The sequence below is a fragment of the Hydractinia symbiolongicarpus genome, chromosome 13 (genome assembly GCF_029227915.1).
Source record: "Hydractinia symbiolongicarpus strain clone_291-10 chromosome 13, HSymV2.1, whole genome shotgun sequence".
NCBI classification, from domain to species: Eukaryota; Metazoa; Cnidaria; class Hydrozoa; order Anthoathecata; family Hydractiniidae; genus Hydractinia; species Hydractinia symbiolongicarpus.
The window spans coordinates 23,040,875-23,112,963 of NC_079887.1; the positions used below are offsets into that span (position 1 = coordinate 23,040,875).

Here is a 72,089-nt window from a genome sequence, read left to right on the forward strand (position 1 = left end):
CTTTGGAGAGTGACGACTCCACTTATTACCCAAGTCAAAAAATAAAATAAAAACAAAATCAAATAAAAATTAAGTTAGCAAAGGGGTTTGATCATACTAGGTCTTGTCTTTGGAGAGTGACGACTCCACTTATTACCTGACTTAAAAACAAAGAATAGCACAGTTGAACAGAAACTGGTCAAAGTTTACTTTAGGAAGATAGGCATGTCTAGTTTCTGCTGATGACCGTCCGCGGACCTCTTCGAGGTGACCCAGTTAGACATCCAGGGTACTTAGGTTCAGAAATATGGGTCGAAACCTACCTGCCCTTGGTCAAAGTTCTGTTCATTTTTTTCAAATGTGTTGTGTCCTTTTTATTTTTTTGTATATATTTTTTTAATTAATTCCTTGTAAAAAGGGGAAATTGTGCGTTTAGAGGCATTTCTCTAGAGGAGTACAACCTCTAGCTTATTTCCGAAGACCTAACAGGTTGAGTTCATCATTGCGGTGGCTTGCCACCTCTTTGTAAATTATTTTCCTATACTATTTGTCGTATATTTTATATACTATATATCATACACACATCATATATATCATTCACACACATCATATATACTCCGATCCGGGCTTACGTCACACCGCTGAAGATTGGCCAATCTTCGCACATGCGCGAGTAACTGCAGTGAAAACAAACGTTTTCGCTAGCTGTGGAAAGCTTTTTTCACTGCAGTATTGTTAATTTGGATACTTGTCCATACCAATTGCCAGCAGATGCTTGGATCAACGATCCTTCAAAGTGGCCAAACTTGGAGTACCCTGAGGTTTATGATTACTTGGTAAACACCCCTGGCGTTCTACAAGAGAAGCTATGAAGAGTCGAAAGTGATTGGAAGCCCACAATCAATTTGTTAGTGGATGAGTTAGAACTGTGTTTTTTCTTTAAGAAAGACAAAACATGGCCATATATTTTACTGAAGGCAGAAGTTATGCCTTCTCAAAGAGTAAATGAGGATCCACACATATCCTGGATCATTGTGGACATAAAAAATGTTAATTTTCTTTCTGCCCACTGCACATGTATGGCTGGGTTTGGTGAGTCATGTAGTCACATAGGGGCTTTGTTATATAAAATCGAGGCTGCTGTTCGTGCTGGATTCAATAAGAAAGCATGTACTGAAGAAGCATGTAAGTGGAATGTCGATTTTGTCAAAAAAGTTGCACCAAAGAAGATTTCTGACATTAAATTTTATTCAGAGAAGGCTGTTGAGAACTTTAAGAAAAAAAATCGTAGCAGTAATAAATTTTCTGGTAGTAATATTCCACCAACTGATGAAGAAAAGGCAAGGTTTTTATCAAAACTGTCTAAATTGGACAAAAAATCCATTGTTTTGCATACATTCTCTGATTTTTATAAACCATTCGTGCCAGTATATGAACCACCTAGAAGAGCTAAGTTTCCAAAGTCATTGAGAACTCTATTTAACAGTAACAGCATTGATAAAGATGGTGACGAGTTACAACAAATGTCAAGAGATATTTATAATAACATGACTTTGTCAGCAGAGGTTGTTGATTGCATTCACAACTCAAGTATGAAGCAATCGAAAAGTTTTATTTGGCATGAGATATGTGTTGGCAGAATTACTGCATCAAAAGTATATGATGTTCTCCACATTAACTTGGAAACTCCTTCAGAGTCCCTAATCAAAAGGATTTGTAAAATTTCAAAAAAAAACTAAATTCATGTTGATTTCGACCAAACGCTTGTCCAATATTCATATTCTTAATAAACACAGTTCGACGATCAAGCTAGGGAGTACTCCACTCAATCGTGTTGGGACTTGTTCACTATTGGGACTAACAATTGATGAACACTTTAAATGGAACGCACAAATCGATAAAACTTTGAAAAAATGTTATGGGAAAATATCTGTGCTACGAAAGTTGAAGAACTTCACAAGCTTCAGACTACGAAAACAGTTAATTGAAACCTTAATTTTTTCTCAAATTGATTATAACGACTTTATCATGTCGCTGACTGAAGCACAAATGAAAAGATTACAAAAACCTCAAAAATTGCATGTAGTTTTGTTATTGGACGTTATGCCAAAATTCAAGATATCATCAAATTAAAATGGCTCCCCATAAAGGAACGTCGTGAATTCAACTTATCGAAACTAACGTACAAAGCCATTAATTTCACCAACTGGTCAAGTTCCTGTAAAGTAAATGTACGTATAAAGCGAAACAATCTCCGAAACCAGCATGAACTCAGCCTTCATCACTCGATAGATGGTACCTTTTAAGATGAAGCAGCGCGAGTGTTCAACAGTCTACCAGCTAACCTTCGTACTGCTGATTCCTTCAATATTCTTTCTAGAAATATTAAATCATTAAGCTCGACCCCAGCACCTTTTACCGTGGCGTCGAAAAGGCGCTGGCACAGGCTGGTCACGTGGGCATCAAATGAACCAGATTCTGGTTCATTTTTAATTTATGCAAATTCTGCACATTTACGATTTTGTCGATGGGCTGGGAAGATGTGGTACGTGTTTTCAAGCGGCTGAATAATGTTTTCGAAAAGTATGAAAAGTTGCCCTCGTTTATTTTGAAACCAAAACAAGTTCAATGTTTCGAGTATTTAGGAGAAGGACACCACGTTATAGCTGTTTTGCCTACTGGGTTTGGTAAATCGTTAATTTATCAACTTTTACCCGACTTTGTTCCAGAACGAAAGGCAGGCAATATTGTACTTGTTGTCTCTCCTTTAACATCAATTATTGAAGATCAGTTAGTAAATTTAAGTAAAGTAGGCATTGAATGTGGTTTCTTACAACTCGAAGACTAAGCTAATAGCCAGAGATACGAACCCTTGTTTGAGGAAGATTTGAATGATGCATCAAATTCTGTTTTTAAAATTTCAAAAAGCATTGTTGCAGGCAAATGTAAAATTTTATTTGCACATCCAGAGTCACTGTTACCAGATCAGGGAAGGAAGATATTACGATCAAAAATTTATGAGGAAAATGTTGTGGCTTGTGTGATAGACGAGGCGCATTGTGTGGAATTATTGTGAGTATAGCTAGCTAGCTAGTTTTCTTTGTATAACATAACATAACAAAAATCTACATACATAGCTATTATAAAAATAATATGCCTTAAATATAGCAACTAAATATATATAAACAAACTAATATATATTATATATCCATTTGAAAAAGTTTCACAAACAAAATATATGTATATGTATAGCTATAATAATTGAATAATATAAATTTATCACCATAATACAGTTAAGCTAAAAAATTGATGAATTACTGTATGTTATATCTAGGGGTGAAGAATTTCGTACAGAATTTCAAAACTTATCAGTTTTACAAGCATTCTTCCCTCACAGTATCATGTTAGCTTTGACTGCAACTGCTTCACCAACGAAATTACGTAATTTAAAAAAAGCTTTGAAAATAGAAAATTGCAAAGTGGTTACTGCAAATCCAAATCGTAAAAGCATTTTTTTAAAAAAAAGAAATAAGAATGAGTAATTGCAAAGGTTTAGCAGGATATGAGGATATATTACTACCTATCGCAACAGAGTTAAAGCACAAAAAACAAAACTGCCCTATGACAATTATTTATTTAAAGTTAAAATATTGTGCCTATGCATACAGATTGTTTGAAAGAATTTCACTATCCAACATTCAAATGTCCTCAGGGCAACAACACAATCTTGATAGTTATTTTCATTAGCATTGATGATTGGCATGCTAATAATTTTTGATTTTTTCTTCATTTCTTCACTGTATTCATGATTAATATGTTCTGGTAACACTTTCTTGAAAAATTTAAATTGTGTAAAAAAATCTGCCATTATCCTTCCAACGATTATTGCCGATGTTTTTGTATATTCTTCCCATTCTTCTCTACTTGGAATGAACCTACAACGGGAAATTGTTCTTAAATTTTCCTTGGGGTGGTCATTAGGGAGGTGGTTGAATGTGATTCTGTTTTCTATAAGATTTGAAGCAAGAAGATGAAGGTCTTTATTGTTGATTGATTTTCTCAAATTAACTAAAACTTTCAAATCCCAGTTGTCAGTCGTTCCACGTAGCGTAAAACCACTTTTGACAATCTGTACTGCACTTGACATAAAATTACCTCCAATTAATTTCAACAACGTATCCCTTCATGAAGGAGATAAACAATAGCCAACTTTGAGTCTTTTTTGTAACTAAAACAAATTTGCAATAAAAATATAGAATATAAAGCATAATAATTTTATTAAACAACTATTTAACAATTTTTATAACTAACCAACGGATGTTTATTTGAGAGGAATTTAACCATGGTGTGAAGTTTTTTTGTATTGTTTGTCACATTTTTTAACTGATTTTTAAGATTTGTACGACTTATGTTATTTAATCAATAAACATGTATTTTTTACCTGTTTGCTGCAGCCACCTTCAATAACAAGTACTGTATTTATTCTTTGCATTAAGGACAATTCATGCCATCTGTGCTGCATTAAAATTGAGTAAATAAAACACAATTTTAACTGTAGATCATGCTCAATATGTTTTCTGCCTGCTACAGCCGTCAATATGTCTATTAAAAATGGATTATATTGTGTGACTTCTGACCATAAATTGCTTTCTTTAAAAAACATCATTTCGTCACAATTCTTTTCAAACAAGACAGAGCCACCACTTTTCTTGCATAAGTTTTTGCATGCAGTGCTTATTTCATCTGTAGCAAGTTGCTTAATGGCATCAATTAATTTAGGGCAATTATTTTTTATGGTAGTTATGATAATATCAATTGTCCTTGTTTGTAATGCAGTAATAATTTTCTTTTCTTAATCTTCAGTAATGAAGTCGTTTTGAGGTTGTTTTGTTTTGCCAAGTTCTTTAGGAAGTATTTTTGTGTTTGACTTTATGTCTGTTTGATTTGTTATGTTTAGTAAAGGCGTAAATTGTAGAGATTTTTTTGACTGGAAACAGTTTTTTTGGACAGGATAATTTTCATTTTTAATGTTGATTTTTTTTGGTTTTGACTGCTGGTTTGGTGAAAAAGCTGCACATCTTTTTACTGTTGTTTGCTGTTGTAAATGGATTTGTTGTTGTTGTACATTATTCTGGAAGTCAAACATTTTATTGATAAACCTGTCACACTTTGAACAAATTGTTGTAGGCAATAGTTCAAACTCGGAAACGTTTAATCCACATGTTCTGAATATTTTGTGATGTAAGGATTTTTCCTTTCCACTTTTTGAAAAAATTCTGGTCAAGTGATGTGCTGATGTTTCTTCAGCACAAATTCGACACACTCCTTTGCCACCTTTATAAACTTTTTTAGGCGTAGATGGCAACATCTTCTGCAACGAGAGATTAACAAGAAGAGCACCTGCAACACTTCACTTCTCTCTCGAGCCATATATATGAATGCATTACCTAGCTGGCTAGCAACAACACCGACTACTTTTTAACAAAAAATATCGTATATTTGAAAGAAATTATTACTTTAGCTAAGACATCTTTAAAAAAAAGGTGGAGGAAATGACATTAAAAAGGAAAAATAATGCTTTTTAAGGATTTAAAACCACCAACAACAACGACGCCACATCTTCCGGTGCCATATTTGTTGATGTATCACTTTTAGGATTTTTGCTGACGCCAGCTAAAAGCGTTGCATAATTAGGGTAACGCCATGGGCCAATCAGATACGATACGGTGACCAGCCTGGTCCAGGGCTATTTCGCCAGAACTATCAGAAAGCGCAGCGCCGTTGAGAAGCAAATAGTCCTGGGGACGAGGTTGATTAAATCATATCTACTACAGTTGACTCTCTCTATCTCAAACTCGCAAGGGACCAGAAAATTTGTTCGAGATAGAGAAAGTTCGAGATAGAGAAAAATTGACAAAAATTGGATTTTTTCGTAAAAAACGTATTTTTAACCTTCATTGTATCGGGAGTTGATAGAGGTCAATGAGAGATGTTAAAATGTTAATATTCAATGCACAAGACTTCTTTTAAAATAAATACATAAAATAAATTTACAGCTTCATTTAAAGAAATCGGTTATGTCCTTTTGTTTAAGTGATGCCACTCTGTCTTCATTATACATTTTTTCGAATTTGGAGATAAGCATTTGCATTTCATTGCCTTTTTCGCAACACATTGCTAGATCTTTCAAAAGATCAATACTACACTCGACTTTTGATCTTGATGGTTTTTCGACAACTATATCAAATGAATCATCCTCCATGTCACTGCCATCGTCTTCAGCTTCGTCGTCCTGAGATTTCCGAAATTCATCAATGATATCCTCATTAGAGATTTGAGGGGCGGTTGCGATAACCTCATCATCCAAGGTCACAAGATCATTAGCACTGAGATCATTTGGTACCAATGATGGATCAGCCTCTCTTAAATCATCCAAACTTTCTTGAAGATCTTTAAATGGGTCATCCGAATCAGCAATAGCATCCTGTTGTCCTGTAGAAGTGATTCCAGATTTCTTAAAACAATTGATGATGGTTTGTTTAGTTACAGCCTCCCGAAAATCAGCCAGTATCTTTATTCCGCTTAAAATTGAAATCTTTGGCAAAGGTTTGTTGTTCTCCAAAGCACTGCACAGCAAACGTACAACTCTCCTTCGGTAATGCGCTTTTAGACTTCGTATGACACCTTGGTCCATCGGTTGCAACACAGACGTTGTGTTAGGGGGCAAAAAAACGAGATGAATGTTTTTTAAGTTCGAGATCGATGGGTGTGCTGGACAGTTGTCGATTATAAGAACGATTTTTCTCCCGTCTACACGAAACTTCCAACTTTTCTTTTGTGATGTGTATTGGCAAGGGAGATGTTTGATGTTATTAAAGCAGCGAGGTAATGCCGGTGTATACTTAATGTATACATTCCGAACACAGGACCCACATTGATAACAGTGTTTCAAACACTGAAGTGGCTATATCCTGTATAAATATTCGGAATAATAATAATAATAATAATAATAATAATACTTGCTGCGGCCATTCCAGTGAATCTTAACTTGCTCTTCTACCCCCCAGAGCACTTTTCTCCTTTGAGGTGGTATGTTTTCTCGGGAAGACAAATGAAACCTCACAACCCTGTCGACAAATACGCTGTAGCCGTTAAAAAAGATGGGAAACTAGTCGGACATTTGCCGTTAGGAGAAAATGGAAAGTTTGCTAAAACCATATTTTATTTTCTCCGTGCTGATCAATTTGGGAGATGTGATATAACTGTTACTGGAAAGGCAGTTAATCTTGGAGATGGTGATGGAATGCAGGTCCCCTGTGTTCTAAGCTTATCCGGGCAAAAGTCAATGGTAGAGATTTTGAAAAAACAGAAGCTGTAATTTTAGTGTTTGATATGTAATCACGTTGTTTTTATACACGAAATGAAAATTATAACTATGTTATTTACCTTTTTTCCATTTGTCCAGCCAACCATCGGAAGCCTTGAAACTTGAACAATCAAAGTTTTTAGCAAAACTGAGTGCCTTTTCTTTTATCAAATTGCCATCGATCGGAATGTTTTGGCTTCTTTGAACAGTAAACCATTTGAAAACAGCCTTGTCTATCTGCTCATAATCACAGCCTCGAACCTTTTTCGAACCAGACGCGGTTTTTTGTTCTTCCAAGCTTTGTAGGATCTTATGTTTTTTTTTCATCCAAGTTGAAATTGTATTTTTGGGGATCCCGTATTTTTCTGCTGCCTCCTTGTTTGACATTCCTTTCTCGATTTCCCGAATTATTTGACATTTGTGAATTAAAGAAACGTTATTGAGTTTTCTTTTTAAAGCCGACATCTTCACCTCAAGAAGGTTTCTGGTTCAAAACACTGTAAACAATGTTTTGTGAGTGACTTTAGAATTCGAACGTCAAACATTTTCGTTCGAAAATGGAACATTTTAATTCGATTTTTAGTGTAAATAGGTTCTTAAATCCGGAAAAGTTCGAGATAGAGAGAGAAACAGTCAGACGGGACCGAGATTTTAGTTCGAGATAGAGAGGTATTCGAGATAGAGAGGTTCGAGATAAAGAGAGGAAAATAGCTTAGAGCCTACACAAATGTCCAAGGGACCGAGACTTTGGTTCGAGATAGAGAGATGTTCGAGATAGAGGGTAGTCGAGATAGAGAGAGAGAGTTAACTGTAGATAAATCCGTTGCTCGCTTGTCCGATAGTTTATTCTGATAGTTTATCGAATCACTTCTTTTTTCACGCATTTATTTCCTTTTCGATTTTTATTTTTATTTTGTTTTCTCTTTCAGTCCATATTTCACAGCTACTGCCAATTTCTCTTTGCGATGTGTTTCCCTTTGGCTTGCGCTAACTCCCCCATGAATATTTTTTTTGTCATTAAATACTTAATATATATGTATATATTTAAAATTTTATTGTTGATAACATTTGAATTTATTTTATATTATTTTTAACGGTTTGAAGAGCCATTGTAATATATGGATACCCTGAAATACATTTTACTTACTTACTTACTATCGGTGGTATCCACCACTGTATCCTCTTTACGTTTGGGCCTTGACCATGAGAAACATGCTGTCGCTGATTTTTTAAAACGTAGTAACCATTTAAATGCAAAGATTGTTGAATGTGGGTTGAAACTTGTACCAGAACGGACGTACTTTGGGGCTACACATGTTGGAATATTTACATGTGATTGTCACAAGGAAGAAAAGTTAATTGAAATCAAGTGCCCGTACAGTTATCGCAACATTGTTTCCTTCGCTGCTGCTGTATTTGACAACAATTTTTTTATGAATTCTGAAGGAAAGTTGAAAAAAAAGAGCACAGGTATTACTATCAAGTACAGTTTCAAATGTTTGTTTTCAATGGCAAAAGCTGTTTTTTTATTGTGTGGACTCCACATTGGTTACATGCCGTTCAGGTTTTGTTTGATGTGAACTTTATCAATTTGAATATGGACAAAGTTGAACAGTTTTATCTCCGACACATTATACCAGAGTTATTGACAAGAAGACTAGAGCGTAAAGTTGTTAAAGCTCCACCTCCTCCTCCTCAAGCAAATGCAAGTGAAAAATTGTATTGTCTCTGTCAGTCTGAATACAATCCTAATGACGAAACATTTATTGGTTGTAACTATACATCTTGCAAGTAAGAATGGTTTCATTTGAGCTGTGTTAAATGGAAAAGAGTCCCAAAAGGTTCATGGTATTGTCCCTTGTGTCGAAAGGCCAGAAAACAAAAGGTATGTTAACACAGTCAGTGACGACACCTCACTGAACACCACAAATACCAGATAAGAAAATCTCCCCCCCCCCCCCCCCCTCGCAAAGCTTCTTCTAAAATGACTAAGGACAGCAGAATTGTCAATCCTAAAAGTCAAGCCAAAAAGACAAGATATGATATCAAGCACCCTTGCTGTTTGTGCCCTTGATGTGGTTAAACCCTCTAAAGATCTCTATGCAAAGCAAAATCTTCCTTTTACAAGGATGGTCTGTACAACCAAATTAATTGTGAAAGCAACCCTCTGCACAATACAAATAATGTGCACATAGATAAATTTCCATTTCCATATAGTATGCATCCCAGATCGGAAAAGCAATATACCATCATCTACCTTTCATGGACCATTTTTTTCCGAATTTTTACGAATTGGCAGATGCTGCTTAGTCGAAGACTTTATTTCCCGTGCTTCCATACTTTTTAATAGAATGATCAAACACGGAGAAAATTTAAACATGATATCCAAACTAATTATTAAGGTAATGCATCGCTACAATACCGTTTTTAATAAATATTAAAAAAACAGTGAAGAAATAATTGAATTATTAATAACTAAATAGGATACGATGGCCCTCAGGTGTCACTTCACTTCTGTATATTTTTTTATTACCCTTCATCGTTTTTCAGTTCCCTTCTGAATTTTTCAATAATTTTGCCATTTCCCTTCAGGATTTTTGGGATTTTCCCTTCAGGGTTTTTCTATGGCACACATTTTGTGACCTTCTGCATATTTAAAAAGTGGTGAAGGGAATTTTTTTAGTTGACCTTCGCTATTTGAAAAAACAGTGAAGGGAAATTTTTGATTAGCGTACCAGAGGTCTCTATCTGTGTGACACGTTGTTGACGAAGTGTTGTTCGGTGAGTCATCAAATTTTTACACCTACTGTTTTTTGTCTTTGTTAATTTCATTTCGAAAATCTACACCTCTCTGGGGAGGAGTCGAAAAAGTTTTTTGTTTGCATCAGCAATAATTGAAGCTAGGAATCAAATATGGCTACCTATTTGCTGTGTGTTAGAAGCGAAAGCGAAAGTTCAGACAACAGCCTTGACAGCTTTTTGGTAATTTTTTGCTATCTAGAGTGGTCAGAGCAAAATGAATGGAAACAAAAAAGTTGGGACATATGGCAAAAATATTATAAATCAAGGATAACACATGTCTTTTCTAAGATAGATATTGTTAGTTATGGCACACAGTGTACACACAGACCAGACACATAAAAACTTTTACAAGTGTCGTCATTGAAAAAAAACAAAAAAAAACAAACAAACATGGTTTATAGCTAATATACAGCTTGGTGAATAATTACAGTAAAAGTTCAATGATTGAATAAAACATTGGTGATATGTTTTACAATTTTTACCATTTTTTAGGATATGGAAAATCTAGTCAAAAGAATCGTGAGGGACGAAATGCAGAATAAAGATGACCCTCCAAATAAAATAAAAAACAAACAAACAGAGACTCGACTTGGCAGCCTGTTGAAACGTATTCGTACCTCAAACTCTGCTGATGATGTTAAAAAGGAAGGTAAGGAGAAGCATGTTAATGTCAAGTGGAAACGTGCAGAATTGTTAAAAGGTACACACACAACTGTAACGCAAAAACACGGTGGTGGCCACCGCTTTGTTGTTGTTAATGATTTCGATACTGTTGAATCAATCAAGGAAAAAGCCATCAACCATTATTTTCCTGAAGGAACAAACTTCTTTGGTGAAAGTCGAAATGATTGTGAAATTACCATTAGAGATGCATCTGGTGTTGCGATTGACGAATCACTAACCCTCAAGGACTGCTTGAAAAATCGAGGTGTCTATATAAGTAAATTTTACTTTGTTTTACACACAAAATATGGTTATTTTGATTCAACCGTATTCGAAACAGATGTGTGTTCTGTATGTTTTTGTCAAATGGTTGGTGGGATATGTAGAATCTGTTATCCTTCTGTATATCAGACAATAAGAAACATTGATCCATTAGCAGCATCAACCTCAATTCCCTCATCCAATGACATAGTATTTTCATCGTCTGTAGAACAAAGTTCAATAATTGAAGCTGATCATGAACCTTCATCTGACCACCAAGGTTATTTTGGTAGTTCAAATGATCTCTTTCAAAATTCTGATCACCAACAAGATGATCTTTTGAATACAGATTCTGGCACTTCGCAGCATGAACCAACCGCACCTACACCAACTAACGAAGCACCAGTTACAGAAGTGCCAGCCGTACATGCATCAACATCAACCACAGAAGCAACCACAGAAACACCAGTCGTACATGCATCGACTACAGAAGCACCAGTTGTACATGCATCAACCACAGAAACACCAGTCGTACATGCATCGACTACAGAAGCACCAGTTGTACATGCATCAACCACAGAAGCACCAGTCGTACATGCATCAACCACAGAAACACAAGCCGTACATGCACCAACCATTGACCTCACAGAGAGTGACATAGAAAAGGAAGTTATTGTTCACCGTACAAATATTCGAGCTGATATGGTGGAAGCATTCAAAACAATAACAGTACCTTAAAAAATCAAGTTTGTTGTTATAGATGCACGAGGAGAAAAAGAAACTGGTATTGGCATAGGGGTTGATCGTGATATATATTCTTCTGTTTGGCAGGACATATTAGATGGATTGTGTGTAGGACATACAGAGCGTGTTCCATTTGTACGACATGATTTTTATTTAGATGAATGGAGTTCTATTGCTACGATATTGGTGAAAGGGTATTATGACACAAAGTATTTTCCTATGCAACTATGCAAGGCTTTTATTATGTATTGTTTGTTTGGTAATGTTCAAAATGACAATCTAATTCAATCTTTTTTGAATTATTTGACTTCAATGGAGTCGAAGATTGTTGATGATGCCCTCCATGGAAAAAACAATGGTTTATTTGAAGATGAAGAATTCCTGGATATTTTGGATCGATTTAATTGTAAAAGCCGTGTTACCATAATGAATGTGTATGGTGTGATATTAGAGATCGCACGTCAAGAATTGATACAACGACCATATCTTATGGTTTGCTCTTGGACAAAGTCAATGAATGTTTTAATTTAGGAATTTAGCACTTTCAATGACATCAATTTGTTTTACAAAAAAATACTTCCAACTAATCGTAAAGTTGTTAAAATACTCAACGCTGAACCAAAAAATGCAGCTGAGAGGGAATGTTTTATTACCTGAAGCAGTTTATCCGTGGGTTGGATGAAATCGGACTTAAAACGTTCCTAAGATTTTGTACAGGTTCAGATGTATTGTTGGTTGAAAAATTAAGAGTAGAATTTGTACCGTGTTCAACAGCAGCTAGGCGCCCGATTGCACACACATGTGCACCTATGTTGGAAATGCCTTCCTCGTATTCTAATTTTTGTGAATTCAGGGCAGAAATGCCATCTAGTTGGAGCATGGACATTATATGAATACAAAACATATGGACTTTGAGATTTTTTGTTATCATTATATGTGTGAAATAACTTGAATATAAGTTTTTTATTTTGTTTATATTTCATGATCAAACGTAAACCGATAGATGAGCATTGAAAATTTTTAGCATATGTTCTCTCCTAAAATAATGTTGACATATAGTAGGCTCTAGTTCACCTGGTTACTGGTTAACCTGTTTTTTTTTTGCATTTCAAACTGAGGTACACTGATGTTCACAGCTATGTATACAGTTAAAAAGAGGATTTATATAGCAGGATACATCTGATATAATATGTTATGTTCTATATGTTGCTTGATAGTATGGCACTTTTTGTTTGTATTTTGTTATTTTCAGAGGATCGATAGTTGTGTTGAAAAAATGCTTTGTAACATTGAAGAACATTGAATTTTTCTTTGAAAGGTATGAAAAATGTCTTTTCAGTAGATATCCTCAGAAAGAACTCCACTTGCTGTGATTAACTGTTGAATAAAAAACATATAATGACACAAAAAACCCGGACTTAGAACAAAATAAAGATATACTGAAAAATACTATGTCGGAAATACTAACTATGTTCGGCAATTTTCTCAAACAGACGCAAATACAAATCAAATCCTTCTCTTATAGTTCCTGGGATAGTAAGTCCCTCATCGGTCATAATTTTTTGAGCGAATTCTTCAAATTCCGAGGAGAAATCGCGTGGAATTTGATCAGCGTCGATTGAGAACTCATCTACATCATCATTTGATATATTTTGGATGTGATCTTCACATTCGTAAAGATGCGGTAAAAAATACATTGTATCAGGTCGACCTGATGGTCCTGCATTTACGCTCTTTGAAATAAGATGTTGGTTCCACTCATTACTAATATCTCGCAATTCACGGCGTAAAATACCAATAAAACAGAAGCGAAGACAATCGATTAGAACAGGGTCAGCTGGATCTAATATATCGAGGTCGATCATATCTTTGAAGAATGCTTGCCACCAACCCATTCTTCCTTGACGTAACTTGGACCAATAAGCCTCGATACGTTGATTGTGTGGTGATCGAACGATAGAGAACGAAGTTAAAGCATTTTGGTCACCGATCAAGTCCCGAAGTAATATATGCACTGGTTGAATTAACGAGTGTTCTGTTCCATCATCAGCTTTGATCTTTTTCGGCACACCTTTTAAATTTTTGATGGCGTCTAAATAAAACTGCGCAATCAGTTCAGGCTTTTTGTTGGACGAAGATACTTCGAGCCAAATAATCCGTCTGGAGAATCCGTCTATGCACCCGTGTATACAAAATCCGTACGGCTTAAGTTTGTCGTGACCATCTATATGCCAGACGTAGTTTGGTCCGGGACTACAATATTTCCTCCTTCGTAATTTTCGTCTTCTTCTTTGCAGCACTTCTTCTGGGTTAATGCTCAAAACGGCTTTTCTTACGTCTTCTCGCCGAACTAGAATACCTTCAGTCCGCAAATGAGCCCATAATCGCCTATAACCGATGTTCGATCCGCTCCCAGCGATTTCATCTCTCACTGCATTATGCAATATATCATCGTCTACTCGTCGATTAAGCAAAGGTCGTCGAAAAAGCTTCAGTTTTTTCAAGTGCCTTTTAATGGTAGATAAGCTAACTTTTTTTCCATGCCGAGTATTTATAAATTCTTTGATTTCTAAGTAAGTGAATCCCTTTTCAAAGTACTTGGATATTAATTCATCTAAAGTAAGATTACCAGTATCATCACTAATACAAGGTAAACTTGGCAATGACAATGCCATATCAACAGCAAGGCTGCGTGTGAAATGTCTCTCCGTTATTTCCTTCAAAATTTTTTTTATTTCTCTTCACAAAAAAAATATACTGAAGAGAACACAAATATACTGAAATTTAACACATTAAAAAACGCTGGAAATATTTAAATATGGTGTAGATAAATACAAAAAAAGCTCTGAAGTGAAATAGAAAATCGGTGAAAATAAGAACTAAAAGGCTGAAGAGAATTAGAAAACTGGTGAAGGGAATTCACAAAATGCAGAAGAGAAATAGAAAACTGGTGAAGGGAATTCACAAAATGCAGAAGAGAAGTAATAAAAAGCCAAGAAGTGAAGTGACACCTGAGGGCCATCGTAATAGGAAGAACATAGTTTTGCTACACGAACTTGTTTATATTGTTAACACTTTACTATACACTGCCAGAGACTATAAAAATGTAAATGGGGGGGGGGGGGGGGGGGGGGTTAGATTTTCTTATTTGGTATTTGTGGTGTTACGCTCACGCATATCTGGTATTTGTGGTGTTACGCTCACGCATATTACCCCAGTTACGACAGGCTGGTACTGTCATTAGGCAGGTCCACAGCAACAAATATCTGTGTAAGGCAGAGTGTTGGAGCTCCGTAACACATGTGGAAAGCTACAGCTAGGGTCACAAGTCCTGGCACACAAATAATTGTTAGTGAGGCAGTTCTTTCGGCGGATAGTCAGCTCAATTTCAAAAGAATTTTGGGTTTGCATAAGACTGGTCGAGCTGGCTTAGGGCTCTTAGACCACAAAAATATACCAACAAATCATTGTTGGTATATTAACCAATATTATTGAAGAAAATGAAGAAGATATTTACCATGCCAGAGCTGTACAGTTGCATTTGCAAGGCAATTGGACGAAATGGTGCTCTTATGTGAAAAATGATTTATCTTGGAGAACAATTCTTTCACTGCCACAATGTCTAACTTCCTTTTGTATAGGGGCAACCTACGACACCCTTCCCTCTCCAACCAATCTTGTGAGATGGGGAATTGAGAAAGACAAAAGTTGCATTCTGTGCAAATGTCTCTCACATATTGGGTGCCTGTAGGACCTCCCTTATGCAGGGTAGATACACATACCGTCATGACTCGGTTTTAATAGTTTTGGTTAAGGCATTAAAAGAGTTTTTGGTATCATATGAACCTCTTAAGCTTTCCAAGTGCAACTAAGAAGAGGCATACAAAGTGTCCAGGCCTTCTTCACCTTGCTCCCGATTGGAAAATACTGTCAGATTTAGATTCCGTTTTAGTTGTTCCACCATACATTGCAATAACACAACTACGCCCAGACGTGTTATTAATACGGAGTGTATATTCGTACGCACTTTATTATAGTGCGTACATATATGTTCATCCGCTATTCGTACGTAATATATGATACGATATTTACAATTGTTAAAGTGCGTACGCAACGACACGAGGTGGGAACAGTCAAGATAAACATAAAGAACGCGAAGCTGATTGAATGCTATATGTCATTGTCAAATAAGTTTTACATTTGATTTGATGGCTTCCTCTGCAGTAACGGGAAATCCAATGTTTTGTGTTAGGTGCTTTCTTTAAAAGCACACACGATAAATGGTACCAATGCAGACATCTGTCACACTGTATTGATGTTTCTTCTTTAACATCAAACGTCTTGAAACAGCCGTTGCAAGAATAGGGCGATGATTTGTTTTTTGAAAAAGTGTTGATTACGCAAGTCGCAGCTTTCCATCCCGATGGCGAGAAGTACCTTTTGATGAGATTGAAATTAAAATCATCACCGATTCCAGGATGCTGAACTTCTTTCTCTTGTACCATGGCATGGCTAATCAGGCATTCTTCTTGGATAGCCAGGTCAGCATTCTTTTGCGAAGTGAACCACGACAGCATCTCTTTGAAAAAATGGGCATTAAAAGAATTAAAACAAGGAAAAAAGAAGTCCTCGTTTTAAACTTATTTTATAACATCACAAAACATATAGCAAGTATGTTTAGATTTAAAATTACCTCTTTCCTTTTCTTTCAGGTGCATTCGAACGAAAGGAATTGGACCAGCAGACTTTTTGAATTTGGGAAGTCCAATCGTTCACGTTGAGTCACCACTTGGTTTGCCACGTTTTCTTGATTGCGTTGGTAGCTTTTTGTCTGCCACAGTAAGAACTAAAAAAACATTAAACAACGAAAAACGGGTATAAATTTGCGTGAATCATAGTATTTGTGAGCAACTTTTCCGATTTGCATGGAGCAGTTACTATGTATTTTCCTACTATCCACCTCTTGTCCATCTTTATGCAAGGAGAAATTTTCCATATTTTTCTTTGCTTCGACGCTTTTCGCTTTCAACTTAAAAACCTTAACGTAATCAGTTATCCCTCCTTCATCCAAATACACCTCTGACTCTTGTCGACCACACCCAAACACATTTATGTATACTTGAACAAAGCATTCTGGCAGGAAAACCTTCGTACGATAATCAAGAGAACATTGAGGAATGTTGACATCGTTCGCTGTAAGATGGCACAACGTTTCAATTTGATCGTCGTTGAGTGCCCCGCAATCAAAATATTGACTTAGATGTGTCCGTCCAATTTCCGATTCTTCTCTCTTTATGTTGAAAAAGACTTTGTGTCGCCAGTTTTCTCTTTCTCCGTTCATTATTTTTGACAAATGTTGTCCAATGCATTGATTTTTGTATATATCTGATAGTGTGTCTCGATCGATGTTCATGATGACATTATCCATCTCCTTAATCTTCTTTTCTCTCTCTCGTTCCAATCTCTCCTTTTCTGAATCTTCATCATCCGATTCGTCTGAAGTTCAAAAAATAATTTTTACAACTGTATTAATTAAAAAATGGCATAGGGCCATATTGGACATCACATACCCATGACAGTATCTTGTACATCAGATTTTGCGGGTGTATCATTTTCAATATCTTGTACATCAGATTTTCCAGGTGTATCATTTTCGATATCGTGAGACGACGCTATAAGAGATAAAATGATATATTCATGACACTGGCAATTGTAACACTATAATTCTACAGCTTTCAATCAAGTCGTCACGGAAAATTCAAGTACAAACCAACTTGGGCTAACAATTGATCTTTGTTCTAATGAAAATGAGGTAAGAATATAAATCCTGGAAACAAGGTTGGTGACATTGAAAGATGTATCCAAGTATAATTTTTTGTTTTAATTTTGTGTTGTATTAGAAACGCCGTTTCAAATGTTGCAGCTCAAACAGGATGTGAAGAACGAAATGATTTTAGCGCCCAATTCCCAGAGATATATTCACCAGATACCTGTCAACTGGACCCCACTAACAAATTAAAGGTTAAAGCTACGTCAACTCCCAAAAAGAACATTTTTGAAGTAAATAATGTAAACATTTTGGAAACTACCACAGATATATCTATCACTTCTCTATCGCTTACAGCAGACAGTAGTCAGTTAGAAGACGCCATTGAGGAGGATAAAGAATATGTGCCTGGTAATTGCTCAACTGAAGACGACATGGAGGAGGATGAAATAGATCTTATAAAAGCAAAAAAGTTTGTAGTTTACGAAAGCATGTTGGAACAACTATTTAGTTTTGTTCGATGTCCTGAATGCAACTCCTCAGTCACCGTTGAAAAAAGCCATGTCGGCACAAGTATGCATTGTAAATTCACATGTTTGCTGCACACTCATGTCTTCAAATGGAATACCCAGCCTCTACTCGGGAAACTACCAGCATTTAATTTGCTATTGTCTGCGACAATTTTCTTTTCTGGTGAAACATATGATAGGATACGAAAGCCATTAGAATTTGCTGGAATGAATTTCATCAATCACACAACATTTTATTCTATACAGAGAACACTTGTTATTCCCACTGTCAACAATCAATTCCAAGAATGCATCAAAGAAGCGCGTCTTGAATCAAATGGTACGGACAACGCCATTCTTGGTGATGGAAGATTTGATTCACCTGGTAAATCAGCAAAATATTGTACTTATTCGTGCCAGTCTCCTACAACAAAAAAAATCATTGCCACCTCAACTATACAAGTTTCTAAGGGAAAAGGTTCGGCACCACTCGAATTACAGCTTGCTGAATTAGAGGAAGATGGATACAAAGTTAATACTGTAGCTACCGACTGCAATAGGCAACTTGCAAAATGGATGCGTGTAGAAAGGAACGATATCAGCCATAAATTTTGCATCCTCGTCCCCAGGGTCTTGTGGCCCCTGAGCTGAGTTATTTCGGAGTGGCCAACAATAACCCTGGAACAGGCTGGTCATGTGACACAAAAATGCCCAGATATACTGGGCATTTTTGAAATTCCAGAGATAATGAGATGCAAATTTGACGCTCGTCTCAAGCTTTAACAGAGACGCATTAATACAAGCGAGATAGGAGCCAAAAGATGGATGTGTTGAAACGTTTGGATTTTGTATTTAATTTGCACGAAGGTTTTCCTTGCGCTCTTTTAAAGGGCAGGGATGTTGTAGCTGTCCTTCCTACGGGTTATGGAAAGTCGTTAATTTTTCAACTTCTTCCTGACGTTATACCACAAAAAAGTACAAGGAATATCGTTATTGTAGTGTGTCCTTTATCTTCAATTATAGAAGACCAAGTGCAGTTTTTAAACAGTGTTGGTATTTCAGCAATGTCACTTCATTGCAATAATAGTTCCACAAGCTCTTATGAAAGTTTGTTTGCCGAAATGAAAACTCATGAAGAAATCAATATATCAAAAAAGGTGCAAGAAGATATTAAGAGGATATAAATCTACTCTTCGCTCATCCAGAGGCAATACTTTCCGAGCAACGCAGAAATTTATTAAAGTCAACTGTGTATCAAGATAATGTATTTGGAATTGTTATTGACGAGGCCCATTGTGTAGAATGTTGGTAAGTATAAATATACTGTTTTTTTCTTCTCATATATATATTTAAGAACAAGTTAGCTACATCTTAGAAACATTTTTGACTAAGTTAAAGTAATTTACAATGTTATGACTAGCTATGTGTACTGTATTGTGGAAAACCTAAAGTAGATAAGCTACCTGCAACTCTGCAGTTCGGGTGCAAGCCCTCTTGGGTTTTTGTACAATAGCTGGTCATGTCATTAAATTACCTCGAATAGCTAGCTATACATATGGAGTCAAAAAAAACTATTCATTTCATTTTGATTTTACGTTTCGATTATTTCTTTGTCAGGTTGACAAAGAAAATAATTAATAAAAAATATATAACAAAATAAATTAATAAGATGCTGCTCTAAAAAGGACTATGTACTTTTATATAACAAAAAATTAACCAATAAAATATCTAAATATACATTTCAGGGGAGAAGAATTTAGAAAAGATTTTAAAGAACTTTCCACAGTGCGCACTTATTTTCCAAAAGCATCTATGTTAGCCCTTACTGCAACTGCCTCACCTCATCATATAACAAGTTTAGTGAAGTCATTGAATATGTCAACAGCAAAAGTTATCAGAGTAAATCCCAACCGCAAAAACATATTTCTTGACAAAAAGATCCGCAAAAGTAATGCTTCTGGATTCGAAAGCTATGAGAATATATTGTTACCTATAGCAAATTCATTAAATTCAGTAAGAGAACAATTTCCAATGACAATCATTTATATGAAATTAAAATATTGTGGTCTTGCCTTTAATCTATTTGAAAGAATTTTAAGCACATTTCAATATGTGGGATTTGAAAAAACACCATCTAGTCGTTTGTTTTGTCAATACCATGCACCGCAGACAAAAGCTATGAAACAAATTATCATAAAGGAAATTTCTAAGAAGAACTCACGGATCAGAGTTATCTTTGCTACCACTGCGCTCGGAATGGGTGTTAATATTCCACATGTACAAAATGTTTACCACATTACCCCACCCAGCAATCTTGAAGCTTATGTTCAAGAAATAGGACGAGCTGGCAGAAGTGAGCAACCTACAACAGCTTTTTTGTTTTACAATAATTCCGATGTTTCGGCAAATAAAACAAATGTGGATAAAAATATGAAATTGTACTGCCAGACATCAACTTGCCTAAGGGAGCATATTCAAAAACATTTTGGTTTCAAGCACGAACTTCAAGAAAAATGTTGTTCAATCTGTGAAAAAGTGGAATTTGTAGAAAAACCAACCACTGTAAGAACTCGTTTAACAGCAAAATTAAGAAATGAATTAAATAAGGAACTATGTATGGCCCTATCCAACATTAGTGAAGAAAATTCGATATTTTTGTTTGGGACTCCCAAAGAGCTTGCCACTGACATTTGTTACACAAGCTCACAATCAAATACAGGTGCCCCTGATTTATCCATGTTAGATGAGAAAATTGCTAAAAAAGTTCAAAATATTTTGTCAAAGTATTTTTGAGAAAATACATATACACTTTGTTTCATAAAAATACCAAAAGTCTTCCTACAGAGGTCAGTAAAGTATTATATTGTTTAAAGAAGAGTATGACCAGCCTTTTATATCTATGCTTTATGAAAAGAGTGTATATATATATTTTTTTGATACTAGTTTCACGCAACAAACTGTCCAAAAATTTGAAATAAAAACATATATATAGAGAGTAAAAGTTTAGTAAAATATATAAAGTAGAAAAAAACCCATCCAAAACCATCACAAATAACTTATATACTTCTAATTTTCTGGTAGTTCACTTAGATGTTTTTTAATCCATTTTTGATGTTCCATGACGTTGATATATCGAAGTGGAGATCGTCTTATATTCGGAAAACTAGAATGGTGGCGCAATGGTGCATGGTCAAAAGGCTTAATTGTCAGCAGATCAGCAATCATTTCCTTTTCGTCTTGACTTGAATCACGGGTTTGATGTTGTACTGACAGAGGATGGATCCCTGATGTGTTGTCATAATTTTCTGAAATTTCTCTGATACCACTTACAGCTTTACATACCTTGCTAATAGATTGAACAGTTTTATTAGGGCCCATTCTTTGAACAATGCTCTTGCTTAACTTGTTGCAAATTTCCTGAGCAAGATCTTCTTCCATATTATTTCCAGGACCACCTCTCCAATTAACAAAAAAGCCATATTTAAACTGTTCTGATAAACGTGGTGTCAACATACATTCAATTTGTGCAATGCTAACGAACATTTCAATAGAATACTTACTAAAACCTCCTAGTGATCTGAATACAGTTAACAAAAGCTTTTGATTAATAAGGTTACGTTTACCATCACCCTCTTTGGCTGTATCCTTCATTTGCAAAATTAAAATAGTAAGAAAAATCGAACATAACCCATAGTTCTTGACATAATCATCCCCTCCTGTGACATTTGGATTTTTTTGGAACAAAAAATTTTGAACAAATGTACCTAACACATCATCAAAATACCTTCTTTGCTTTTCTTTGTCATGTGTAATGTTGACTGGAAACGGATAATTTGATGGTCTGTCTTCTAGAGAGCTCATACCCAGAAATTTCATTAATGCGACGATTATGTAGGCACGACCCGTACTTAAAAATAATTGTTCACTACCTTCATATGAATCTAATACTTTAGACGGTTTCGCATCCTTTCGGTTATACTTTTCCCTGAAATATTTAAGAGTTCCAATTTCTTTGACTGATTCAGGTGCATAAAGCAGGGAATAACTGTACTGCAATAGTGACGCTTTGCAATGCCACATCACAGGTTTAAATGGAGCACAGTGTTCCAAACGGTCAGATAGTGTGTGTGCTCCACCAAGAAGGTGTTTTGCACCAGCAAACCGAACTCTTGTGAGCTGGTCTCCAGAAAAAGGTATTTTCATTTCCCTCATGGGATCGTGTTCAGTAAAAACAACATGACCAATGGTCTGACCAGGATCTGCTTGATAGTCAACACCTACTGTATTTGGTAACCGTTGTGGGTCTGGTAACTTCTCTAACTGTCCCGCTTGATAGTAGATTTCTGCAATCCAATTTTCAAACGTTCTAAGAATTTCAACACAGTCTAAATATTTTGATTCGTTTGCGTTAATAATTGGCATGGAAATAATGGTTGATTTTTGTTTCATGCATTCACTATGTGGGTGAGGTAAATGCACTGGCAGCACGTTTTTTAAAAACTTAAATTGTGAAAGAAATTCCAACATTATTCTCCCAATTAAAATTTTCGAGGTGTCAGCATAATGTTGCCATTCTTGAACATTTGGCATAAACAAATTTGGTGATGCAGTACGTACACTTTTGATTAAAGGAATATCATTAGACAGATGTTGCAATGGTATTCGATTTTCAATTAGATTACTGGCCATCATGTGGAGGTCGTTATTGTCAACATTTTTCCTTGTAGCCACAAGCACCCTCATATCCCAGTTATCTGATGTACCACGCAAAGATCCACCATTTCTGATAATATTAACAGCCTTTTCCATAAAATGACCATCTGCTAATTTTACCAAAACATCGCGCATTGAATTCGATAAGCAAAATCCAACTCGATTTAATCTTCTTTGGAACTATATAAATTGTATATGTATGTAATATCAAATAAACGACTTGGAAGTATTTAATTTACCTCTAGTCTATCTAAGCCAATTATAACACATTTTTTAGGTTTAGGTCATACTTGTTAGGTTTAGTTTGATACTTTTTTAGAACGGTTTAGAGCTGACCCCTCCTTTAAGCCTTTAAAATGCTTTTCCAAGCCAATTAATTTAATTTTTCAATTTTCCCAATACTTTGTGAGTTAGCAGTTAAAATTACCTATGTAATCTCAGCCTTTTGTTTCATAATAATTAAGTTTCTTATTAAAAATTTGTGTACATGTGGTAAAACTTATTGCTGCTGTTATGTTATGTTACTATAATTTTGATTTTTTGATTTTTTTGTGAAGGTTAATTTAATTGTATATAGACTTTTTTATTTTTGATATTTTGATTTGGATAAAAACTAAAGTATGTTGAAATAGAGTTGTATATATAATACCTGTCTACTGCAACCTCCTTCAATTGCAAGAATGGTGTTAATTCTCTGTAGTCGACTTAATTCATGCCATCTAATCTGCATTAACACTGAATAGACAAAACAAAGTTTAACTTTTAAACTATTACTCAAGGGTTGGTGTAATTTACCAGTGCTTGCTAGCAAAATTTTTAACAATAAAGAATGATTTGATTCTAACTCTTCCCATAAACTTTCGAAATCAAATGTCTGTAAGCCATTGTAGCTTGTATCATGTAAGTATGATGGTTTAGTTCTCCTACAAAGTTTTGCAGAATCACTTTCAACCTCCAGCAACATTTTACTTTCAAAGTCTACCATGGAATTTTCACAATTTTCTTTATTTCTTTGTATGTTTGTGACATCACAGAGAGCAGGTTTATTTCAAAAAGCTTCTTTTTTGCCACAGATATGGTTTTACTTGGTGAAGAAACTGCACAACGTTTAACTGAAACATTTTGTCTATGTAAACTTTGTTTTTTTTGGCACTGACATCGGTATTCATGCATTTTTTGAATAAACGATATACATTTACGACATATAGCATCAGACATTCCATCATCTTGTGACACTCTTATTCCACATGTTTGCTCAATTTTAAATGTTAGGTAAATTTTTTCTCCACTTTTTGAAAAACATTTTGTCACATGGTTTTGAGCAGTGACAATACAGCATAACCGACAAAGCACTTTATTTTTAGGTAAAGTGGCATGTTTAGTATATATCTTTGTTGGTGTATTAACAACTTCAGCCATTACAATGTGAAGATGACATTGACAAAAGTACTCCAAAACTGACTTGAAACATTTGCACTGTTATCACTACTAACTTAGCAATATGTAGCTAGCTAAACTTAAACAAAAAAACAATATAGTTACTATATTCCTTTGTACACTCAACATAAAGTAGTTTAAACATAGTAGGCTGTTTCATATACAGAAGGAAAAAAAAGGATTATTACTTATTGCATTACTTTAGCGAAAAGGTAGCTAGCTACCTTTATGTCTAATCTGCTACAACGACAACAAATCAGTAAAGCTAGTGACATTTGCATCTTTATGTCTGGTCTGCTACACAACAAATCAGTAAAGGTAGTTACATTTGCCTGTATTTTACATGCAACTAAAAACTTAAATTTCTATCTATTCCTGGTGTCTTATGTTACATATAATAATAATAACTAGCTATATATATAAATAATATCACAATCCCTAATCTTTTCTAATGTTGAATCAATTTTTTAAAGCTGGAGACCAACAGCCCAGCTGCCATGTTTGTTGTTACTGCCGCGAAAGACAACTATGCATAAATTATATTTTGGGTATAATTATCATAAATTATAAGCGATCATGTGACCAGCCTGTTCCAGGGCTTTTTCGCCTCTATCAGCTTTATCAACAAGGCAAAATGCCCTGGGAACGAGGTTGGGCATTTTGCGAAAAACATTAAATCAAAACTGAGACCACTTGGCCTAAGAAAGGGATGTAAAATTCTGCAGGAATGGATCAAACCCATCAGTAATCATCTACAGTGGAATCCCTCTAAAGCGGACACCATTGGTGCAAAAAAAAAGTGTCCGCTTTAGAGGGATGTCCGCTTTATAGGAAGTTGACCAAAAAAGCTTTTTTTGTAGTACTGGCGGGTATCATGGGGTGACTTGCAACACTAGGGTAGACGGCAACATCAATAGATTTAGCTTATCGAGCAAAGAACCCAAGTTGGCTGTGTAAAGTAAGTTTAGCAGCTCAAATTTGTCGGTGTTGCAACCAACCTTTAAGTGTTGCTAAGGTTATAAACTAAGAAACCAAGTTATATTACGAAGATATATTTCATTTATCTTATAGGTCTTTCAATACACGTTTTTCTCCCTATTTGAAATAATCTTTGATTGAGGATTGTTTTCTATTTTGAAGCTGAAGTTCCCAATCTTTTTCGTAATGGTTGACAACATTTCTTGGCATGTTTAATTTTATCAAGCATAGTGATTAGCTCGGTGAAACCAAGCATTTCTTCTTCAACCACGTCTTCACTCTCATCATCATCCTCGGAAATCTCTTCGACCTGACATGCCATCTCTGGATTTTCAATTGCGTTAATGCTAGCTTCTCGGATTTGATGTCGCCAATTTATTTCTAATTCGTTAGTTCTTGGCTCCGAAGCTGGAACATCGGCGTCAAAATCGATGTATTCTGCAGCAGACATATCTTCAGTTAATTCCTTCACCAGAGCTTCAAATTCCAAGTCATCTTCTTGATCTTCCATCAATTCACTTTCTCCTTGAACTACGCCACATTTCTCGAAACAATTTTTGATGGTCAAGTTGGTTACTTCTTTCCACGCATCTTGAACCCATTGAATAGCCATAAGTATGTCTACGCTCTTGATAATTTCAGTTGCAGATTTATTCTCCTGGATCCTTGCAAGCACGTATTTGACCAGTCTTTTTCTGTACTTTACCTTGAAGTTTTGGATGATCCCCGCATCGAGTGGTTGAAGCCTTGAAGTTGTGTTCTTCGGTAAGAAAATGATTTTGATTTGTGAAAACTGGCCTATCATTGACTCCGGATGACAGGTGGCGTTGTCCAGAAAAAGAATAACTTTTCTGTCCTCAAATAAAAGTTTTCTGTTAAAACGTGCCAGTACAGTTTCCATTACTTGAGATGTCATCCAAGATTTAGGATTTGAAAAGTAGTGAACGTTAGCTGGACGCGATGGATCTTTCAATATTTTAAAACAACGCGGGACTTTACTCTTCCAGATAACAACAGGCTGGTCGATCTTTTCCCCAGCTGCATTTACAAAAAAAGCGACAGTTAATCTAAGCTTTGACTTTTTCCCACCTTTTGCTTGTTTTCCTTTTTCCACTAACCCTTTGGCCGGTAGAGCTTTAAAAAAACAGCCAGACTCGTCCATGTTCCAAATATTTTCTAGTGAATAACCTTCAACCAATTCTTTGATCCTCTCCATCCAGGAAGTAACCGTTTCTGTAGAAACGTCACCAGCTTCACCAACAATACGACGTTCTTTGACGGAATATGTTGTTTTCCAACGATCCAACCAACCGTCAGAGGCGGAGAAATTATCAAAATCGCTGTTCTGAAGTTTTTCCTTAATTTCCAACGCCTCCTCTTTAAGCATTACACCATTAGGGTAGATGTTAGAAGCGCAACATCTTTTGTACCATTCGAATAAGATCTCATTTATCTTGTGATACTTGCCATGGCGGTTACGTTTTTTTGTTTTCTCACGAAAAATTTCATGTTGTTCACGAATTTTCTTTTCGTCTCTTAAAATATTTGCTGCGGCTGTCTTTCCAATCTTGTAAATGTCTGCTAGTTTTCTACATCCAAGTTCTGGATTTTTTTTGGCGAAATCCAAAAACTTGATCTTATCATCTAATGATAAAGTTTTCTTCGCTAGTTTACCAGCAAGCTGCTGCTTCGACATTGCCATGTTGAATGTGCATTAGAAATTCAAAATTCGAAATTCTTTCCAGTTTAAAATTTTACGCTGCAATGTCTTCACGATTCGAATGCTATTTTAAAGTTAAAGAAGCTGAAGAGAACACAGATATGTCGAACGTTCAACTAAATGAGATGCTTCTCAAAAACATTGACCAACAGATTGAGATTATCCTTATAAAACAGAAAGAATATCGCTTCGACTCGTTTATCCGTGGATACCATGCTTACATGGACATATGGAGCCCAAAAGTCGGAGAAGAGAATTTTTGTTTAAAAGCGGAAGAAGATAACGAACATGACAAGTTTGCTGTAGCGGTTACAGATGACGATAAAGTAGTTGGGCACGTCCCTAAAAACCTTAGCAAACTATTCAACAAATTCATGTCGCTTCCTAACTGTACCATCGGATGTAAAGTGACTGGGAAGCGAGTGAACCGTGGTGCTGGCTACGGACTAGAAATTCCTGCCCAGTACCAATTAATTGGTGTTGAAAAGGCAGTTGAGTGGGCCGAGAAAAATATAAGGAAAGTGTTGGACTCGGTAAATAACAAAACTCAAAGATGTACTAAGTAAAATGGTTTAAATTTTAAGAAAAAGTGACATTTCATCTCGTTATTTTTCCATTGTCCGCTTTATAGGGAGTGTTTATAAGGGAAACTGTCATTTGGTGCAAAGATTTTTGTCCGCTTTATAGAGTGTCCGCTTTATAATCGTCCGCTTTATAGAGATTTTTTTATGAGAGTTTGACCTAAATTCTGCCGGTGCAAAAATTTTTGTCCGCTTTAGAGGGCTGTCCGCTTTATAGGGTGTCCGCTTTAGGGGGATTCCACTGTATTTTGGTGTGCTGAAAATTGTGATGGAGATGCAGAAAAGTTAGTGGACATGTGGAAATCATTGTTACACCACGTGACAAACCGTCACAAATTCAAATGCTACAAAAAATATAAGCGTTGTGCTCATAAAAGTTACACTAAAGAACAAGTAAGACGAAAAAAGTGGGTCGAAAAGGATAGTCCTGCTTATAATAACCTGGAGAAGGTGATAATGGATGCAAAAAAACCTGACGAAACCTTATCACATTGGAAGTTTGGAAGTATTCCATTCCCTGATAAATTGTTATGCACCCAAACGCCAAGAATTTGAATTGAACGTCATGGCCTCGCGGGTAAATTTAGCTATTCTCGATCACAACTGTAACGTAGACAGAAAGCAGGCTGTTATCACTAAGGAGAGAAGTGGTTGCGGCGCTTTGGGCGAGAAGAGATGGCGATATTTATCAAGTAAACTTTCAAAGGAGTGGATTGCGAAGCCAGTCATGGAAGCAAAATCTCATGATTTTATTGAAAAGTTGCTTATGGAGGTAGTGCAACGAAAACTAGATGGCCAAAACATCTACAAGAAAGTAGAAAATATAGAAGGCAGATTTGACACTCCAAGGAATATTGCGTATATAGATCGTCCAGAAAAATTGAGTATACTTGAAAAAAATAAAAAAGTAAAACGATTTTCTAAGTAGATTTGATTTGTTTGTTATACACTTTTTTTATAAGAACAAGGAAATTTGGCTTCAGCCTGAAGTGTTCCTATTTTTTTCACTCGTTCAGCCTCATTGTTCTTTTAAAAAAAAGTGTATACGTAAACTAAAATTACAGATTTTACAAATCTACAAAAGCTTTGAATCCTGTATATTTTCCATCTTTTTCTGGGAAACTTTCACGAACTTTTTTCACAACGCATGCCGGTATAACAACTCTACATCCTTTTCTCAGTGTTTCATAGTAATGCACCCAAGCCGTATATTGTCTGTATGCTGAAAAGCGTAGTTGTCTAAAAATAATATAATATGTTTTGTTGTTGTGGAACCTACAATCCTGGCCAATATGTGAATATGTGAATGTCTAGTGTATACTTGGATGTAAGTGATCAATTCTTTATCTTTATTTACACCAAACAGAAGAAATGAGATACTTAAATTCAATATTTTTGTTTTTAGCCTGAGCTTTGTCGCATGAACGAAAAAGATAACGACGATGTTGATGATGATGATACTGACGGAAATGATCAGGTGCAAGATAATGTGAGCGATTTGGTGGACAATGAGAATGGAAATTATGTAATGAGTGATAATGAATCAACTGTATGTTCTGGAGAGAGTGACTCTGAGGAAAGTGTTGCTGATGAAAATAGAAATGTTGCATCAAGGGCTCGTGGACGTGGTGGACGAAGTGGACCAGGTCGTCACGGACGTGGAAGACAGCGAGGTAGAGGACATGGACGACAGCGAGGTAAAGGACATGGCCGTGGACGTGTGGGTGGACAGGGAAACGGAAGAGGCGGCACAAGAAAAAAAGCTAATGGAAAAGAAAAGCCTGATGGTAATCCAGATTGGAAAAATATTGAGGAAGGTCATCAATATGTGAATCCTAATGCGGACATTGAATTTCTTGAATTTACTGGGCCAAGTCGAGAGGCAACACTACCGGAAACTCCACTGCAATTTTTTCAATTATTTTTCACAGATAACATTTTTGAACAGCTTTCCAATCAGCAACCCTTTTAATTCACGGCGGCACGCGGCAAATGCCGACGTGATTGCCGTCGTGATTTGAGAAAAACTAATTTTTCACTTATTTCGTAAAAAAATACAGTAAAAAAGTTTTTTCTTTTCTTTCCTTTAAATCCTTTCTTTTCATTGCTTTCGGGAACTCAAGCTGTGTTTACATTTTGTTTTTTCTTCTACGAACCCACCATGTGTATGTTTTTTCATTCATTCATTTTTCCTCCACGTGTTCTTTTCAATTTTAATTCATTCGAATTGCGTCATAAAAAAAAGAAGAAAATTTTTATTCCCGTAGGGACATCTTCTCTTTTTGTTAAGTCGATTCAAACGTGCCACTTTATTAACAACAAACATTTTACCAGTGAAGACTTCAAAAATGGTTAATTTGTCTGTAGTGAAAAAGTGGAATTTAAAAGAATTTGAGTATTTTTGTGATGATCCAAGTGATCCTTCGAAAGTTACAAAAATAAAATGTTTAGTGTGTAGCGAATTTTATGGAGAAAATTCAAAAGAATTAGAAGGTTACAAAGCCAAGTTAAAATGCAGGTCAAAAAATGGGTCGATGGGAGTTCAACAGTGAAAAAAAATGATGCCGTCGATCATTTGAAATCAAATACCCATAACAAAGCAGTGCAACGACTCAAAGAAAAGCAAACCCCTACTACAGGCCAAGAGATCGCTCAGTCTTCAAGTAAGGAAAAAACTATCGTCGAACATGGTAGAGACTTACTGAAAGGACAGAAATCACAATTGGTAAAAAAGTTTCAGTTGGCTCATTTTCTTATTGCTAACAATAAATCGTTTCAATTCTATACAGACCTGGTGCATTTTCAGGATGTGAGATCTGGATACCTTCATAGTTTGTCTGCAAAGGAAATGGTATTATATTTATCAAAATCGATAGTGGAAGAAAATATAACTATTCCTTTGAATGACGGAACAAGGATTTATTTTAGTGTCTTGTTTGATGGTTCATCCAACGCTAAAACCATGGACGAAAATGAAGTTTACGTCATAAAAACATGCGATGATGGTAAGCCTCGCTATGATGTGTTATCAATGGAGCAACCAGAGCGATTAGCTTTTCTTTCAGAAGACCCAATGCTTTTGAGTGCAGCCATTCTTCTTGATTCGCAATCATATAAAACAAAGAAGAAGAAGAAATAAAACAAGCATGCGATCAACTCGCGGTTTATTTCAAGTCACCGTTAGAAGCCAATGGTTTTGTGAAACAACGTATTCGTAAGTTGTATAACACCGCATTAAAAAATAATCTTCTGTTATCAATAATTGTACAATCAGTGTTTTTTTTTTTTTTTTTTTTTTTTTTTTAATTCAGCTGCTGAACAGCTGCTGAACTCACGACTATGTATGAATATATCATTACTTTCATGTCAAGAACATCAAGCGAAAAATGCTGGCAACAAATGTTCACGCTGAGAGAAAAACTTCAACTTCAAAATATACTTCAACTGGTGGAGATATGCTTGGTAATTCCAATTTCAAACGCTGAGGTAGAGAGGGTGTTCTCGGGATTTACAAAGATGATGACACGTGATAGGTGAAATAAATAATTTCTTTAATACTCATTTCGATGCATTGAATCTCATTCATAATCAAACTTCACTTTATAATAAATTTTTAGATTGTCCTTGAAAAACGAAAGTCAAGAAGCTATTCTGCGTGTTCGTGGTGATCGAAACTTCAAACCATCGAGATACGATAAAGCGGTTACTATGTTTTTAAACCAATATCCAAATGGTGAAGTCAGGAAAAGAGCTCGAAGACTCGATGGTCACAAATTCCATCGAAGAAGAAGAGCAAAAAAAGTCCTTCCTGTAATTGTTCCACTCAGTGATGACGATGGGAAGAGCGACGATGATGATTGCAACCAAAATCCACAACAAGAGCTTGTTAACCTTTCTGACATATCCAGTGATGAATCACAATGGTCCGAGTCTGATTCCGATGACGAATAATGCAAGAGTTTGCTAAAAAACATTGTTTTTTTATATTACGTGTAGCAATAAGTATCACCACAGGCTGAAAAAAAAGCATTTTAATAAACACTATCTTTTCAGATATGACGGGTCCCTCAACGGATGCTTAATCGCCTTTCAAGGCTTTTTTTACATAATGCAGACATACATATCCACGATGTGTTACGACTGCTCCGCCTGTAAGTGCATCATGCAAACTTGATTCATCCGTGCTTCGTCGGCGTTCACCTCCGTACGAGTTAGGAACCGCATGGCCTGTATATCTTCCGTGAGACCGAGGCTACCAACCACGAAGGGGCCGGGCTGTTGATATCTGTGTCTACGTAGTTCCTAATTAGGCCAGGAGTCGGTGAATTAGCTAGGATGAACTTGTTGGCTTTGTACAGTCACACACGTGGTTCGTGTGCCAAAAAGAGAGGTCGTGCGAAGCGAAGATTTTCAGTTCTAAGAATAGGTACAGGGGCTTCGATATGTCCAACACGTCGGTGGGGAAATGGTAGCGTAGCTCGTAGTGGTCGATTGTGGGTTGTTTTCGAAACGATGATTTAGAAGATAGAAGACTGCAACTAATGAAAATTTTCTCTATTATTCGTAAATTTCATAAAACGTTTTAAGTATGATACAAAAAATATATATACAACTTTAAACAACACCGAAAACGAAAGGAAAAACCCCTTTTCTTAAAAAAAAGTTTTGCCGACGTGAAATAGGTATTTGCCGACGTGTCTGGCAAAAGTATCAAATCACGTCGGCACGATTTTGCCGTCGTAAAAAATTCCTAATTAAAAGGGTTGAATCAGACAAATTTATATTATGATTATTTGAAAGCAAATTCAAACAAACCTTTGCCACCCTTTGAACAAACAACTAATAATGCAAGAGTTTGCTAAAAAACATTGTTTTTTTATATTACGTGTAGCAATAAGTATCACCACAGGCTGAAAAAAAAGCATTTTAATAAACACTATCTTTTCAGATATGACGGGTCCCTCAACGGATGCTTAATCGCCTTTCAAGGCTTTTTTTACATAATGCAGACATACATATCCACGATGTGTTACGACTGCTCCGCCTGTAAGTGCATCATGCAAACTTGATTCATCCGTGCTTCGTCGGCGTTCACCTCCGTACGAGTTAGGAACCGCATGGCCTGTATATCTTCCGTGAGACCGAGGCTACCAACCACGAAGGGGCCGGGCTGTTGATATCTGTGTCTACGTAGTTCCTAATTAGGCCAGGAGTCGGTGAATTAGCTAGGATGAACTTGTTGGCTTTGTACAGTCACACACGTGGTTCGTGTGCCAAAAAGAGAGGTCGTGCGAAGCGAAGATTTTCAGTTCTAAGAATAGGTACAGGGGCTTCGATATGTCCAACACGTCGGTGGGGAAATGGTAGCGTAGCTCGTAGTGGTCGATTGTGGGTTGTTTTCGAAACGATGATTTAGAAGATAGAAGACTGCAACTAATGAAAATTTTCTCTATTATTCGTAAATTTCATAAAACGTTTTAAGTATGATACAAAAAATATATATACAACTTTAAACAACACCGAAAACGAAAGGAAAAACCCCTTTTCTTAAAAAAAAGTTTTGCCGACGTGAAATAGGTATTTGCCGACGTGTCTGGCAAAAGTATCAAATCACGTCGGCACGATTTTGCCGTCGTAAAAAATTCCTAATTAAAAGGGTTGAATCAGACAAATTTATATTATGATTATTTGAAAGCAAATTCAAACAAACCTTTGCCACCCTTTGAACAAACAACAATCACAGAGATTATGGCGTTTTTTGGTATGGTCGTCGCAATGGGACTAGCGAGACTTCCATGATGTTATGATGATTACTGGGCAAGGGGAATTATGCGCATGCCATGGTTTGCATCAACAATGTTTCGAAAAAGGTTCAGAGATATCTTGAGGTATTTTCATCTTGTAGATAATAGAAAAAATGTTGAGAAAGGACACCCTAATTACTCAAAACTGTTCAAACTTGGTGGGTTGGAGGAAAAATTAAGTAAAACGTTTTCAGACATGTATCATCCTGGGCAAAATCTTAGCATAGACGAACAAATGATTGGTATGAAAAGCCGAGTGGGCTTTATCCAATACATGTCCAAAAAACCAAAGAAATTTGGTGTCAAGGTTTGGGCATGTTGCGAAGCGGAATCCTCGTACTGTCTGAAGTTTCAGATTTACACCGGAGCGTCAGACACTGGAGCTGAGCATGGTTTGTCACACCGAGTTGTATTTGATCTCATGGAAAACTACCTCGATCGGAATTATCATTTGTTCATTGATAATTTTTACACAAGCCTAAACCTGATCAAAAGCCTCAAGGATAGGCAAACATATGCCTGCGGAACTATCAGAACGAACCGAGGTGAATTCCCGAAACGATTCAAGGAAGGAAAACTTGATATCGGCAAATCAATGTATATTCAGATTGATACTATTGTTGCAGTTCACTAGAAAGATAAGAGGGATGTTTTTGTTATGTCCTCTATTCATGGGAATCAAGAAGTCACCATTCAACGACATAAAGGAGATGTTGAAAAGCCTTCCATGATTCAGTCGTACAATCAAAGCATGGGAGGCGTTGATAAATGTGATCAACGTATATCATACTACGGCCTGAACCGAAAATCCTGGAAGTGGTGGAAAAAAGTCTTTTTTAGACTCTTGGATATGTCTATCATTAACAGCATGTTGCTTTTTTTCAAGAAGTATCCTGAATTTGAGAAGAAAAAGAATCCACACAAAAAATTCAGAGAAATGCTTATTCATCAACTTGTACAGCCTTACCTTGATGAGAAGGCCGAGAATTTTGTTCAAAGAGCAGGCCGCCCAAGTTTAGAGCCAGCTCAAAGAGCAAAATTTGATGTTCTGGATGCTACCAGATTGACGGGGAAGCACTACCCTTCCAAAAGAAATCCAAGAAGAAAGTGTTATATGTGTGCGTATAAAATCGATCCGGAGACTGGAAAGCGCAGTAACAAACGCACGGTGAATTATTGCGAGAAGTGTGGAAAATATGTGTGTGAGAACTGTTTCAAAGACTTTCACAGCAAAAGCAGTATTTGAAACCTTATCAATTGCCCCATAGTAGTTTTTGATTTCATTTTTATTGTTGATAATTGATGCTTCACACCAGGTTATACATATATTATAAAAAATTTTCTTAGAAATTTCATATTTTTCGATGTTTACATTTTTTCAATTATTTCAATAAGTACATGAGGAATTTCAAAAAAAAATTTTTTGTTTAATTACTAAGATGTTCTGCTACAAGTATTATGAGATTTAGGTCTTTAGACAAGTGCAATAAGTTTTGAAAGCACTTCAAACTTGAAATTTTTGAAAATTTTTGTCCTTTTGAGAATTTTTGGATGCTATGCAACCACATCTCAGTTGCTTTGGTGACATATTTTGAATTTTAGTTTTATATGTTTGCAATCTGTGGTCTATAAGCTTTCAGAAAATATATAGTTTATGGGGGTCTACTCCTACTTTAAAGGGTTAATTATGTTTGGGCTAATTTCTTGAATATGGCGCAGTATCAACAAGTGAATCCCTATTGATTTCTTTACAGGCTAGCGGCTAATTTTCTATAATACAGTATTTAAAAAATAACTTTCTATATCTGGTAGGCAAATTCAAATTTTGTAGCTCAATTCACTGATAATAAACTGCTCATGGCTATAAAGTTTAATCTAAGAAATAAATAGCAATAAGTTGTTCTTAACCGTCAAATTGAGTTGGTTCCTTTCCATATACCAATACATTACAGGGAATTTTTGTTTAAAACAATATATATATACATCAACTTTTCATTAAACTGTTTTTTCGTGTAGTAGCGAAATTCAATTATTGCTACGGTAACTTCACAAAATAGATAAATACACAAAAGCACACAAAAAATTTAAGCTTATATTTTGCACAGACTTATCTCCCAAATTTGTACTTTTTATTTCCTTAAAGTATATATAGCTTCCATTAACATAAACTGTAAATATATGAATAAAGTATATACTACAGAGCAGTTCTATAAAGTATAGACAGTCAGGGAGAATTAATAATATCGTTCTTGCATAGCCAAGTTCACTGCTATACATTTTGAATACTTATACTGTATCGGCTAAACTATCATATTACATGCTAATTATCTGTTCTCCCTGACTGATAGATATATCTACAACACATAAACATAAGTATATATTGTATACAACGAAAAAACATCTCTTGTAGCTAGAGCTAAAGCTGCCTAATCTGGCACAGACATCTTCTTCAACCCTATCCACCACTTCCTGATTAACGAGTTGTTGAACATTTGCATCAACAACAGTATAACGTTGAATAAAAAAATTTATTTTCACCGTGTTTGTTTCAAAATTATATTCAAAACGAATTGGAGTATAATTTGAGACTGGTACTTTCGCATGACCAGCATACACCATCTCACGCTTACCAGTGTCACTAACAACCTTTTTTTTAAACTGCCTCTTCACCAGATAATTTGTTCCATCAAAACGAGATGGACTGAATATCTTTTCAGCAGAGTTTGTTGAGGCAATAAAAACAAACATCTTCCCTTTTTTCTTGCCTTTTGCCTTTGGACTAACCATTTTTACATCAGCCCCATATGTTGCACAAAGGCAAGCTATGTGACTCCAAATTTGTTGCGGAATAAAATGCACTACTGGAGGAGCCAAACCAGTTAAATTGCCCCGACTTAACTTTGCCATAAAGGCTTTCCCAATTAGCCTCAGATAGGAGTCAATCATTGGGCCAGCTAGCACCAAATGATTGCCCACTATCTTCTCAGCACTACTTAACTCACCACCCATTGTGTAATCTTTGTAATCTTCTTTACACTCGGCATACGAACGTCTTTCAAACGTTGCAAGTCTATGCTCTTTTTGTAGCCAGAATGTATCGCTTTTTCGCTGGCAGACATCTTGGTTTGACTTAGCTTCCTTGTCGGTTGTCGGTTTGACAAATCCTTAATTTTCGCAATTGTAAATAATCCAACGGTTGCCGACAATTTTCCTAAAGTTGTTTAACTTTAAATACGGCTTTTTTCTTTTCTCGTTCGCCGTTGAATTTACCGTTGATTTCTCGCAAACGGGAGAAAATGAGGATAAAAATTACCACCGAGATGGAAGAGAAATGGAGCCTGTTGCGTTAGCCGCATTTAAAGAAGAAATAAAGAAAGAGCATAAAAATGTAGAAGTGCGGTCTTGTGGCTTATTTATTGACGGGACGTGAAGTTTGTTGGTGCTAGTCCTGATGGGTTGGTGACTTGTTGCTGCTGTTCGCCTAGCTGTCTGGAAATAAAGTGCCCCTTTTCAATAAGCCACAAGTCCCCAACAGATGTGGTACTTGATTTTCTGGTTGAAAGGAATGGAAAGGCGTTAAAAAAATCACACAAATATTACACGCAGTGTCAATTGCAAATGTATGCAACAAATTTGAAAAAATGTTTTTTTATGGTTTGGACTTCGCATGGCTTTGTTATTGATGACATTTTGTATGATGAAGATTTTTGTAAAAATTTAATTGAGATGGTAAAGCTATTTTATGAAAAATTTATAGATTTTAAGTTTAATGTTTAAAACTAACTGATGTATTTGTATTTTTTGTGTATATATTTTCGAAAAAAATTGCGTAAAGCCTTGATCGTCTAATGTAAGACACCTACATTGTAGGAAATCCAGGTTCAAGTCCTGGTCAAGGTATTGTGGATGTAATTTAGAGATAAAATGTTATAATATTTTGCAAATATGTAAAAATACATAACATTGTTAAAATGTTTTATGTCTGAAATACAGTTTCTGCTGCTATATTCTAACGTAAAATCACCTTGACCAGGACTTGAACCTGGATTTCCTACAATGTAGGTGTCTTGATGATGAGGTGACAAAACAGCTAGCTGTAATGATATTTCTTGTCTAATGACAGCTGGTTCTACTATAGTTAGAGGTTGCAACCCTCTAGAGATTTTTCAAAAAAGCAAAATCCCCCTTTTGCAAGGATTTCCTAAAAACATTGACCGTAGAAGGCAGAAAAATACAACAGCGACAGAACACCACACTAAACAATAAATATTAAAGCAATTCAAAATGAATTGAATAGGTACAAATGAGATAAATAAAACTTATCATAACGTGAATATCCTTAAACGGATAAATTTAAATTATTCTTTAGAGAATGTGTTTAAGAAGCAAACAACTATCTGCGCGCCAGGACTTGTGACCCTGGCTGTAGCTTTCCACATGTGTTATGGAGCTCCAACACTCAGCCTTACACAGATAATTGTTGCTGTGGACCTGCCTAATGACAGTACCAGCCTGTCATAACTGGGGTAATATGCGTGGCCGTAACACCACGAAGACCAGATAAGAAAATCTAACCCCCTTGCAAAGCTTATTAGACGATCAAGACTTTTTTTTTTTACAAATGCGTGAAAATATTAAATTTATACAAAAAACAGCTATAGCTATATACATAAATACACCTAATCAAATATAATAAATTAACTGTCCTTTTTTTTAGCTTTTTGAATTAACATGGATTTCAAGTTACAAAATGCACCACATGTACGGACAATATCATCAACGTGATGCAGCATTGTGATTGGTAGAGGTGTCTGCAAGATACGATAAGTTTTGATACGCCGTATTGACCTTTCCACGTGTATTCTTAAGTTTGCCACGGATTTGGTTTTGCTGCATTCCATAAATGTCATTTGTGATTTTAACCTGGCTCCTGGAGGTACAACTAGATGGCAGTATCGTAAAAGGAGTTCCTCTGTGATCTGGAATCCTCTGTCTGCCATTATATTGTCTCCATATTCTAATAATTCAAAAAAGCCACTGTCATTGCAAATAAATTTGTCTGAAGCTCTTCCCCCATAGCAATCAGATAAAAAGGTTATATAACCAGCAGGAGAAATACCAATTAAAAACTTTACAGTGTTATGATGTTTATAGTCTGACCATGTGACAGCTTGAACATTTAAGGACTTGGATCGTTTAATGAATATCGCAGAACAATCAATTATGCACCTTACATTTCCGTACCCCTTTTCCTTGTAGATATCAGGCATATGTTCCAAAATGCTTTCCTTTGGTATCCAATTAACTAACACATCAGCTAATGTTTTTCTAAGGAATTTAACCCACGACGTAAAAATGTTAGAATATAATGTTGTGGAGATGCAAAACCTATCTGCTAAATCCTCATTTAACAGACCAAGTCTCAGTCTCATTAATGTCAATAAAAACTCATTTTTTGCAGAAAGCTTTCTCGTGGTGGTATTGGAGTTATTATTTCGCCTTTTTATTTTAGAGTGTGTTGCTTTACGTGCTTTTGAACATCCCTTCCAATAAACCATACACGAAATGTAAGGCTTCAGAAGTGCAAAAATAGCATTAAAAGCTGCAATTGTCATTATTCCAGTATAAAAGTTCATTTTGGTGTCAGTTTTAATCTTTTGTAAATTAAATGGAGTATTTTGATTTTTTTGCAATAGGGCTTCTTTTTTCAGTCTTTTGTTCTCACGTGATAATGTCCCAATTTTTCTCGTCAACGACAATATCAAGCTCTTCTTATCTTTACAGACAAGGCATTGCTTGGTGCCTTCGGACAGGCAGTACTGATGATCTTGCGTAGGTGGTGTAAAAATGTTAACAGTCAATTGTTGATCAGGAGAACGTGGCGGTGACAAGAAAGGATTTGCTTCAGTTACACCAAGGGTTTCTCGATCATCAATTTTCTTGGATTTCTTTTTTGCTGACGGTAATGGGTTTTTAAACAGTGTTCTTCTTGAAGTACTCTGACGCATTTCATAACCCATATTTAGTGTAGGATTAGGGTTTTCCACACTTGGCACATTGTCAACAAAATGAATACTACAAATGCGATCACTGCTTTTTGGCTGCCACTGACTTTTATCTGGGTTAACTCTTTTAATATGTTTTAACCACTTCTGTCTTTTTTCCAAATATCTGACAGGCCCAGGAAAGCAATATAATTTGAAGGGTTGCTCACAGCCACATTCTTTTTTCAGTACACCATGGTGAGTTTCACATTCACTATTCTTCCACTTTTCTAACATCCTTGAGTTGTTAGTGCATTCAACAACAGCGCAATTGACTGGCCCCATTGTAGTTTTAATAAAAACTGTTTAAAAATATAAGTTTGCTATGTATTATAAAATAAATATGTCTTTCTGCTCTTGAAACCCTCTTGAAATAACGCGGCGCTTTTTGTCTGTCCCCTCTAAACTAGAGCCCAGTTTCCTTTATGCGCGATTGAGAGCTACGGGGTTGATTGGTGTATAGGATACTAACTGGGAGACTTATCCTTAAATCTTTAACCATTTTTTCACGAAAGTTGTTTTTTTAAATTTGCAGTTACGTTATTTTATATCTCTTTAGACTTAACATGAAGTTAGAAGACGCTCTAGTAACCATATTCATTGGTATCTCATTTATAATCACGCTAACTGGAACGCTACTTGGAACATCAGTCGGTTTAACGCTTAAAGCTTGGAAAAATAAGTATTAAACGGTATTAATGATGGCGGACGCATGAATATGAATTTGTAATCGGAAGTGAAAAATTTATCTGGTAATGCAGCGACGTGACGTTAAAACGTAAAGAAACACTGCCGCAAAATTACTAGATTGTTTTCAGAGACTTTGTTGCTGATATATAATATTTAAAGTGTTCTTTCATTATATACCAAAAGAAATTTGATTGATCCAATGATTTGACAACTAGACATGGATGAAATGATAAAGAAATTTTTTTCCGCGGAAAATGCATATACAACGAGAGAAGATTCTACAACCTCAAACGTCTCAGTCGAGGAATCTTCTTCTAACAACACCTCCGTTCATGACACTGAGACAATGGCTACGAATATTATTTTTAAAGATACGAACAATAATGCAAAAAAGATTCAGAAGTCGGCAGTTAATATAGGCATCTTTAATAGGACCTGTAATAGTTGTGGACGAATATTAAAGAGCGTGTCTGGACTTAAAAACCACCAGAGAAGTTGCACTGTTTTTAATTTAAAACAGAATTTGGAAGATAACGGAAACGACAGTGAAGCCACTACAGCACTTTACAACGGTGATGATTTGACGAAAGCAGTGCCATCATCTTTACGTTTTAAAGGAATTTGGAGTCATCATACGATCCATGATTTGACAGTTATCCTAAATGCTACGTACGATGAAGTGGTCAAATGGAGACGGAATATGTTTATTTTGCCGAGCGGCTCTGCTGGAAAGAAATTCATTGCTGAATGCACGAGACTTATCGACTCATGGAACAACAACAGCGCATTACGGAATGTGGCTATTAAAGCGCTGATGGTCATGCCTTCCCTTCTTTTAAAGAAACCAAGCAGGTCATCAAAATCAAAAGAACACTCTAATTGCTTGAATATTCGTTTGCAATCATGGATAGATGGCGATTTTGATGCACTTGTGAGAGAGTCCAGAGCGATTCAAAAAAATCAAATAGCTGGCAGAAATCAAAGATCGACAGAATCTCTAGCAAAGTCTTTTAGAGATTTGATGTTTTCAGGAAAAGTGAACGCGGCGTTGAAGCTACTATCATGTGAAGGAAAACAGGGCATATTGCAAATTAATGATGATACTGAAAAATTTTTGAAAATGAACACCCTGCGGCGAAAGAACGTTTTGATGTGCTGCATTTAATGAATTAACCGGTGATGCGATACGAAAAGCTGCCTTGAGAACGAAAGGTGCTGCTGGACCATCAAATCTGGACGCTGATGGGTGGAGAAGAATATTGGTGTCGAAATCATTTGGTTCATACTCTACAGATTTATGCAATGCTATCGCTAAAATGACTAGAACCTTGTATATGGAAGAAATTAGTGAGAGAGACAATTCTCTAGAATGCTATACCGCTTGTCGCCTCATACCCTTGGACAAATCACCTGGTGTGCGCCCCATTGGTATTGGGGAGGTATTAAGACGAATCATTGGCAAATCCATAATGTGTCTTGTTAAAAGCGACGTTATCGATGCAGCTGGAAATCTCCAACTATGTGCTGGACAAGACTCCGGGTGCGAAGCAGCGGTTCATGCAATGAAGGATATATTTGAAGATGAAGAAACTGATAGTGTACTTTTAGTAGACGCATCAAATGCTTTTAATAGTTTGAACAGAAGAGTTTTATTGCACAATCTGAAAATTATTTGTCCGAAACTAGCTATTTATGTTACCAACTGCTATCAGACTCAAGCGAGATTATTTGTTACTGGTGGACTGGAGATATCATCTTGTGAGGGAACCACTCAGGGAGATCCTACAGCGATGGCAATATATGCACTTGGTATTCGCCCACTGCTAGAACTTTTGATGATATACGAGGTAAAACATGTAGCTTATGCTGATGATATCAGTGCTGGGGGCGAGCTAGCCCGCTTAAAAAATTGGTGGCAAATGCTTATCGAAAAGAGCCCGTTAATTGGCTACTATCCAGAAGCGTCCAAATCATGGCTGATAGTTAAAGCTGACAAGGAGGAGCTGGCTAGTGAGGTATTCAAAAGCTTTAACATCAACATAACATCGGAAGGAAGAAAACATCTAGGCGCCTCAATTGGTTCCCTTAAATACAAGAAACGTTACGTAGAAGACTTGGTCAATACATGGGTGAACGAACTGCTGAGTTTATCAGCAATTGCAGAAGTTCAACCTCAAGCTGCTTATTCTGCCTTTATATCTGGATACAGGCATAAATTTAACTATTATATTCGTACAATACCTGGTATTTCGGAGTTGTTGCAACCAGTAGTAAATGTAATTCACACAAAATTGATTCCATCCTTATGTGATGGAAGGGCATGTAGCAATGACGAGAGAGTATTGTTGTCTCTTCCGGTGAAAATGGGAGGCCTTGGTTTGATAAATGTTGTTGAGATCTCGAAAATGGAATATGAATTTTCAAAACTTGTCACCAACGAACTCACGAAAGAGATAAAGCATCAAAACTTGATGGTGACAACAAGTGCTTTGACGAGCAAACAAATTAAGTCAAAGGTTTCCAGGGAAAGAAATGTATACTATTTAAACAAGCTAAAAGATGTGACGACACGATTATCCCAAGATGAAGCAAAATTAAACGAAATTGCAAGGTCGACTGGTGCTTCTAGTTGGTTAACAACTCTACCATTAAAAGACCATGGATTTTGCCTGAATAAGCGTGAATTTCTTGACAGTATTTCTTTACGTTACGGATGGAGCATTAAAGGATTGCCACTAGTTTGTGCTTGTGGCAAACAAAATTCTATTGAGCATGCATTGTCATGTCATGTTGGTGGTTTCGTGAATATTCGACACAACGAACTGCGCGATCTGATGGTTACCTTATTGCAGGAGGTATGCAGGGACATACGCTGTGAACTTCCCCTGATTCCCCTGACCACTGAAGCAACTGATTTTCCCCGTTCTGCAGTTACAGACGCAGAAGCAAGAGCTGACATAAGTGTAAGAAGTTTTTGGGAGAGAGGACAACGAGCATTTTTAGATGTAAGGATTTTTAATCCCATTGCTCCAAGTTATCGACGCCAAACAACGTCATCATTATTTACTTCTCAAGAAAAAGAGAAAAAAAGATCTTATAACAGACGCATCATAGACGTCGAACATGGGACGTTCACACCTCTGATATTTAGCATCAATGGGGGTATGAGTCGAGAAACAAGTGTTTTCGTATCCAGACTAGCCGACATGATCGCGGAAAAAAGAGATGAAACAAAGGGAGAAGTTGTAGCGTGGCTGAGACGCAAAATTTTGTTTAGTTTGGTGCGTTCGGCAATTCTATGTCTGCGTGGTTCCAGAAACTATTCCGTCCGTAGCATGTGCGACGACGACGTGCGGATTACAATCACGGATGTGTTGTAAGTTGAAGATGGCGGATAAGCGGAAACGTTGTATTAAAGTTGTTAAAGATTTGGAGTATGTTAACTTAAATGGAAAGCTGCTTTCAAGCAATGAGATATTGGAAATGGATCTTGATCTTGCTGTGGAGAATGTGAAGATAATGAAACTATTCCTAATCGTTTACAGAAGTGTATAGAACAACGTATAGATATACTTCGTACTGAGATTATGTCAGAAGTAAAACAAATTGCAAACGACAAGAATAAAATTGGTGATAATCATAGAATTTTAGAAAACCGTATTATAATGTTACTGATTTGACTGGTTTTTTAGAAGTTTTAGTGGAATGTATAAACGCAACGTATAGATATACTTCGTACTGAGATTATGTCAGAAGTAAAACAAATTGCAAACGACAAGAATAAATTTGGTGATAATCATAGAATTTTAGAAAACCGTATTATAATGTTACTGATTTGACTGGTTTTTTAGAAGTTTTAGTGGAATGTATAAACGATCGGCGAAGTGAATCATGCATGACGACGGTAAAACCTTCTCATGACGAAAGCCAAATTTTGACGCTAAATGATTTGTCTTCGGAGACCTCTAATACGGATCACGAAATTAACAGCAACCCTCTAGGGAATGAGAACATTATTTCGAAGAATAGCGATCATTTATTGCAGCACAATACAACGATAAAAAATAAATTGCATATGTTCCGTTTGACACAGAAGAAAAAATACGCTGTTAATAAAAAGAACACTGTAGAATATCAGCGCCGAAACGAATCTACAGTAAAAGAACAACTAAACATGGTTCGATGTGAACATAACAGTAAATAAAAAACTCTACATGATAGAAAACCAACACTACAGAAACGCTTAGAAAATCTTGCTGAATACAATGTTGATACTTCTTTAAATGAAAGTTGCGTTTCACATCATGAGTTTGAAAAATCTGTGACATGCATATATGGTGATAGTATTATAAAAAATGTTAAAGGATGGAAGATCAAAGAAAAACTCTTAGAAAAATAGGATATCATTATTCGATCATTTCCTGGCGCCAATACAGACTGTATAAGAAATTATATTATACCACTGTCAGAAACGGATAAACCAAATCGCACAATTATACATGTTGGAACGAATGATCTTTGCTCTTCTAAATCACCAAATGAAATTTCAGACTCTATTATTGACTTGGTTACTGATGTCAGCAAATCTTGTCCTTCTGTAATGGTGTCTGGACTTACTATGCGAGATGATAATTTTAACAGAAAGGCATTAGAACTTAACAGAATTTTAGAACGATCATGTCAAGAAAGAAATATTTGCTACATAAAACATAGTAATATCAGCAAACACCATTTGAACGGTAGTAAACTTCATTTGAATAAGAATGGAACAAAGAACATGACTAAAACATTTGCCAGTTATATCAACAAGTGCTGATATGTACTGCACAGAGACGCACTTCTATCAATTGAATCTCCTCAAATTAGTGATGTCAAATCCATTAAATATTTGAAAACGAAAAACATGTCCAAACTTATGATTGGACACTTAAACATCAACTCAATCAGAAATAAATTTGAACATTTAAACAATCTCTTGTGTGATAAAGTTGATATTTTCTTAGTATCAGAAACAAAACTTGATGGAAGCTTTCTGAACTCACAATTTCATATGGATGGTTTTTATCCACCATTCAGAAACGATAGAAACCAATATGGTGGAGGTGTTATGTTTTATGTTAGAAATAACATTGTTTGCAGAGAAATCGATAAATCGTCCTTACCAGAAGATATAGAAGCAATATTTTTGGAAATTAATTTACGTAAACAAAAATGGATTGTTGCTGGCATTTATAAACCACCATCCTTGAATACTAAATATTTTACAAGACGCATTCGTGAGTTTCTTTCGAAAATTAATTCTGATATTATTTTAATGGGTGATTTCAATGCTGTTGAACATGACGATGATATGTTACTTTTTAATTCAGAGTTACGTTTAAAAAACCTCATTAAAAAAACAACGTGTCACAAATCATTACAAAATCCATCATGTGTCGATCACATATGGGTGTCTGATTCTAAACGATTCCACCACACCAGCATTTTGGAAAACGACCTTTCTGATTATCACGATATAGTTGTAACTTTCTTAAATGTGGAAATACCAAAGAAAGATCCTAAAATTATAAATTATCGTTGTTACAGACTTTTTAATGACGAACATTTTAAACATGACCTTGAGTCACTTATTGCATTAAACAATGACTTAAATTACAACGACTTTGACGGACAATTCAGTCAGTTGGTCAGCAAACACGCCCCTATAAAATACAAAGTTGTTAGAAATAATAACTCTCCATTTATAACAAAAGCAGTACGAAAGGAGATAATGATTCGATCGAGATTTAAAAATATCTACAATAAGCACCCTTCTATTAAAAACTGGGAAAACTTTAAAAGGCAAAGAAACAAATGTGTCACTGCTGGTAGAGACGCGAAAAGAATTTATTACACATCACTAAATATGAACAACATTTTTGATAACAAAAAGTTCTGGAAAACTGTAAAGCCGATATTTTCCAACAAAGGTGTAAAAGATACAGTCCAAGTAATAGTTGAAAATGATCAAATAATTCGTGAAAAAGAACATATAGCAAATATAATAAATGATCATTTTGTTAATATCACGAATTCTTTGAATATTGATGGAATTCTGCACGAAAACTATAACGATATTAAAAACGATAGTGAAAACGTCATCAAGAATTACGAACAGCATCCAAGTATAATATGGATAAAGAAACATGTTACCACTACCAACAAAATGAGCTTCAAATCAATTGAAATTCACATCATGAAAAAGTATATTGGTAACCTAAAAGAAAACAAATCTGGTCCCAAAGGAGCAATTCCACCATGTTTCCTCAAATATTACGTCGATGTATACAGAGAACATATCAACAAGCTGTTTGAGAAATCTATTGTCGATGAAGTTTTCCCTGGAGCAATGAAATGCAATGAAGTTTTCGTAAGGGTTTTAGCAGCCAGCATGTTTTGCTTCACATGATAGAATCGTGGCGAAAAGATCTTGATAAAGGAAAAGGCTGTAGGGGCGCTATTGATGGATTTGAGTAAAGCATTTGATTGTGTGGATCATAATCTGTTAATAGCGAAACTACATGCATATCGTTTTTCAAAAAGTGCTTTAGGTCTTTTAAGGAGTTATCTCACCAATCGGTTCCAAAGAGTCGGAATTGATGGCTATTTCAACTTGTGGAAAGAAGTTATTAGTGGTGTTCCACAAGGTTCGATTCTGGGTCCACTTTTATTCAATATTTATATAAATGATTTAATGTTTATTTTAATGATAGAGCTGATGTTAAAATTTGTAATTACGCAGATGACAATACACTTTATACATATGGAAAACAATTTGAGGAGATAAAGTTATGTTTAGAAAGTGCTTTTTCAACTGCTAGCACATGGTTTTCCAATAATGGGCTTCAGTTAAATTGTGAGAAGTGCAAAATGTTCATTCTGGGAAAATCAAAAAACAAAGACTTTGTTACTTTAAATTTGAAAAATAATATATTACAAAAGTCTCCATACGTAAATTTGTTAGGTATAATTCTGGACAATCAGCTTTCTTTCCGGCAACATGTTCTTCCATTATGTAAGAAGGCTAATGCCTAGATCAATGCCCTAAAACGTATATCACCATATATGTCTAATTATAAGCGAAATGTTATTGCTAATTCATTTATTTCTAGCATGTTTAATTACTGCCCTCTTATATGGGGATTTTCAAGTAGAGATCTACTACATAAAGTTAATATATAATATTCATAGTAGAGCAAATAGACTTTTATGCGACAGAATTGAAAATGAATGCAGAATCAGTATTCATGAAAAGTTCTGCCGAAAATTGTTAAAGGAGGTTTTTAAAACAAAAATGAAACAAAATCCATCCTACATGAATGATGTTTTTGCATTCAAAAAGACAGCATATAGTTTCCGTCCATCAAGTTCTCTTAAAAGGCGCAGAACTCGCACCACAAAGCATGGTCTATTAAGCGTATCTTATATTGCGTCTAAATTATGGGAGAAGCTTCCAAACTCTGTCCGAAATGCCTCTTCGTTGTCTTTATTCCATCACGGGCTAAACACCATTCCGTTTATTCAGTGCAGTTGTCGTCTCTGTGCCACATATATTTGTAACGTAGGATATACGAATTAGCTTCTTATTATTATAATATAAATCTCCTATTTTTTTAGAAACTTTATTTTAGGACAGTCGATTTTAATTAGCCCAAGGCTAACAAATTTTTTTTTTAATTAATGTATCTAGCATGTTTTATTGTATATTGTAGATCGACTTTAAAGAAAGAATAAATAAATAAATAAAATAAAAAATGAGTTAGCAATAATCCGAGAAAGTTGAACTGCTAAATCGATATTTTAGTTTATGTTGTGTCGTTCAGTAATGTTAACTATCAATGTTTTTTGTTATCTTTCCACGTATAACGCCTAAAAATCAAAACGTCACAAGGTATCGGCATATTGCATAAAGTCAAACATTTAATACCAGCACCAAGCATCGTTAATGTATATGCCAGCTTCGTGCAATCTTATTTATTATACTGTAACCTTGCCTCGGGATCTCCATATACCAAACTTGACAAACTTAACGTCCAAATCGCTAAGGTTCATAAAGTCATTAATAAAATTATAAAAATTAAAAATCTACAAAATCTTAAACATTTTACATTACGGAATCATGTAAATTGATGTATAACTTTCAAAATAATAAGCTACCAAGTAACATCAACAAACTTTTTAAACAATCTAGCACTGTTCATAACCATCATACTAGACAGGCAGCAAGCAGAGGTATGTTTCTCCCCCATATTGATAATAAACTATTTCCTCTACCAAGATTAGCTTGTAAAAATTGGAATGAATACTGTTTAACAATCTGTAACTACTCTAAAGCAACATTCTCCGAAAAGTTGAAATCAATAATAGCTGACATTTAAACATCCGTAACTTTCATCTAAATTTTTAACACCTGTAAATACTGTATTATATTTTGTACTAGTAGCTTTACTTTCTTTTGTTTACTAACTTTACCGCAACCTTATTGCTCTTTTGTTTTCCCTTCCGCCCGCGCTAACCCCCTTCCCCCTCTACTTTTTTACAAGATATTCTTCTTTTTTTTTTTGCACAAATTTACTCAACCGTCAATACACTATCCTTTAACCCATTTTTTCGCATTAGCCACGTGGTCGCCTATGGATATATAGACAGTCTGTTAATATATTATTATCATATCACCGAATATTTATATATATTTATTACCAGACATAGTTATATATTTAAACGAGTTTTTTTGTGTGTGTGCGGAAAAATGATTTATTGTAATCATGAACGTTGAGTTTACATACAGTGTACATATGGCTCGAAAGCCTTTTTTTAGGTTATTTCCATATGTAGTACTTCATATCTATATGATCCATCACGAAATATATTAATACTACTACTACTACTACTAAATAAAGACCCTAGGCCTTGGACCCGAGAACAAATTGGTGTATAGGAAGAACATAGTTTTGCTACACGAATTTGTTTATATTGTTAACACTTAACTATACACTGCCAGAGACTATAAAAGTGTAAATGGGGGGGGGGGGGGTTAGATTTTCTTATCTGGTATTTGTAGTGTTGCGCTCACGCATATTACCCCAGTTACGACAGGCTGGTACTGTCATTAGGCAGGTCCACAGCAACAAATATCTGTGTAAGGCAGAGTGTTGGAGCTCCGTAACACATGTGGAAAGCTACAGCTAGGGTCACAAGTCCTGGCACACAAATAATTGTTAGTGAGGCAGTTCTTTCGGCGGATAGTCAGCTCAATTTCAAAAGGATTTTAGGTTTGCATAAGACTGGTCAAGCTGGCTTAGGGCTCTTAGACCACAAAAATATACTACCAAAAAGCACTTATGCTTACCGAAAGCTTGTTTCCAATATCATTGAAGAAAATGAAGAAGATATTTACCATGTCAGAGCTGTACAGTTGCATTTGCACGGCAATTGGACGAAATGGTGCTCTTATGTGAAAAATGATTTATCTTGGAGAACAATTCTTTCACTGCCACAATGTCTAACTTCCTTTTGTATAGGGGCAACCTGCGACACCCTTCCCTCTCCAACCAATATTGTGAGATGGGGAATTGAGAAAGACAAATGTTGCATTCTGAGCAAATGTCTCTCACATATTGGGTGCCTGTAGGACCTCCCTTACGCAGGGTAGATACACATACCGTTATGACTCGGTTTTAATAGTTTTGGTTAAGGCATTAAAAGAGTTTTTGGTATCATATAAACCTCTTAAGCTTTCCAAGTGCAACTAAGATCTTGTATGCATCTAAGAAGGGGCATACAAAGTGTCCAAGCCTTCTTCACCTTGCTCCCGATTGGAAAATACTGTCAGATTTAGATTCCGTTTTAGTTGTTCCACCATACATTACAATAACACAACTACGCCCAGACGTGTTATTAATATCCAGTTCTTACAAAACTGTAATTATGTTAGAACTGACTTGTCCATGTGAAGAGGACACGGAATTTTGGCACAAACGAAAGCTTAGCAAATATTCTTCACTTTGCTATGCTATGAAAAACAATGGATGGATCGTGCATTTCTTTGCCATTGAGGTGGGTGCAAGGGGTTCTGTTCAGAATCAGTTAGGACCTGTTTAATAACTAAATAGGAAGAACATAGTTTTGCTACACGAATTTGTGGTTCAAAAGGGCGTTGTGGTTCAAATGTTCTCACACCGTCTTTAACTAGTTCAATAATCTTATTCTTGGAAGCTTCGAAAAGTTCATCTAACGTTTCGTCCCAAAAGAATGTCTTTGATGATAGTAATTGGTGAAACGGTTCCATGATGGGGGCATAAGCAAAAGCGTGTGCGAGTTGATTGACAAGTCCAAACCAGGAACTCACGTCAGTGACACATTTTGGTGTTGGGAAGTCCTTGATGGCGGAGAGAATTTTCCTGAGCGGGCGGTATCTGTCTTCGAATAGCTCAAAACCAGCGAATTCGACGACTTGTTGACAAAACTGAAATTTATCTTTGTTGAACACAATGCCGTTGTTGGCGCACAGGATTAGATAGTCTATTGTGTGCCAGAAAGAGTTTTCGATGCTGTTGTCCCAAAGAAGTGTATCGTCGATAATTCTTGTGGATCTTGGGAATCCTTGCGTGATGTCGTCGAATCTACGAGTGTACGCGTCTCCGGAGACGTGGTATCCCATAGGGGCACGGCAGTATTGGTACCGGCCCCATTCTGTGATGAATGTCATACTACTTTTGGTGGATTCGTGGAGCGGTAAGCTGTGATATCCGTTCCATGCGTCTATTACGGTCCTGAGGGTTCTCACAGGGACAGTCAATACGACGTTGAAGGGGCTTGGTGTGTGGTGTGGTTCTCTGAGAGTGGCATCGTTGAGTTTTTGCAGATCGACGGTGCGGCGAGGGTCTCCGTTTTTCTTGGCGGTTACGACCATGCATGCACACCATGGTAATGTTGTTCCTTGGGGAACCTTCTCAATGATTCCTAGGCGGACGTCTCGATCCATGTCTTCTTTAACCTTCTGTTTCCAGTGATGTGGGACTGGGATGGGCGTATGAGCCGCGTAGGGGGTCGTGTCTTCTTTAAGGTGCAGTCGGACGGGTTTTCCTGTCATCATAGGTAGTTCTTGATGAGGGCATTGATTGAAGGTGGAGGAGTTGAATGTGTTGAGGATCCATTCTTTCAATTTCGGACTGTTCTCTGGTATGGGCTCGAAAGGGATGTCTTTCAGCCGTTCTTGTGGTGGCGTTCTCTTTGGGCAGTGGCACTCATCGGCTGGAGATTCGGTAGATGAGGCTACGCTGTTCGGAAACGACTCGTCGACAATCCCAAGATCTTTCTTAGTAGTTTGAGAAAGGTAAAATCCATGACAGTTCTTAGAGATGTAAACCATTTGGTTGGATGAGCGTCCTCCAAATGTGATGCGGAAGAACAAAGTGCCTATTATATCAAGCGGGCGTGTGTAATACCTACTATTTTAGGGCAGGCACTTAAGCTTGTTCAACAGTTCGGCCCAGCGGTGCACGTCTGGCATCCACTATCTGCGATGGCTTTGGTAGGTACGTCCGTAGTTAATGGGCCGTTCTTTTTACCAAATTTTTTGTGTGTTCGTTCAATGATGCTGATGGAGACGTCGATCTTAGGTGGCTTCTCAAGTCGGATTGGGGCGAAGGAGTCGCCCTTCCACTCCATGTGGGAGGGCACGGCTGCATTTGCTAGGGTCGGTTGTTCGGATGCGGGGCCAGACAAAAATCCTCAGCATTTGCAAAGGCGAAGGATGATGCGTCTTCCGGTTGGCTTGTTTCCTTGGTGTGGTTGGGCGGTTTCTCCTGTGGCGTTTGCTTGTGAGCGGTTGGATGTGTCTTACATTTCAGTAAGGACCTGTTTTCGTCGCCTTGGTTTCCCTAACAAGCCTTTGCGTTCCCTATTAAAATCCCTAACTTTTACCTCCATGAGTGCTTCTTTTTACATCTGGCTGTCTCAAAATTCTACCACTTGGGTTTAGCCTGAAAAGGCGCCAATCATTCCTGAAGTTTCTTCTGTTACAAATATGGAATGTAAGAAATCAAAAACCCCTGAGAATTCTTCCGCAAGTCACACAAAATCTTGTATAATCAAAAAACCCAAAAAACTTGCTACAAGGTCTTCCAAAACAACAGTCGCATTGCCATCTAACCCTGATTTTAGGAATAGCGGTCTAAAAAACTTGGGAAACACATGTTATGCAAACTCAATCTTACAATGTTTTTATAACCTTCCAAAAGTTAAAGAAGCCATTTATGTCAGCAAAACAACCTCAAAGTTAGCCGAAGCATTTGTAGGTGTCCTTCAAAGTTTGGCTGTTTCTAGAAGTCCAGTTGATCCCTCCCATTTTTTGCGTGATATGAAACATCATATCTCAGCTGCGAAGGGAAGTGCATTTAATATCTTTGCTCAGCACGACGTCCCCGAGGTTGTTGAATATCTCCTACCTAGTCTGTCATTAGACTTTCCATTTCTTGCAAGTCTTTTTAGTATTGACATCAAGACATCAACCACTTGTAATTCATGTCATATTACCAGCTCCTCAGAAGTTATAGCACCATGCATCCAACTTTCTCTGCACCCTACGTTGCAATCTTCCTTAGATAATTTCTTTGAAAGCGAGCAGTTGTCAGACACCAATGCCTAATTCTGCCATGTTTGCAACGCTCATCAAACTGCTCTAGTTGAAAACGATGTAGTGTCGTGCGGTTCCCATCTCATTTTACAGCTAAAACGTTTTGCCAGTGCCAATGGCTTTGTGTCAAAAATTGCCTCTCGTATTACTGCTTACCCTGGTACCCTTTCCATTCCTTTTACCGTAGATGGAGAAGTGAAATTTCGTAAAAATTTTCAATTAAGGGCTATTATCAACCATTGCGGCAACTTAAATAATAGTCACTACACTACCATAGTCTTCGATCTAATGGTTCACAGGTGGATACATTGCAACGATAGAGCAGTAAGTTTCTGTGATGACCGCCTTATTAACAGTCGCCTTATTAACAGTCATATGTTTTCTTTTTAGAAGAGCTGAGGTAAGGATACTTCAACCAGAATGAGTCAGCAAGGGGACTGGACTACACTCAGTCTTGTCTTTGGAGAGTGACGACTCCACTTATTACCCCAGTCCAAAATAAAAACAAAATCAAATAAAAAGTAAGTTAGCAAGGGGGTTTGATCATACTAGGTCTTGTCTTTGGAGAGTGACGACTCCACTTATTACCCCAGTTAAAAAAATATATATTAGCAGTGGGGGGTATGATCACACATCATCTTGTCTTTGGAGAGTAACGACTCCACTTATTACCTGAGTTAAAACAAAAAATAGCACAGTTGAACAGAAAGTGGTCAAAGTTTACTTCAGGAAGATAAGGATGTCTAGTTTCTGCGGATGACCGTCCGCGGACCTCTTCGATCCAAGGTACTTAGGTTCAGAAATATGGGTTGAAACCTACCTGCCCTTGGTTAAAGTTCTGTTCATCTTTTCAAATGTGTTGTGTCCTTTTTTATTTTTTTATATGTTTTTTTAATTAAATCCTTGTAAAAAGGGAGAATTGTGCGTTTAGAGGCATTTTCTCTAGAGGAGTAAAACCTCTAGCTTTTTTCCAAAGACCTAACAGGTTGAGTTCATCATTGCGGTGGCTTTCCACATCTTTGTAAATTATTTTCGTAACCTCATTGTAGCCAGCTTTGAACTGAAGCATTATATTCATGGTGAGCGGTAGATGTCGTAGGGACAAAAAAACATGAAATCTTTTTTGTGTACGTACTATAAACAATAACTGAACGGTGTAGGCAAACATAAAATCCGCAATCAGGGAACGCACTAAAGAGTATTGTTGGCTACAGATTGAACATTGCAAACTATTTATAGTTTTATTTAAATGCTGTCAAAATTGTATACTAAATCTAAGGGAGTTAAGACGAAATACTAACTAACTATATGTAAACTAACTAGATTAACTACATAAATTATAAAAAAATGTAGAAGGAGCGTTTTAATACTTAAATCTCAAAAAGTCTAAGGTAAAGAAAGGGCCATAAGTTAAAAAAGTGTGTATTTCAAAATAAGGAAATAATTTCTTGTTAAAAAAAATTAAATGCATTTTAACTCTTAGCACCTTTCATTACCTTAAACCTTTGAATATAATTTGTTTGTTATTTCATTATTTTTTTTTATTTTTTTTTTTAAGTTTTTTTGAGTTTTTTTGTTTCCAGCTGAAACTGTCATGGTCTTTCCCCCCTTTTTTTCCACAAAATTGGAAGGACCAGCTGGAAACCGGCCCTTTATGTATCTTTGGATACTCTTTGTATCGAGCATAGGTTAGTTCCTAAAAATAAAATGTTGTGACAGTAAAAATAAACTGTAAGATAGATTTGAATGTTGCATTTGGAGATTTAAAAATCTTCGATGTATGGTTACAATAGGTTACTTACATCTGTGCCATCTTTAACCACTTTCTCCCCAACCTCTTCTGTAGATTTATATACATGTCCATCCTGGACTGCTGGAGTCTCATATTTTCCCTCCACCACATTACTTTCTTTTACGCATTCTGCCATTGTTTTGTATTTTTTGACTAAAACGAAAAAAATAGACAGTGAGTAGAGAGCATGTATTCCAATACAGCAGTAGTAAAGCAAAGACATGGTTTTATACCCCCGTTTTTCACTTTGCTTTGTAGCAAATACACACGTGGCTTTTGTTTGCATTTTCAACATTACTTTATTCGCACACAACAGACAGGATCACCTTAGTACATAAGTTTTATGGGTAATTATGTCTATATATAAATTTCAGAAATATGTTAAACTTGATGTAATATCATTAATTTTTGTGGTTATACTTTAAGTTTAAAACGTAAATTTCAGAAAGAAAAAAAAATGTTAGGACTGTGTGTTATGGTTAACACAATTTAAAAACTACAAATTATAGCAACTTCAAGTTTCTTGCTTTTTTACATTTTTCAAGCTATACATTAAATAAATGTTTAACAACATTTTTTAGAGTAAAATCTATACAACATTTTTTAATTACTTTAACGATCGCAACGTGAATTTGTTTCTGTGACGACACTTGCTGATTGATTCTGTTACAGAAAAAGTGTAAGTGAAAAAGTGTCATCTGTGCAATAACATTACAGTGAGTTCAACAAACTAAAGTTTCACGTTTGTTAGTCAGCTAACAGCTTTATGTAGCAATTTGATTTTTGGGACAAATACATTAGTTACGCCCCAGGGCATACATTAATTATGCAACAAAATGTAAACAAATATGTCTACGAACGCGGTATAATATGAAACTTTAGGAATTTGAGGCTTTTTTTAGATGGCTTTTGCTGAAAAAGGGAATCTGCTTGCTCCAGAGACATAAGAACTTTATTTACTAGTTTACTTTACTTCTAAGTCCACTTCTCACTTCCAACTTCACCTTTCTACTTTTTTACTTGGATTTTTTTCTTTTTAAATATGCTTTTTTAAACTACTCTTTTTACTTTTTTCAAGATAAAGGGATCATTCTTTTGTGGGTTTTTTTTGGTGGCGAGAGGACACAATTTTTTAAAAGTTAGCCGTTTAATTTATTTCAGCAAATCAAATTAAGTTGTTTTCATCACGTGATGTAAACAAAGTAAACCCGCTAGAAAAATAGACATAATTTTTCGGCAACTTCAAGGAAAATTTCGGTGACCTCAAAGGAATATGACGATATCCACTATGACCGTCACACACACTTCGTATTATTATATAACATAAGCAGAAGCATTTCGGACTACGTCCAAGGGGACGTGCGTATGTGATGTCACATATGTAGGGAAAACAAAAAGGAATATAGAACAAAGACGAAACAAACACCGCCCTCTTCACAAATCAGAATCAACCAACCATCTTGTAGAAAACCCGACACAAACTTTTCATGGAAGGTTATTAGTGGTGCGCTATTAAATGATAGAGAGCGAAATAACTTAAAAGCTGTTGTTATAACTATTACGACACCTCTTTTGAATGAATAAGTAGATTCACAAGTGTTTTGTCTTTTTTGCTTTGGGATTACTTAGCAATTACTCGTTTCAACACCTTTCTTTTATATGTGCATCCTTTTTAAAAATTATCAATTTTCTAGATTTCATTTTATCTCTGTAATTATGAATTATTTGCTTTCTGTTGTATATTTATTCCACTGAAGACGGGCTAGTCCGAAAATGTTCTGCTTGTTTTATAAAAATTACACAATGTTTTTTTAACATTTGCAAACAACATTTTGAAATTCCTAATTCAAGTCTCTTCACCTGAATAGCTCCCTTTCTAAAATAAATGATAGTTCAAGTGAAGTGATTTCTAGGATTCTAAAATGAAATTACGTGATTTCTTTTTTAGGCCTGTGCCAGTAAATTAATTCGCCGCTGAAAAGAATGTCACATTTGCAGGTTGGTCTACGTATCTTATTTTCAGACAGTACTTTGGATAGACATTACTGTCCTTGTAATACGACACGATTACGTTTATTTCTGAAACTTCAAAGCATAGTTTTGTTAACAACAGCTCATCAATACTGTCTGCCATGTCCAACAATAGTGATATCAAAAGGTTTTATATCAGCGTCTTGGCAAATGATTCTTTCTCTAGAAACAGTTTTTCCACTGGCTCCTCTAAAAATTTATGTGTTTAGTGTGTATTTAATACATATTTAACATTTATACACTGATATAGTGGAATGGATCTTCCTTCTTTAATGTTCGCCTGAATAATTATCTCTTTCAATCTCTGCCAAAATGGTGCAAAAAGTCAATTTGACGCCTCCGTTGCTCCTCGGTGCATTTTGACTTCCGCTTCACGTTAGCCATAATCTCGTCATATTGTCTAGCATATCCATCACCAATGACAAGAAAACCTTGGGGTGTCATTTTATAGCGACATTGACACCAGGACGTGATGAATGGAACTTGGATTGACTGGTTGGGAAGGTGGTATGATTTGGTGCGTCTTTCCAACAGTGTCGGGAAGTGTGCACAGGTCCACTGTCCATCGTGGCGATTCGTCAGGTTTGCGAGCCAAAACCATTTTTTCAGTACTCCCATTAAAAAATATGCGTCAAGCTTTTCCTTTACGACATGTTGCCAGTGGAGCAATAAGGATGCAAGAGTGTGATCCTCACAAAGTTAAAGATCCAAAACATCTGATATATATAAATCTAGATAGCACAATGAATTAAATACCGTGCAAGGTACCCAAAAATTTAACATGCGTGTTTTACTAGTGGCGTTATTTAACAAAAGCTGGCCTAATCATTTTTTTCTTTTTTGTTATGGCCATTGCCCTTCCTTTTTGTAGTAAGCATTAACTGCTTTTGATGCTTTAGCAGTTTAGATAAACAAGCATGTTCAAGACTTCTTAACCCAGTCACACTAGTTTGTACAGAGTAGGACAAGTGAAAAGTTATGGATGAAAGAAAAGTCTATTTCCTGCTGAAGACTGTTCGCAGACCTTTTTTTAAGGTGCCTCAGCTAGACATTTTGGGTGCCTTGCTGTAGGAATATGACTTGTATTCTTTTTCAGAAGTCCTGTCCTCGCTCTCTGTCTGTTTGTTAGAATTGTGTTCCTTTATATGAACATATCCTCTAGAATTTAAGGCTTAACTGGTCGAGTTTATCATTGTGCGTCCACTTTGTAATTTTCATTCTTCTTTATCTCTTCTTTTACTTTGTTATGAACTTCTATGTTTTACTGGAGTTTCTTTTTATATAAAGCATATTTAAAGGCAACTTTAATATTTTGTTTAGACCTTAATAAACATACAACATTAAAGAACAAAATATTTAATGGAGCTTTTTGGATTGAAAATAAAATGAAAACTTCTCACCAAGGAAGACTGACCCGAGTGTTGACGCTTTAAGAAATAAACATTTTTGTATCTACTAAGTGGATTATCGGTCAATCAGAGACCACACAAAAATGACGTAATGGAACTACTTAATTGGCCAGTGTGGGTCACATGGTAGGATAGTTAAAAGATTGCAGCCCTGACTCCAACAAGCTGAATGCAAGTTCCGTTTGGTGTAGGCTGGGGAGATGGATAAATAAATGGCTCTACATGCAGACAACAGTGCAGTGCTCAAGACGAAATTCAAGAAGGATACTGTGTGCGTTTGAATATTTCTCAGTCACAGTTAGCTTTTATGCTAACAGTTCGTCAAATCTTTGTTTAGTTAGCTAGCATGCATAACTAAAATAGCTATAACAAGCTAGTCCAGTGTCACGAGAATTGTGAATGAAAATTGTGGATGCCAATGATTCTCAATGAGACATATGTATAGCGAAGAACACACAACCTTAGACCTTTATGTGTTGTCTGCAATATGGGGAAATTGCTTTAATCTTTTACTGTTTTGTATTTTGATTTTTAGTAAAGAAAATGATTATTGAAATACATTAGCTGTTATTGTTTTGACCATTTATATGACTAAAGATTGCAGCAAGCTGTATTGACATATAGGTTAAACAATAGGCGAATGCGTTAGCACAAACAGATCAAGATTAACAAATATGTTTTTGCTTAATTAGTTTTCTGATTGAGATTTGGTGTTATATACTTAGTGGTTGTATCATATAAGATAGAACGTTAATATCTACGCAAATATTTATCGTGTTCTTTTGTTTAATCCCCTTTTAAACTGCCTTTACTTCAGAAGAGCCGAAGCTTTTTTGTTAAAATTATTCTTCTATTGGATGTTTGAGGTTAATTGTTAATCGTATTTGATGTGGTACTTTAATGTCAGATTTTTATTTTCCTAAGGGGTGGCAGGAATTTTTACCCGTAAGGGTTTTACAAAACATTTTTGGCAGGTCAGGAGCAATCCATACACATAAAATTAGTTGACATGTGCGACAGTGCCTTAGCAAAATATTCAGGTGATAATTCTTGTTTCAAGAAGAATTTCATACATAAGACATACGATTGTTTCAGCAAGTTGGCCCTTTAATTATAAAGTAATATTTATACAGGTTTCATATACATATTACAATATATTCATGAATATACTTCAACAAAAGTAATTTCTGCTATCAATGTATGACCTGTTTCCTAAAAATTACAAGACTATGAAAATAAGTTAAAAGAAAATGGTGAAAACTGCAAGACTCTACACCTAAACGGTAAAAAGCTTGTAAACTTAAAACTGAGACTAATTATAACTGAGTAATAACAGAGTAATAACTGAGTAATTTTACCATCATTCCTTTATTTCTTGTATTAACTTCATGATGTCTGATAGTAGTCATTAAAGTTAGCACACATTTCGCTATTTATACATTTCTTAACAACTCTGCACACTTTTTTCAATTTCATTTTCTTTATTCTACAGATTTTGCACTCCTTTCGATTGATTCATACTTTCCTTTTTGTGTAGCATTTAACTGTATGTGTACAAGTGTACTATAAAGCAGAACAGAAACAATAACCATTTCGTAAATTTTAACAGCAGCATCAACATTCAAAAAGGGTCTCATTTTTTAAAATGAGGCTCAATCTGCTCGATGCTTCCTTGTTAAACTTGTCAAAGTTTGCTCATTGTTTAGTGAGGCCCACTATGTAATTTCGTGTGCACATGTGTGTTAAAAGTGATTTTTTAAGTTGTTTCTTAGGTCCCAAATTGGGTGGCAAGAATTTTTGTCCCATGGGACCAAAGTAGATGACGTCATCACTTTTACAGTCAGCAAAAAAATAATTTCACATTTATATGTCATGTTATATATGGTTGGAAACGATCGAGTGGATCAAAAAAAATGTAAGAACCATGTCTTTAAAACGTCACGTTCGAAAGATATTACTATTCAAACTTTGTACAAATTACAGACCGGTATTTTACTGACCCAACACAAAAATAACTATACCTGCCAAATAAGTTTTTTTGATGAATTATTGGGTCACCCTAATGTCTTTCTGTTTGGTCAAAATTTGTTCATATCACGTCAAGGGATAATTTACAGACCAGTAATTTACAGACCAAAACACGTGTTTAGTTGTTTACTTCAGTTTTGAAAAGCAAGTAGCGAATTCCACTTAGACATTTTGTATGTATTAGCATCAGTATGATACCAAGTTTTGTTTTATAATTGTTCGATTTCAAAGACATAGACATAGAGTTCGAATGTTCTATTTCTAGAAAACATTCCATTGTTCAATTGCATAGCTAGACTGTTTAAATTCGAAGTGTTAGTAAAGTGTAATGTGAAGTTTATAGTATAGACATATATGCATAATAATAAAACGAGTAGACCGAATTATAATGGATGTTAACCGTGTAAAAACAATAAATGTGCTGGATTTTGGGAAATGGATCGAAACCTACCTGCCCTTGGTTAAAGTTCTGTTCATCTTTTCAAATGTGTTGTGTCCTTTTTATTTTTTTTCATTTTTTTAATTAATTCCTTGTAAAAAGGGAGAATTGTGCTTTTAGAGGCATTTTCTCTAGAGGAGTACAACCTCTAGCTTATTTCCAAAGACCTAACAGGTTGAGTTCATCATTGCAGTGGCTTGCCACCTCTTTGTAAATTATTTTCTTCTTCCTTAGTTCTTGCCAGCTACTGCAATGTTTTCTTTTTAGGGAAAAAAACCCTTTTTTGATTCCAAATATATATAAAAAACTGTAATAAAAGTAAGATGCGCTTGTGAAATCTGTTTCGCAAGTTAGTCTCTGTTCACAGACAAAAAATCCAAGCAACTCATTGTAACGAAATGCTGATGAGCAACTATGCCTGTAGTTATGAAAAACGTCATCAAAGAATCTTGTGTTTTTGAGTTAGCCAGACTTCCGGTTATGCACATACTCAGACAAACTGCAAGTGACATCGTGCAGAACATCTTCCGGGGAATGTTCGCAATAAGCATACAATGATGCTGTCGGATCCTCGCGCCCTTTAGATCCAGGAATGATATGAACCAAGGCAATGTCCATCTTTCGGGCAAAGCCACAAAAAGAGATACGATGTGCCCTTTTGCTTACTTGTTGAAATCGTTTTTGCCAGATTTCGTCTGGCGTGTTGCCAAATTTTACTGATCTTTAGTGTCCACTGCCAAACTTCGTAGTTCTCGCAGTTGCCTACCATGCAGTGTTAAATAGTAAGCACCTCCGAACCGACGTGTGTTATAAGTATATTCCAATGGAGCAGCTAGAATCGGCTCAATATTGTCTTCGTGTACCTTTTTTATTAGAGTGCACCAATAAAAGAAAAGTTGGATAACATTTGTTCCCGGTTTAGTCACAGACAGCAACGTAGTTGCAATGGTGACTTTTATATATAAAACTAATTTTTAATTGTACAAGAATTTAGTTCATATTATTCTAGGTGTGCCTTAAATAACCTCTGTCTGTGAATAGATTGGTATAGTGTAAAAATACAACAACACTGATTTAATTTTCAGAGGAAGTTCAACCGGCCTATATAAGAAAATTGAAACGCTACCAGTAAAGTGATTATTATTTTTCTAGAGAAATAGAATAAAGAAACGAGTAGTTAACATATCAGTACATAAATGAACACATAAGTTAACACATGAGATAAAATACTTATTTCACAGCCACAATTGTTTAAACCTATGCCAGAGACAAACACCAATTCTGTCAAACCTGTACTCCATTGCTTTCTTACGTCGCATATGTATTTTCGATATAACAATTTACGTTCACTCTTACGGCTTTACTCGGAGAAAACGGTGCAAAATTCCAAAGTCCAATGTCTACATTAGATGCCTTTCCCCACTGCAAATAAATAGAAAAATTAGACTGATTTATGACAGGCAAACAGAGTGACATAACTGTGTAGTTGCTAAGAAACAATTCATTTTAGTAATTTAATTTACAAACGTTTGTTAAAGAAGATGCCGTACATCAATGTGTAGTCCTCTTCCACATCTTCGTCTAAATAATCCTCCTTCTCTTCACTATTTACAGTAAGCTCTTCGCAAGCGAAACAAAGTGCAGCATTGCTCTAGAGTCGCTTGATATTTTTACAAGAACTTTGTTCCCGTTGACATCTTGACGAATGACACCTTACGATAACAATTTTGAAAACTATCAACCGCTACAGTAACCTGATTTAATAGTTTCCCGTCTTTTTTACTTGTGACATATTGACGAAGTATGTTGAAACTTCGCTGACATGCAATTCCTTTAATAATCGGCAGTGACAACAGGCAGATGTTGTAGCATTTCCGTTTTGCATGTTGGCACGTACAACTGAAAGTCCATTTTTGTGCTGTCACTTTAACAAATGCGCGAACAAACACAGTGGGCTAAACAGAATTTCAAATTAAATTGCATTTTTCCCAATTGCCGGAGGCGTTTATTCTAAAATTGACATTTTAGGGGAGGAGTTTATTTGACAGGGGTGTTTATTGCTAAAAAATAGGTTAAAAGGGCGGCGTTTAATTGACAGGTGCGCTTAATTGGCCGAGGGCGTTTATTCGATCATTTACGGCATAGCATAATCAGCCGTTCTGTATTTTGGAATTAATTGAAAGAACCTTTTTGGCGCAGCAAATGATTAAAGGAGATATAATACATACCTGACTATCATTGTCATAATCACGGACTTGAGTGTCAGTATCGTCTTTAAACATATGATTAAAAAAAGCATTTACATAAAGTAATAACATCATATAGAAACATAATTAATAATTGGTAGCATTTTAATTCACTGCGTGTACCCGTGTCTTGGACATAAATACTTATAAATTGGGGACAACTAAATTAAATAATACACCAACTGGATTTACTGGCACATTTTAGCCTTCGCTGTGTCTTCTTTGCCAGGCCCTAATTGAAAATACAAAGTATTTATATGCGTAGACATAAATACATTTGTTAACTTTAAATCTTGCAATGCAATTCAATAATTTCTCCACCCATTTCCTGCAAAATACCACTTAAAGTTGCCTGCACCTCCAAATAATAAAACTAAACAATAATTTAAATTCTTGCAGGAGCTTAATTCATAACAGCAAAAATAGGGTATTAATAAGCTATGCTGGGTAAATATTATTAATAAGAAATTACAGAATAAATAACTATACCTCTTCTTCAGAGTATCTCCGCACAATGGACTATCAGAGTTAGGTCTTGTTTTACCAGTGCTTTGACGCCTTGTTTTTGTTTTGTAATTAATCATACTTTTTCGCCAAAGATGGTTTTAAGACATGCAATGACAACGTTCTTTCTGGCCATTATACATTGCTTGATTTTTACGGTTTCCAGGTGAGCCGGGAAACCCATTTATGAATATTGTAAAATCATTAGTCGTTTAAATAAACCTCTATCATCAGTTGAAGTAAATAAATCAAAGTTTGGTATAGCAAATGCTTCTTTAGGATTACATCTGTATTGTTTCAACTCCTATTCCCAGTCTGTCATGCTATGTATAAAATAAAATACCTGTGCATAAAATTATAATTCATCTCAGTGTATTACACCATAACTTTCTTATTTTGCAAATGAAATTATATTGCCTTCGTTTACTATGATCACAAGAATTCAATTCATCTTCCCAATTTTGTCTTTTTTGTAACACCATACACCAAATCACAGTCCACTTTTCCTTAATTGTTTTCTTGTGGTAAGTTCGACATACAGTGAGCAATACCAGTAAAAAAACGTTTATAAATCTTTTTGAAGTTTTTGTATTTCTTCTTTGGCTTCTCTGAATACAAATAAAATTGATTTTAAAGTTTACATTCATTGTAGAAATAACAAGTAAAGGCTAAAATACATAATAAAGCATAATACGTAGAATTAAATACTGAATTTATACCTATTCGTCGACTTGGGTATAGGCCACAAGCACGTTTTTTTCCACAATAACGTCTTTTTCTGTATAAATTTTTTGGGTGGCAAAACATTTTATGCATATCTGTCTTTAATTTTACTACCCATGAAATTCAAAATCCCTTGCTATTGTTTGTTTTGCATCTGGGTGAACAATACTGCAAAGAAATATGCCATCCACATCATCATCTGTACCCAAAGAAAGAAATGTGACCTCAGCATCCAACATACTTTCTAATTTCGCATTTTTCGTGTAAAGTCAATTTCCAAAGCAATACCATCTTAGCATTTTTGAGACAATTTAAAGCATTTTTTATGCACTCATTGCCTGAGTATAGGAATATAGCGAAATATTAAGCAGTAATATATTTTGAAAAAAATTCCTAAATGCCAGTTTGACAGTAAGTAAGCATCTGATACCCCTATAATATAGCTCAAACAATAAATGTAATTATAATACAATATCAATAGTTATAGTGAGTGTTAAAAATAAAATATGAACAGTTAATCAGACACTTTGCCTTTAAGTCAAACCCATTGTTTCATCCTCGATATTCCTCAGCATTTTCTTGATTTAATATAGGATTCTATTTTGTGGGAATATTGGACGTACATGTACTCAATGTGATACTGCAACTCGCTATGCATAAAATCAAAAAATTAAATTCTCAGCCACAAACCTGTTCATTTTCTAACGAAGTCATATTGCTTGTACTTTTAACATTACCACTGACCTCAAATCAGAAAAGTGTACCGTTAGCTACTAAAAAATATGACATATGACGAAGGATAAACTCGATGACCAATAAGGGATGAAAGAAGACAGAAACGGTCAACAGCAAATGCATAAAAAGGCAACCATGTATAAGAAATGTTAGATACTGTTAGTGAGGTTGTCTAGGGCTAGCTAATTGAGATAAGTGAACTGCCAGACCAAAAATTACTAGGCCCTCAATAGTTTCATAATTTTTTAATCAGTAAAGAATTTATGTGGTGGGTGTTGGGACATATACCACATCCATAGGATGTGTGGCTAAAGAGTTTCCTGAACGACTTAATCCAACCTCTAGCTTAAATACTTGGCTTTGTGTAACATCCATTCTTCGTTCTTGGTGTTTTGCTACCATTTTGATTGTATGATGTAATATTTTGTTCTTATTTTAATATTATTAATTTTTTTAATAATATTAAAATTAATATAATATATTTCTTTAATCTGTTTGGTTTTGTAGTTTCGTTTAGCTTTTTTTTTTTTAACAAATTTAATCACGTCTCGAAAAAATGTAAACATTTGTATTAACTTCACTGGTGGCTAATAAATAACAGTATAAATCCGACATGTAGCCGACATGTAAAAGCTCAATACGCCTAAATTACCAATGGCTATGCGGCCGCGCTGAACATATACCATAATGAGAAAGGTAGTGGGGCATAAATGGTTTTAATTGTATAGGACATATTTCCGACATAAGCCATAATTGAACAACTTCAGCCAATATATGTTCTAATATAGAACAACATTTTCAAACGATATGAAATATTAACCAGTGTGCTTTTTCTTAATAAAATCACTTACATTTCTATTTCAGGTATATTTTATGCTGCTTACAAGGACATTTAATTAACCCTTTCAAAATTATTGTCGCATGTACCATTACGTTCACTCCTTTCCTTTACTCCTTTTTAAAATAAATAGGGTTAAGAACCTCTTAAATAAAACATATTTTAGTACCTATGTGTTTGTAAAAAAATTAGTGCCTTAAGTACTTATTGACGATGTTTTTGTAATTATGTTTTGATATGACACACGCTTTTTTGCCATTAAAAATCAATTAAAAAACGACGTAAATAATGACAAGTATTATATTAGAAGCTTTAAAACCCAAATATTTTTCTCTTAAATGCTTAGAATGAAGAAGCAAACTAAATTAATCACGTACTACTTGTCTATCCCGTTATTATTTTGATAAAGTAGTCTCTAGCACTCGTACTTGCGGCAAGATATAATTGTGTTAGCTTTATCAGCAATAATTATGTGGTTTCTAGAAATAATATCCAGACGGCAGGTTTTAGAATCGTTTTTTAGATAGTAATTTCATGGCTCATTAAAATGATTTAAACATTTATGATGACTCTCCAAGTTAAAATGTCGGGAAGCGATTGGGCAATTGTTACAAATTTGTTTTTTATTTTCTAAAAAATCATGTTTATTCTTTTTAAGTGATTTTACATCCTTTAATAAAGTTAAATCATCTTATTGTGCGTGGCTGTCAATTCTAAGTTTGTTGATGAAGCTTATAAACTTATCTTCTATGAGTAATACAAGCATGTTTCTTAAAATAAATCTTTCTTAGTTGCTATGGTTTGTTAGCTAATAATTCCATGTAACAACTACTGTTTTAAAATTAAATCAGAACGCGCATATATTAAAGTAAGCCGTAGCTTCAAAAACAGAATATATTTAATTTTAATTTTCCTTGTAAAACTGACTTTTTAAGGATAGTCACGAGTATACAGATAATAAATTATGTCAATTAATTCAATAACTTATTGTATTTATATGGGATCGTGTCAAAAATTATGTGCGACATGATTCCTTTGGCGCTCCACAACCTCCCATGAACTATGAAAAAAGTAATGTCACATGTTCAAACACATCACCGTATTCTTTTCCTCATCATTTCCATCATATCGAATGGTATTTCTTAAGTAAATCAGAAAATATAAAGCTATTGCCAATGATCTTTGCCAGAAGGCATTGCTTAACCAATTCATCTTCTAGATAAAATGTTATATATTTTTTTACACAAAAAATGACAAGTGCTTGCACGTTCTTAGGAATTTTTTAAATGTTTAACAGACATATCTGTTGGGCAGATCAACTAGTCCATAAGATCATAAAATTTTTAAGTTGTTGACTATTGCTATATGAGATGTCAACAATTAATTTTTCAGTTAAATTCCTCTTTAAGAACAAGCAAAGTTTTAAACCAAATGCTACACTTTTGGAATTTTGCTTTTTAATTCTTAAAAATATGCTAAAAATACCTGGAATAGAAATTTCATTTAAATTCAGGTTTGTTTAAAAAGCAAATCTTTATCCCAGATTCATAGATTTCGAGTAATAGCAAGCCATTTGTGACTTATTTTATCAAAGTGTAATTACTTAAAACTAATTATAGAACAATTAAAATATTTAACTAACAACGCAGTACAAAAAATTAAAATGGTAAACTGATAAATGTGTCGTTGTAGGTAGATGTCAAAAACATGGATAAAAAATATGCACCATTAGTAGTGTTGTTGGTTGTAGCATTCTCCCAGTTTTATGATACTGTCGGAATGGCACTCAAGGAAATGGATGGGGATGATAGCCGCCCATATAAGCATAAATGCAACGAGATATGTTTATTTCAGAGAGAACTGCGAAAGAACCTTGGAGATCTGGATGGAAAAAGTCGATATAATTTTACCTTAGGTAGTCATCACTTACGAATTAAGGAGAAGCGTTAATTGCATTACTGGAACTGGTACTATACTTTCGAAAGAGATCGACTGAACTTAGAACTGTAGTTGACAATCAGAACAAATAAACTCCCTTACTTACTTTAACTAACGTGAAAGACGCTCCTAACAAGCCTAAATTATTTTTTAAAAGTAGCAGTTGTTATTATAAGGTCTCACAAGTAAAAAACAACTTTCTTATATTCTTTGTAAATATATATAAGCCTTACATTTTACTAAATTTTGGAGGACGAGACGCTTTATTGTGGCATAAACATGTGCTTTGCTTAGAATGCAGTTCTTTGTAAATACTCAAGATCAAGTTATTAGTCAGACTTCGTTATGAGAAACTTTTTATGTCTTATAGAAAATTACCTTGAATTCTTTTCCTGAGGGCTGTTTAATTTTCTAAATCTAGTCAATTCCAGGGTTGCTACTGGACCAAAACCAATCAGAAATAATTTGAATAGACTTTTAGGTTAAAGAACGTTCAAAATATTCATCATTGTATTTATCTTGATCATTCTAATATAACTTTTGCTTTGTTTTTTACAATAAAATCCATCAAGAGAGACTACAAATATATGGTACATAGTTTTCTACTGACTATCGAAAAGAGGGATCATGCATTGCATTGTGATCTTTGGAGGATTTAACCTCTATATTTTTATTAATATTTATAGGATGTGATTTCAGTTGAACAAATAAAAATTTAAAATCCGTTAAAAAAATTAGTTATTAGTATACGTGATATACACAAAGACTAAAATAAAATAAAAAATGTTTTTGAGGAAGCACACTCTACAAAAAAAATTGAAATTGCATGTTTTTCCGGACATAGATTATTGCAAGGGAGGGCGGAATTCCAAAGCTCGTAACCATATGAAATAAGGAGAGCCGTTTCTATAAAATTAACACGCATTGCAAACTTTTCAAGGTTCACTTCTCCTTGTTCGCAGCGGACTTAAAACTCAGGTTATTTAATTAGTTCGTCCAAAGTCCTAAGGGTGTTATGTCCGATTCTCACAATTTTTCAGACATTTCCGGGTCGTGGAGCGAGTTATTCTATAATGCAGACATTGCCGAATGTGCAGTTAGTAGCTTTTCGACATTGATCTTGTTGTGGAACTTTTGCAGCCTACAAGCTGCTGAGTACTGACCAAATGTTGCCCTTTTGGTATGATGAAAAAAACCCAACCTTTTATAAATCACCGGAACTGTAGTTACTGGTGTCATGGTTTCGCATAATTAGCGGAACCTTAGACATGGACCTCAAGAGGCAATAGAGATTTCTCAAAGCAATATATAGTTAGCTTTCAAAGTCTTTCATATGAGCGTAACTTGTTTTTTGCGGGTGGTTTTAAAAGAAGATCCTTCAGCCTAATAAAAACCGTTGTACACAGCATCTATGTTGTAGAAGTTTAACAGTAAACAAATTGCTAAAATAAACGCTTCTCTTTTTTGTTAGTGTGGTCTTTCGGACATTTTGATCATAAATACGTTTAAATAGACCATTGGGTCGGAATGAATGGGGGCTGTCGGACTTTATTAAAAATTAATATTTAGGGGATTTTGGGTAATATTTTATTTATTTATTTTATTTATTTATTTTTCATCTTTGCATTCAGTCCAGAATTTGTAAATTGATTTTGAAAATGTAATTTTACAGACTATATGTTACATAAAATGATTATTGACATAGCCCTAATATCAAGTTTTAGTCGGCATAGTTTCAAAAAATAGAACTTAATGCCTTAGAAATGCAACTAATTATTATTAACACAAAGACCTAATTAACTGTAAGCGTGGCAAAGTATTCGCGTGCCTATGACGCACATCAGTGGCATTCAAAATGCCTAATTTGATTTACATTCGTTATTATTTTTAAATCAAGACATATGATGGACACGAATTGACATTTCATGAGTTTTAATTACGACATCTTCTATGTTGTATTTGTTGGTGCGCAATTTAAGTTTCCTATACCGCAGAACTCAAACTCATTAACTATTAGACAGCAGGTAGTCAGAAATTGGATATTTCTACTTTTTTGTAAGGATTAAAAACATACGGGTCTGATCTTTAATAGATACTTTAAGTTTGTGACATCATTAATATGCTCATTTTTTTTCGTTCCGTGTGGAAATTTTAATTTCAACCACCAAAGACTGGTAATAAGGCATAGTTTTGATATTGCCATCATGTTCCGTATTTTTTTACGTCTTTTATGTATTCAATTTGCTGAAACACGAAACAATTTATATCACAGACTTACATTTTCACATTACCTAATCCACTTGTATTATATTTTACACTATCCTATATTGCACTTTTATTGTGGTTCTCATCTTTCGATATCGCAATTTAACATCTTGATTGACATAGAAATTGCTGACATACAACAGGAGAATGTGAAAAACCGTTTAGAATACAAAAAACAAAGTTTTATCATCTTTTCAAAATAAATCGCTTCACCTGGTAAATATTGAAATGATTGAGAATATTCGACGTACTCGAGAGACAAGACAATCATTGCGATATGAGGAGTTTCAATCGCCAACGTTTTTCGCAAAGTTTGAATAATCACGGTGTTATAAAAGGCATGTTTGGTGTTTTAATTCAAAAATCACAAGGCGAAATGTAACACACAAATGGTCACGTGAATCACATTATTTTAGTATGTGATATTTGCAAATTGTTTAAAGTCCTTTTAAAAACTTTGGCCAACGCGCTTACTTGTCAGAAAAGACCAAATCTGTGAGCACCAAACAAGCCATTATTAAATGGCTTATCTAACAGTAGTGATCTGTCATTCTCACTAGAATTTCTAAAAATTCAGCTATGTTAAAGTGAATCTGATTCTGCGATCTCAAAATTGATTATACCATCACTTGCAATGACTTTAAGATTGATGGTTCTGGTTGGTATAGGAAGAATTGGAGCCTCTGTATCTATTAAGACCTAAAAATCATCAATCACGGTACATAGTCTATAGTTTTGAGGCAATAAGTTTATAAAATTCGAGTACATTTGTGTGAAAGGGTGCTTTGTAATTAATTACACACAATGCATATGAAATTTATAAGTGACCCTTTGTTTCTTCCAGGAGAATATCTATGGCATTTATACACACCTGTTTCATTGTTATTATCCCAAGCCACGCCCTTCCCTTTCATATGTCCCTAAAGGATTGCAATTAAGTGTATACTAGACAGCTAAAGAGCAATTGGTACAGCTATTCAATGGGTATATAAATAGACGATCACTGTGTTGAATTGGGAAGATTCATGTAACCGATAAAAAGGGGCATAAAAGTGGACGTTTTTTCAAAATCTTCACGTTTAGTCTGTTTCATTCATTTTGCATCATGACAGTTTAAAAATCTAACAAAGCCCGAAACTGTGCACGTCATCGTGAACCTTAACTCATTCGTATATCTATTAAAATGCATTCCGGACGAAGAAGTTAAATTGATTTATCGATACAGATAAGTCTATGTTGTGGCAGCTAAGGGTATGGTTATATCACATGGCTCAGAAATCGAAGCCGTACAAGTTTTGTGGATAAGCATTACGGCAGTAGGAATTTTTTCTTGGAAACAGAAGTTCATGACATATTAAAATGCTTCGTTTTTAACACGTTTCTTTCTTTAACTATTTTACATTTTGATTATTTAATTTAACATTGCAGATGTCATGTCCGATTATAAGCTCCTCCCTTAACTTTTGCTCTCCTTCAATATTCCGCCTCGTAATTCGAGAGGCATGCTGTTATTGCCCATATATACAAAAATTTAAACTTTTACTGTGTTTAACTCGATGATTTTTATAATTGTCGGGTAAGAATAAATGTCCCTATAAGATAGCGATTGAATAAGTATGAAATTGGGGTAGGGGGGTTTGCACGAATATAAAAGAAGTGCGAGTATCAAGGAAAGTTAATTATATAAGTTTCGTAAATTAGGTTAAGGGAAATTGCCTTGGAAAAGGTATTACATATTTCCCAACGAGTCAATGTCATAAAGAAATAGATGTTAGCACAGCTCGAGTCGCAAATGCATAAATCAAAAGATTCGGTATGTACTAACGCTATCTAGCCTATGATTTTACGCATGTGCTAAAACGCTTCAAATGACGTTAAATTATATTACCTATAGTCGTTTCTTTGTTTTCAGGTATTAAGTAGGGTCCCCTATCACGTGACTAAATACCGTCGACATTTTGTCAAAGTAAAATCGTCATTCTTCAACTGGTGAATTTTGTCGGTGTTATTTCGACAACTACTAATTAAATCTATCTACTACGCGTTCTTCGCAGTGTTTTGATGTGAGATCTTTAATGTTTTAAAAAGTAAAAACAACAAGCTATCTGTCGATGTGTGAAATGGCTAGAAGCAAGTTTTGTATCAAAGAGAATTATCGTTGTTGAGGAAATATTGTCAAATTGTAAGGTGTATGCTAGTTATATGGTCTAAAAATTTTCAATGTATAACCTATCGACTAATTATGATTCACCATGCTTTTTTTACCTAATAATGTTGCGGAAATGTAATTGTATAATATATGCCATGTCACATATTCCAATATTATTACTATGTTGCTTTCGTTTTGGCCATATTGATTCAGATTCTCCTACCTTAAAAGTTAAAGTTTAGTGCCTAGCTACCTCAG

At 35.3% G+C, this 72,089-nt stretch overlaps 8 protein-coding genes across 8 annotated transcripts; 5 read left to right on the plus strand and 3 right to left on the minus strand.

Annotated features, from left to right (window-relative positions):
- The first annotated feature begins 2,506 nt into the window (after positions 1–2,506).
- Positions 2,507–3,521, plus strand: LOC130623236 (uncharacterized). The gene is made up of 3 exons (XM_057438711.1): positions 2,507–2,769; positions 2,836–3,051; positions 3,314–3,521. Exons 1-3 carry the CDS (start codon positions 2,507–2,509, stop codon positions 3,519–3,521), a joined length of 687 nt encoding a protein of 228 aa, XP_057294694.1.
- Positions 3,522–11,812: 8,291 nt separating this feature from the next.
- LOC130623238 (uncharacterized) lies at positions 11,813–12,346 on the plus strand (the record flags this gene model as incomplete). The annotated part of the gene is made up of 1 exon (XM_057438712.1): positions 11,813–12,346. A coding segment is annotated over one exon (534 nt), but the record flags the coding sequence as incomplete, so codon positions are not given.
- Positions 12,347–16,084: 3,738 nt separating this feature from the next.
- Positions 16,085–17,495, minus strand: LOC130623290 (uncharacterized). Its single transcript, XM_057438758.1, has 2 exons — positions 16,509–17,495; positions 16,085–16,394 (listed from the first exon to the last, which is right to left on the minus strand). Exon 1 carries the CDS (start codon positions 17,241–17,243, stop codon positions 16,662–16,664), a length of 582 nt encoding a protein of 193 aa, XP_057294741.1. The 5' UTR covers positions 17,244–17,495; the 3' UTR covers positions 16,085–16,394; positions 16,509–16,661.
- Positions 17,496–18,912: 1,417 nt separating this feature from the next.
- LOC130623239 (putative ATP-dependent DNA helicase Q1) lies at positions 18,913–20,884 on the plus strand. The gene is made up of 3 exons (XM_057438713.1): positions 18,913–19,198; positions 19,297–19,399; positions 19,837–20,884. Exons 1-3 carry the CDS (start codon positions 18,913–18,915, stop codon positions 20,882–20,884), a joined length of 1,437 nt encoding a protein of 478 aa, XP_057294696.1.
- Positions 20,885–25,370: 4,486 nt separating this feature from the next.
- LOC130623240 (tigger transposable element-derived protein 6-like) lies at positions 25,371–26,921 on the minus strand. The gene has a single exon (XM_057438714.1). It carries the CDS (start codon positions 26,919–26,921, stop codon positions 25,371–25,373), a length of 1,551 nt encoding a protein of 516 aa, XP_057294697.1.
- A 3,899-nt stretch (positions 26,922–30,820) lies between these two features.
- Positions 30,821–31,986, plus strand: LOC130623291 (uncharacterized). The gene is made up of 2 exons (XM_057438759.1): positions 30,821–31,053; positions 31,138–31,986. Exons 1-2 carry the CDS (start codon positions 30,860–30,862, stop codon positions 31,469–31,471), a joined length of 528 nt encoding a protein of 175 aa, XP_057294742.1. The 5' UTR covers positions 30,821–30,859; the 3' UTR covers positions 31,472–31,986.
- Positions 31,987–33,349: 1,363 nt separating this feature from the next.
- On the plus strand, positions 33,350–33,958 carry LOC130623241 (piggyBac transposable element-derived protein 4-like). The gene has a single exon (XM_057438715.1). It carries the CDS (start codon positions 33,350–33,352, stop codon positions 33,956–33,958), a length of 609 nt encoding a protein of 202 aa, XP_057294698.1.
- A 2,779-nt stretch (positions 33,959–36,737) lies between these two features.
- On the minus strand, positions 36,738–39,653 carry LOC130623242 (uncharacterized). Its single transcript, XM_057438716.1, has 4 exons — positions 38,027–39,653; positions 37,316–37,375; positions 37,109–37,169; positions 36,738–36,876 (listed from the first exon to the last, which is right to left on the minus strand). The coding sequence occupies exons 1-4, from the start codon at positions 39,651–39,653 to the stop codon at positions 36,738–36,740; spliced, it is 1,887 nt and encodes a 628-aa protein (XP_057294699.1).
- Positions 39,654–72,089: the final 32,436 nt, after the last annotated feature.

Excerpts from the sequence above, each read along its gene's own strand:
- LOC130623241 (XM_057438715.1), top strand. The coding sequence starts at position 33,350 with ATGCGCATGCCATGGTTTGCATCAACAATGTTTCGAAAAAGGTTCAGA.
- LOC130623242 (XM_057438716.1), bottom strand. The coding sequence starts at position 39,653 with ATGGGGCCAGTCAATTGCGCTGTTGTTGAATGCACTAACAACTCAAGG. Across the intron at positions 37,376-38,026 it reads AAAAGCTAAAAAAAAGGACA|GAAATCCAGGTTCAAGTCCT; the intron begins GTTAATTTATTA and ends CCTACATTGTAG. Across the intron at positions 36,877-37,108 it reads CAAAAAATACAAATACATCA|AAAATCAAGTACCACATCTG; the intron begins GTTAGTTTTAAA and ends CCTTTCAACCAG.
- LOC130623290 (XM_057438758.1), bottom strand. The coding sequence starts at position 17,243 with ATGGATAATGTCATCATGAACATCGATCGAGACACACTATCAGATATA.
- LOC130623291 (XM_057438759.1), top strand. The coding sequence starts at position 30,860 with ATGTATGAATATATCATTACTTTCATGTCAAGAACATCAAGCGAAAAA. Across the intron at positions 31,054-31,137 it reads AAGATGATGACACGTGATAG|ATTGTCCTTGAAAAACGAAA; the intron begins GTGAAATAAATA and ends ATAAATTTTTAG.
- LOC130623239 (XM_057438713.1), top strand. The coding sequence starts at position 18,913 with ATGGATGTGTTGAAACGTTTGGATTTTGTATTTAATTTGCACGAAGGT. Across the intron at positions 19,199-19,296 it reads TTCCACAAGCTCTTATGAAA|AGGCAATACTTTCCGAGCAA; the intron begins GTTTGTTTGCCG and ends TCGCTCATCCAG. Across the intron at positions 19,400-19,836 it reads GCCCATTGTGTAGAATGTTG|GGGAGAAGAATTTAGAAAAG; the intron begins GTAAGTATAAAT and ends TATACATTTCAG.
- LOC130623240 (XM_057438714.1), bottom strand. The coding sequence starts at position 26,921 with ATGGCAATGTCGAAGCAGCAGCTTGCTGGTAAACTAGCGAAGAAAACT.
- LOC130623236 (XM_057438711.1), top strand. The coding sequence starts at position 2,507 with ATGGGCTGGGAAGATGTGGTACGTGTTTTCAAGCGGCTGAATAATGTT. Across the intron at positions 2,770-2,835 it reads ACATCAATTATTGAAGATCA|CCAGAGATACGAACCCTTGT; the intron begins GTTAGTAAATTT and ends CTAAGCTAATAG. Across the intron at positions 3,052-3,313 it reads GCGCATTGTGTGGAATTATT|GGGTGAAGAATTTCGTACAG; the intron begins GTGAGTATAGCT and ends TGTTATATCTAG.